Source organism: Solanum lycopersicum, chromosome 12, assembly GCF_036512215.1.
Source record: "Solanum lycopersicum chromosome 12, SLM_r2.1".
Taxonomy (NCBI): domain Eukaryota; kingdom Viridiplantae; phylum Streptophyta; class Magnoliopsida; order Solanales; family Solanaceae; genus Solanum; species Solanum lycopersicum.
The window spans coordinates 52,387,864-52,459,952 of record NC_090811.1 but is presented as its reverse complement, the minus strand read 5'-3'; the positions used below and the strand labels follow the sequence as shown (position 1 = coordinate 52,459,952).

The 72,089-nt window shown below is 33.0% G+C and overlaps 3 protein-coding genes and 1 long non-coding RNA gene across 7 annotated transcripts in view; 2 read left to right on the top strand and 2 right to left on the bottom strand.

Annotated features, from left to right (window-relative positions):
• The first annotated feature begins 32,960 nt into the window (after positions 1–32,960).
• LOC101264297 (squamosa promoter-binding-like protein 6) lies at positions 32,961–36,760 on the top strand. 2 transcript variants are annotated; one of them, XM_004252201.5, is made up of 4 exons: positions 32,961–33,779; positions 33,863–33,999; positions 34,624–35,459; positions 35,750–36,111. In XM_004252201.5, exons 1-3 carry the CDS (start codon positions 33,364–33,366, stop codon positions 35,412–35,414), a joined length of 1,344 nt encoding a protein of 447 aa, XP_004252249.1. In that variant the 5' UTR covers positions 32,961–33,363; the 3' UTR covers positions 35,415–35,459; positions 35,750–36,111. The 2 variants fall into 2 exon arrangements, with proteins under 2 accessions (XP_004252249.1, XP_025884439.1); XM_026028654.2 differs by lacking the exon at positions 35,750–36,111 and adding an exon at positions 36,625–36,760 and having other exon boundaries at positions 33,039–33,779.
• A 12,357-nt stretch (positions 36,761–49,117) lies between these two features.
• On the bottom strand, positions 49,118–51,816 carry LOC104644990 (uncharacterized). Of its 2 annotated transcripts, none has more exons than XR_002026277.3 (5): positions 51,558–51,816; positions 50,289–50,331; positions 50,077–50,156; positions 49,945–49,986; positions 49,118–49,763 (listed from the first exon to the last, which is right to left on the bottom strand). It is a non-coding gene; the product is annotated as an uncharacterized lncRNA (long non-coding RNA). The 2 variants fall into 2 exon arrangements; XR_738858.4 differs by having other exon boundaries at positions 49,875–49,986; positions 51,558–51,811.
• An 8,770-nt stretch (positions 51,817–60,586) lies between these two features.
• On the bottom strand, positions 60,587–61,204 carry LOC138340422 (uncharacterized mitochondrial protein AtMg00710-like). Its single transcript, XM_069292146.1, has 2 exons — positions 60,875–61,204; positions 60,587–60,721 (listed from the first exon to the last, which is right to left on the bottom strand). The coding sequence occupies exons 1-2, from the start codon at positions 61,202–61,204 to the stop codon at positions 60,587–60,589; spliced, it is 465 nt and encodes a 154-aa protein (XP_069148247.1).
• A 5,070-nt stretch (positions 61,205–66,274) lies between these two features.
• Positions 66,275–72,089, top strand: part of LOC101263981 (MADS-box protein CMB1-like) — a 13,930-nt gene continuing 8,115 nt past the window's right edge. Inside the window, exon 1 of one of the 2 annotated variants that reach the window (XM_069291828.1) lies at positions 66,275–68,328. In XM_069291828.1, coding sequence (XP_069147929.1) covers positions 68,144–68,328 — 185 coding nt within the window. In that variant the 5' untranslated portion in view covers positions 66,275–68,143. The remainder of the gene's footprint in view (positions 68,329–72,089) is intronic. The other variant, NM_001288650.1, reaches the window with a different exon arrangement.

Below are 72,089 nucleotides of genomic sequence, written 5' to 3'. Positions count from 1 at the left end.
AAGCGAAAAATCAAGGTACCTTTCTCAAATTGTTCTATATTTCTTTAGTTACTGAATTTTAATTTATCTAAATTTATTTTTTATCTTTCGTTACGAGAGGATGTTCGATATAGAAAATTAAGGAATAAAGATCTTTCGCTAATATGGTTTTTCTATGATGCATTATTTTATGATATTGTTGTTACGGGAGAAAGAGCACGCGCTGCAAAAATACAATTATGACAGATGATGATTCGTGAAAGCGAAAAATCAAGGTACTTTTTTCACATTGTTCTATATATCTTTGTTATTTCTTTAGTTACTGAATTTTAATTTATCTAAATTTATTTTTTAGTCTTTCGTTACGAGAGGATGTTCGATATAGAAAATTTAGGAATAAAGATCTTTTGCTAATATATTTTTTCTATGATGCATTATTTTCTTATATTGTTGTTATGGGAGAAAGAGCACGCGCTGTAAATCAAGAACAATTTTTTTTTTAAAAATGACATAAATTTAAACAAAAAAAGAATAAATTATATTGATGCTGATGATAGAGAACACTTTATTAAAATGATGAAGTGGTGATTAAAGTGATGATCCACAAGATATGAATTCTACTATATTTCCTAAGTCATCACTAAAAAGAAAATTTTCAACTGATGGTATTGAAACTAGTAATCAACTAAAAAAAATTAAGACAAAATCTATTTTTACATCAATGAAAGAGGATATGAACTCTTTCATAGAGATAATATCTAACAAAATTATCTCTATATCTCATGCAATAGATGATCCCAACATTGATAAGTGTATGAAGTTTTTCGCAAGTATAACCAGATACTTTTTGAAAAGGTAAAATGTATAAATATTTTTGTGAATATGTTTATTAAAAAGACATTCAACAAATGTTTCTTAATATGCATATTGAAGAAGCTCCAAAGTCTTCGATTGAGTATTAACTATCAATTATACCTTAAGAAAGTGTGAAGAATGAATTGTTATGGAAAAAATAATGTTATTATTTTATGTTTGACATTATGCTTGTAATCATAAACTTTATTTATTGTCTTTAATTTGGTTAGACATTGATTTTATGGTTACACTTTTTTAGTTTAAGTTAATTTATGTAAATGTAATCATTGTGTTGAATTTATGTAAATGTATTCATTGTTGAATTTATATATAGGTGTTTGTTGTGTTGCATTCATATAAATGTATTTGTTGCATTGAATTTATATATAGATGTTTGTTGTGCTACATATATATATAAATATTCTTGTTGTCTAAAATTTATATACATGTGTTTATTGTGTAGAATTTATATAAAGATGTATATTGTGATTGAATTTATAAATGTGTTAGTAATATGGAAAGTATATAAACTAGTAAAATTCTTGTTTGAATTTATATAAATATTGTTGTTGTGTTGAATTTATGTGTGTGTGTGTTGTGTAGAATTTATAAAGATGTATGTTGTGATTGAATTTATATAAATGTATTACTAATGTAAAAAGTAGTAAAATTGAAATAATAATTCTGGATTCAAAATTGTTATAAGTAAAACATATGTGTCATCATATGTGAAATAATGAAATTTTTATACTTTTGATTTTTATTAATTGAAGATATTTTTATTTCCAATAAATGAAAGATTTAAATTTTGTCATATCATCAAATTTAAGTGATTTGTTAGATGAAGAAGATGAAGAACTATAATAAAATAGGAGACACAAAAATGAGAAAGAGTGGATGGCGACTCTATGTCAAATAGCAGATAAGACCTTAGGACATTAATCTTTTGAAAAATTCATTAGATAAGGTCAAGTTGATTCAAAATAGATTTCTCATAGCTCGAGAGAAAACAAGTTATGAAAATTGAAATATTTGTGACCCGAAGTTCATGATTGGAGAGAAATTTTCATTGAAATTATCACTCGTGAAGGGTGTTACGAGGTTTAAGAAGAAGGACAAACTCAACCCTGGATTTATTTATCCGTTAGAGGTACTTCTACATTTTGGAGAAATGAATTATGAGGTGGATATGCCACCACTTATAACTTGTTTATCCAATTTTGAATGTTTTGATGTTCAAGAATTATTGTGTTAATAATTGTCAAGTAATTCAAAGTGACTCAATATTGTTCGACCAAGAATTTAACATTTGAGGAAGGTCCTAGAGTTAATATGTTTAAGCTGGTTAGAATTCCACTTGAAAGGTTGAAGTCCAACACAGTGGCAGACCCAAGATCTTCACCAAGAAGGTTCAAGATTCAAAAAATAATTAAGAAAAAAGCAAGAAGCAAACGAAACAAATTTTGATTAATCAAAATATATCATTACAATTCTGTGTTGCGCGTTTTTATTTCTTGAAACCAAATCATAATAATCTCATAAAAAATTAAATGTTCTTTTCTCTACATAAAGCACCATACAATTACGCATGAAATCATCATCCATTCAATTTTTCGATTCACTCTTTATCAACTTTATTACCAAGAAAGCTCTTTCAACTGTTGCAGTAGAAACAAGCAACACAAATTTTATAAGGCAAAACACAAAAAATGAATTTAAATGTTTCTTTACCTTAACTAGCTTTTCAGAAATATCATCAAGCCTTTTGAGACTAGAGAACCATTTATCAGTATCACAAATATTAATTGTAGACGTCTCTATCTGATTCCTAAGAATAACCATTACATTTTCATCAAATCATCACGAAATAATTCAGCCATTTTCAATATGTTCTTGATGTCAAAACTAGAAAATCAGTCAATTGGACTCAAGCAAGCAACTCCAACAAGTAAATATGTACGATCATTGAGTTCTTAATACTGCCAATCAATAATCTTAAAAAATACCTTCACAATATAGTGATGCAAGATAGTATACTCAACAAATTTACGTTGAGATCTTCCAAAATTAACATAGAACTCATTAAAGTTATGTATCAAAATATCAAATGCAAACACATTCTCGACAAGTGGATATCATTTTTCATTCTTTAAATCTTGCAATCGTTTCTTCACCACTTTAAAAGTAAAATGACATTTGCAATACCCTTTTCTTTCTTTTGTAGAGATTCATTAAGCTCATTTGTGATCGCTAAACACCTCTCATTAAATGCACTATGAAAACAATCTCAAATATTTGAAAAACTTTAAAATATATTGTTGTCTTAGCTTTTCTTCAACGTATTCAAAATCAACAACAATAGTATCAAGAACATAGTAATAGAGCCAAACATACTAATGAATTTCTAAATGATTTATAATGTCAAACCCTACTGACTATTGGCAACTCTAGCAAATCAAGTTCTTGATTCAATCCTTTGCCCCTTTTAACCTCACCCATATCAAGTGCCTCTTGAACTTTTATTTCTTGAGATTCTTGAATTTCATCCACAAGATTAAAAGAACCTCTCAATACATTTAAGACATTAGAAACCAACAATACAATTTCTCTAACTTGAAGACATTCTTTTAAATAACCCAACAATAGTTAACTGAAATTGGTGAGAAAAATAATGAATCGCATGAGCTGATCTACTTTCTTGTTGAATAAAAAACTTTAAGGCCACTTAGACGCTCTTGCACATTGCTAGCTCCATCATAACATTTTTCTCAGTATAAAGATAAACTCAAAGAATATTAAGAAAGACAGTTAATAATTGCTTCTTTCAAATATAAAACACTAGTATCATGTACATAATTTATTCCTTTAAACCGTTCCACCACATACCCATCTCTATCAACACAACGCAAAACAATTGTCATTTTCTCCTTACGTGATAAATCACAATATTCATCAAACCATTTAGATCTCCATAATAGCTTTAATTGTTTCAAGATTACATGTAGTGACAATATCTTTTTGAATTTTATGAGAAGTCAACTGGTCACTTCTTGGAGTCTTTTTCAATACAAGTCACTAATTTTATAACACTGCTTCTGTCACGACCTAAGAGCACCGCCTAGTCGTAACCAGCGTATTCGACCTCTCAGAGGTCTCATACAAGCCACATGGATCATTCATTGCATACGATACTTAAAATAGAGAAGAATTTAAAACTTTCTTCACACACAAAGAATACTTTCATTAATAAGCGAGCGGAAGATTTTAAAACATCTAACTTTACAATATGCCTCATTAAACCATCTAATAACTTTTAGAGTACATTATTTGGGACTAAGCCCATACAAGACTTAAAGTAAGGACTGAAAAGACATAAAAAGAACATAGGGGTCTTGTCCTCGAAGCTATGAGGACTCACCATACTTCATCTTCAACCCTTATAAACCTATCCATTATCCATATCTTACCAAACCTCCAAACCGTACACTTAAGTCAAAAAGGGAAAAGGAGGGGTTAACACATTAAGCACTAAGTGTGGAAGTCATGCAAAATCATGCAAAAAGGGACTTTTAGTATAGAAACATGCTTTCATGACATTTTGATAAAAACCTTCATAATAAGAGTTTAAGAGACGTAATAAAGTCAACAATCACATGTAAGACATATTCAACTAGTATCAACATATAATACTTAATTCCATATGCATCAAGTAAGCCTTTTCATCATTTGGACTCTCTACCTAAGGTTGCTCTAAGACCCACCTAAGTAAGACATGAAGAGACCGCACGTACACCCTCTTCAAGCACACACAAGTGTTCCTCAAAGCCACCCTAGATAATGACCTTTCTATTCAACATGCTTTAACTAAGTGAACATTATTCATTTAAGTCATTTAAGAGACAACTAAAAAAATAGGGGACTTCACATAATGGTCTTAGAAGACCTAGGGAACTCACTTAAGTATCTTCAAAGCCTACTCGTGCCATGTGTAGATAGCATCACATTTCACTACCTACACGTTGTAGAACCCATCCAATAACTAGAGTGCACATCTCACATGATGAGAATAGGTATTAACCGACATAAACCATACTAACAAGGTATTGAATCTGGTGTCATAAGACCCCACACCTTGAAAGGTGTTCTACTTGACTAAGGTAGAACTACGATACATCCCATGTAGGCACATGCTTTAGGGGATATCAAGGGCTTCTCTGTACTCTAATCTCATACTGTAAGTAGATCTACTACCACAAGCATATCCACTCGGTGCTTTGCCTTGGTTCTCATAGAGTAAGTTCATTCACATAAGAGTATTTGAGAAGCTCATAATGCCATATCCAAGAAGGGTCCACAAGGGCACCGATCAAGATTCATTAGGATAACTCATTCATGAAAAGGGTACCATGATAGGTCTATCTGATTCACTTCATTATAACCTTTCTTTTCATATTCAAGGTTTGCACATTCACTTAGGGTTCTAGACTCATCAAGAAGGGGCATCATTCTTAGGTCTACCGATTCAATACATACTCTAGAGTACCTCATTCATCATTCAAGGAAGGGCACCAACTTAGGTCTATTGATCCTAGAATTTCATTCATTCATTCATTCTTTACTTAAGACAAGGATGATTACCAAGTCAAGAGATCACATTCAACATAACTTTCATGCATCAAGTAGGGACAACTAGGTCTACCTAAATAAGACACTATATCAACATATAAAGACTCTTCATAGTCTATTATCATCACATACCAACATTTAGAGGAACATGCTTTCTTTCAAAATATCAAATAACTTTATACAAGATCACCTTCACAGTATACAAGGTTACATATCATCACATCACCCTTCACTTTATATATTCATATATGCCATAACACCTTATGCATAGTCATATTACTTCACGTAACCAACTTCACATTATACCTTCATACATACCCTAATATGATACTATTACAATTCACATAACAATGTCGACAAGGCCATGATCACAATAACAACAAAAAGTAAACACCGCCACCATAAGTGGACCATACCACACAAGAGAAATTCTATATCAATTCTACATTAGTGAGGGAATTAGGTCAACTTACGCTCTTCTAATATCCAAGATCACTATTCCTCAAAATATTCAACAATTCACAATATAATATCATAGGTAACCATAGAAATCAACAGTACAACATAAGCTAAACCCAATTCTATCAACATTAGATCATAAGCAATAAACCCTATTCATAAGCCAAATTTTGGGATTTTAGAAAGATTTTCATTGTAAAACATAAATATAACATCAATAATATCATATCTAATAATTTGAAATTGTTTCGTGCAAGAACCCTTGAATTAGAGTGAAAATTGGATTTTTCCATTAACTTTGGAATCTTTGAAATCACTTGAAATTGGATCTAAGGTGATAACTAGACTTAGATAAAGAACTCCCATACCTTATTAGAAGAAATACCATGAGAATCGAAGAAGAAAGCCATAAGAATCCACAACCCTAGCTCTATCTTGACTTCAAGCTTCCATGGAGTTTTGAGAGAACTTTTGGGAGAGAAGATTTTAATTTTTGGAAAAGTGAATAATGAATTCTAATTCTAGGTCTTAGTGTTTAAACCAACTTAAAATACCCTACAACAGTTAAACTAATCATTCCTACATTTAATTAGCCAAGGGTAGAATTTACCAACCCCCTCTTGGCTTGGCCGACTCCAAGACAGAATTGCAGGTGCTCACTTATGGTTCCCACCTACGGACCATAGGTGGGTTGACGACCCATCCTGCTGGTCGTAGGTTTGGTCAGAGACTTGTACATGGGATATAAGTCACCCTAGTCTATGTCTTGACCAACGGAGGTCACTTATGCCCCGTTATTTGACCTACTGGCCGTAAGTCATGCCAACTTTGGCAGTTTTGGGGTTTAACTTAGGGTCCTCCTCTAAGTGGTGGTCCTTGATGAGTCGTACCCAGATGTTTAACCCCTAAACATGACCATAAAGGTTCTAGGGCCTTTATACAAGTCTCGGACATCAAAATACACACCATATTCCACAACAATATGTTAGAACACACTAGCACATAAACGACTAGTCTCCGAATGTCTTGGTCTTTCCTTGACCGTTAGCATCAAAACTACTGAACCTTGACCTTGGATACTATTCCTTATTACTTTAAAATTTTATTAACTTAATAAACTCATGTGAAGCTCTAGTTTATCCTAGTTCATTTTGAGGTCATAACTTCAGATAACATGAAAGAATTTCAAGAAAGTTACCTTTGTTTAACAATGATTCATGTTCACTATGTCCATGAAATTCCAATCCTTTATTCAAGGCAAGTATCACCACTTCTAACATTTTGTGCTCATGCTTGGTTTGATAGGATAACTTAACAAGTGCGACTTGAATTGATTGTTCTTGTCACATTAGATCTTCACACTTCTTATTTTCTTGAATATACACACTGTTTGATTTATGAATATGAATATCTAATCTTTTATTTTTGTGCTAACTATTAAACTCTATACTTGAAAATGCTTCGCCTCCACCTTGATGAATGTTTTCATCTTGAAATAAATAACAACACAAACAATAAAGTTGCATCTTCCATCCCACTATACTCCAACCAATCATTATATTTTCAAACCATTTATGATCAAAATGATGTGTAAATCCATAAATATTACTTTGAGGAAACTCGCAAATTCAAGGTTGATGAGGATCTCTTTGGATATATGCTCGTCTAATCTCATCATGTTCATTCGAATGATATTCTCGGATGGATATTTTTTTCTTTGTGTTTGCCGATAAAAATCCAAATTTACTCCTTGTTTTTATCATAGTGATGAGTTTGTTCTAATTGGTTCAAGTTTTTCTTCCACTCAAGGAGGCATTTTGAGCAGATGAACTTGATTGTGGTAACTTGGAGGATGCAGGAGAAAAAAATCTCTTCATTTGATTTTGAACTTATATAATAAAATTAAAATTTTAATTAGAAAGTAATTAAGCAAAGCATTGTAAAAAAAAGGAATTTCAATTTACCAATATAAACTAAGAAGATAAAAAGGAATACTATGAATGATTTATCCTCACACAATATTTCACAAATAAAATCAAAATATTAAACAAAATAATTATAAACTAAACTTTAAAAATGAATACATAGAAAAAGTACCTAATATTATTTGTAATTTCCATTATTTTAGAATTATAATTATTGTTTTAGTTGAAGATATAAAAAATAACCACAATAAATGTATTGCACATGCGTTGCGCGTGTAAGTTAAGTCTTGAGATCCCTATACATGAGATATTTTATCTTATATTTATAATTAGGTTTCAACGTATCAATATGTATTAATATTTCACTAAATCATACTAAGTGAATGAACAATCTATTTTCCTTCTTGCTTGTTGGGCATTGTAGTGACGAACGTTATATTCTTAAATTTGTTATTAGGCAATTTGTTAGAAAGTAATTGTGCAAAAATTAACAGTTTGTCTTCTTAGTTATGTCGTGTCATGTACTATATGTCCCCTTTTAATAATTGAAATTTAGTGTACCCTTTATTTGAATAGTTTTATATATACAAAAGTAATGTCTTCTGTGGTAGCTGTCTGGTGTTTTTTAGATAGTCTTCTCTTTTACCAAACTAAAGAATTCGTCCTATATAATTTCATTTGCTAAATATGTGGTGTATGTCTTTTCCTGTTTGATCTCTTTTGGTATTAATATAATCTTACCTAATACTTTCTTGTAGATAATATTTTTTATGTATGTCTCGGTGCATCAATCTGGTTGTTCAGTAATTACATGCACTTTTGTTGTTGGCATAGATATTCCTCTAGATAGTGTAACATATAGTTATCCATGCAAGAACACATGTTGTGGTAGGTATACTCCTACATTTGATTTTGTTTCACTTTTAGCTTTATTTATCATCATGCAAAAACATAGATGTATTGGAAATTGATTCTGAATAAATTTGAATGTGTATCCTTCATTTTCGCGGGGGAGGGTGGTGGTGGTGGTGATATTTGTATTTTGAAGTAAACATCACGTTTTTTCATATTCACCTTTTTTTATGCAAGTATGACATTCTCGTCAAAGCCTCTACAAATCAATCATGTCTCATTGCATAAACCATTTGAGGGGTCCATTGTTCTCAACTACATGATGAGCGCATTTTCTTTCAAAACAAAACTAATGTATAAAATCAAAAGAATCATCAATTGTTATGTATATGTAATTGTGTACTTCTTTTCTTCTCTTTTGTGCTATGAACTATCACAATATAATAACTGTAAAAGTTATGATGGATTAGACAATGTACCTGTGCGACAAAGTTTATTGGGTGTTAAGTTGTTTAGGTATAAATAAAAAATCATATCTTTACTAAGGTTGATTCTATGTAGTCATGCATAATGCAACCTAGTAAATATTTAGCTGCTTCAAATAGTATAACTCGGGCATGTTGTTCTCCACCACATACTTCAAGTCGTTAGCAGTATCTACTTAAAAAGGTCAAGGGGGTGGTTATAGTTGTATTGTTGGAGTTAACATTTGGTTTATAGCATATTGACCTTTTTTTGTGCATGTATGACATTCTTGTCAAAGCCTCTACGAATCAACTATGTTCCATTGCATAAGTCATTCGAGGGGTCCAGTTTTCTCAGCAGCATGATGGACACATCTTCTTTCAAAACTAACCGAATGTGTAAAATTAAAAGAATCATCAAATGTTATGTATTTGTAATCGTGTAATTCTTTTGTTCTCTTTAGTGCTATGAAGAATCACAATAAGATAACTACAAAAGTTAGGATGAATTAGAAAACGTACCTATGCGGCGAAGTCCATTGGACGTTTAGCTGTGTAGGTATAAATAGAGTTCACATATTTACTATGGTTGATTTTATGTAGTCTTGTCCACTGCAGCCTCATAAACATTTAGCCGCTTCAAATAGTATAACTCGCGCACATTGTTCTCCACCACACAATTCAAGTCGTCAACAATATCTGTTTAAAAATAGGAGTCAATTAAAAGTTAAAGCTAGTTTGTTTTCTAATTAGTAAATGTAGAATCGAGTTTTTATCGAGTCTAACCTCATTTCATATTCTACATCCTCATTGGTGCAATTGTTAAAAGATACAATATGTTCTATAACTTACACTTTTTTGTTGCACTTTTTGCAAGACGAATGTCATGACTCCTCTTTATTCAGTATGTTTGAACTTTTACAAAAAAATCCTATACATCGCCAATATACCATACTTGTGATTATATAAATAATAAAAAATTAAACTAATACAAACTTCAAGTAGCGTTATTAAAAGTAATATGAACTTTTTGTCTAAAATACTGAAATTTTAAGAAATCGTAAATAAGTAAAACAAAAGGGCAATGTTTATATGGTAATAACTATTTTGAAGCAAGTTCTTGAGAGTCTAAATTACATAATCTTGAGCATAATAAACATATTGTCACAATTCTCTAAATTTTGGAAAAAAGTATTCAGAAATGTAAATATCTACAACACAAGAGAAATTGTTAACAAAATCAAATGTATTTAGACTACATCATGTTAACTTCATAATTGAAACATTACATACTAATGTATATATTGAGCAAAAAAATAATTATTCTATCATAAAAGATATATTTTTTTCCTCAAGTACTCGATGTTATGGAATAAACCCTATTAGGATAGAAAGACTTACTTCATTAGTATAGTACCTCATATTCTGCTAAACTTTGAACTCAATCAACGCCGATAAATCACACAAAAAAATTTTAAATGCAAGAAGAAGAAGAAGAAGAAGAAGAAGAAGAAGAAGAAGAAAATGTGGTTGAGAATTTAAAGGAAGACCCTCTATTTATAAATACAAAAAGAATAGTATCAACAAATATTTTTTTGTCTTATCTGAAAAATCATTACCTTTCCGAAAGTCACAACACTTCGGAAAAGTCACAACTTTTTAAAAAAGTCACAACTCTTTGCAAAAGTCACAACTCATTTCAAAAGTCACAACTCTTTGGAAAAGTAACATCTTAATGATTTAGGGATATTATAGTAATTTAACATTCAAGTTAGGAGTTCATGCATTAACGGTTATATATATATATATATATATATATATATATATATATATATATATATATATATATATATATATATATATAAGCAATAGAATCAAGAGGGAAAAAAATAGGATATATATTGGCTATTGATGCGAGATTTAAGATAGAGAGAGTCTTCTGCTTCAAAAAAAATCAATCGAATTTGTGGGGATAGAAAGCGAGAGAAGCTCAAGCTTTAACAAAGAAAAAGAGATAAAGTTTTGAGAATCCATTAATAATAGGGATTATTACCTTTTTAGTTTCAGGAAACGCTAGAGTCACAACTGAGGTTGCAAACCAACCGTTGAAATATGTCATGTACTCAACAAACAAAGATCAAGTGTAGTATTTGTACACAAAATGCATAGTATATTTGTAGGATCAACAACCAACTTTAGTTATATGAAAGATGAGCATGCAACCACAACTTAGTTAAGCAGATAACATGCACAATAACGATTATCAACAACATCACAACAAGACAGTACAATTCACTCATCAAACAGACACAAACAATCACATGTACGAGACATGGTACTCGAGCCAACCATTAGTGATTTGTATTGGTGTGGTACCTGAGCCAACCATATAGATATCTCGTAATAGGCATGGTACTCGAGCCAATCGAATATATACAACATATGGCACCTAAGAAAACCAAGAGATATTATGTACTTGGCATGGAACCCAAGTCAACCATTAGTATGTACTAGGTGTGGTAAGCGAGTCTACCAACAATCACATATTAATATTAGTTGTACACTCAAATTAACACATTTATTACATGCAATTGGCCATAAATAAATCATTTCAACTTATTCTAATTCTATTTCCTTAACAATACATTATACAGGTAATACTAAAAAAGAATTTAGCAAGCACATATAATATAAACGGGAATCAAACAATCATCACCCGTCTGGAATCAAGGCCAGAATGCTATATAGATATTGATCTTTCTCATTGTTATGATACCTAATTTGTTCTTAATCTATAAACAATCAATACAACACATAGTCAAATCTTAATGGTCTAAGAGTCCATTTGGATTGACTTAAAAAGTAGCTTATAAATCAAAGAATAAAAAGTCAAACTTAAATGACTTTTAAGTCAAAAATTTAAAAGTAGGGGAAGTCCTACTTTTGGTTTTTAACATTTTTAAAGTTAGTTTAAATTTATTTTAAGTTATTTTTAACCTTGCCAAACACTCGCAAAAGCTAAAAATGACTTAAAAGTAGGTTTGCCCAACTTTTCAGCCAATCCAAACATGCTTTAAATACATCTGAATATCCTAATCTCAAACTCATGTCCATTATCATGATTATCCCACCGAAACTAGGATTTTCCCACCATTAAATTAAACGGAACCCTCTCATATGTTTATCACCACATATTTAAAGTCTCTATAATTAAATTACTAAGTTAGGGAAATAATATATTTTACCTTTACGGATAATTACTATGGAAAATAGATGAAATTTTCCCTTCATATCCTCTTCTTTTACCCAAAATTTAACTGCCAATTAATGAGCGGTTTTGAGAGATTTTCTACATTAACTGCGACTAACCCTGTTATAGAGGTAATGCGATGATGGGATCTCTCCCTATAGCGGGAATTAAATCCACCGCTATGGTAATATGTCACCTTCTATAGAGACTTGTATGGGGACAGAGACTTAAAAATCCTCCAAAATTTGCCTATTTCATAACACACCTTCAAATCTTAACGTTCCAAACCAACCCTTCTTGCAAAGTTTGTTAATAGGAGTTCTCTTCATATAGATTGACTTCCGAAGTCCATCAGACTTATTAAAATCTTAACAATAAGGGATTTATGTCACATCCTGATACCACACCCTAGAACTTAGGGGCTAATCTCGGATTTCAACCGGCGTACTTGACCTCTCAGAGCTCTTGTACAAGCATTTTTTGTATCGTTCATCGCATATACATAATCAAAAGTAGTGCGGAATTAAAACTTTTCTCAAAACATTAGAATATATTTAATAACATATTTCATTAGAAATCATAGGAAACATTAAGTCTCAATCTCATCAAACTTAGACACGAGAATACTCTGGGACACGGGCCATACAATACTAATGTAGAAAGTACTTAGTCTATTCCAGTACTTTGAAGAAAAGACATAAAAGACATCTATATATGCTCTCGAGTCAATTGAGGACGTACTTCACTTTGCTTGAATGACTCTAGAATCGAAGCTCTCCTTCACGATCCTTCTCACCTTTCACCTACACCTTTAGAGATAACAAAATGTATGGAGTTAGTACAAACAATTGTACTAAGTATGGCATAATGCATAAAATCATGAAAATGGGCATTTATTAGAAATATGCATCTTTTCATTTAAAAATCATATTATAATCATAAGAATAACATTTAACACCTTAGAAACACATAATATAGCATTTAAGAAATTTAGCACATTTTTAAGCCAACTTTACAGTAACCTCAGTTCATTGTAAGGTGAATTCCTTCACTGTTATAGTGAAGTGCCTTCTCTTCACTTTAAACATTTCCTAGCATGTAATTATCCCACTAAAAGCTATCCTAAGACTCACTTAAGCAACACAAATAGAGAACGCCAGTACACCCTCTCTAAGAATGCCTAAATAATCCTCAAGACTACTCATAATGAGACACATGCACACTTACAAGACATCACACATATGAACATGAGATCCTCCTAACAAAGATGATTCTAAGTCTCACTTGAGTGATTTGTGAAGAGACCGCCCATACAATCACTTTCACACACTTAAGAGATCCTATAGACAACCTAAGATAGAATCATTCTCACTTAATACATCAACACATAGGTAATATGACATTTTTCCTTACCAAGGCTATCAAAAGACTTACTTAAGTAAATCAAGAAGATAACTTCCATTGACCTCTTCAAGACTACCTAAATAATCCTTAAAACTACCTAATTCTTAGATCATGTCCACATAATCAACATCTTCCCTAAGTAGAGTCATTCTTAAGACTTATCTAGGTAAGATACGAAGTGACCATTCCTATGCCCCCTTCACACCTTAACTAGACAACCCTTAACTACTCTAGGTAAGTACTTATACATTCAATATATTTTTGTAACATAAGTCATTAAAATACTCATTAATCACATAAATACATTCAAGTAATGATCTTCGACAAGACCTAGGGACTCTAACTAACACCTTCAAAGCCTATTGTGCAATGTCTAGATAGCGTTCCATACCACCACCTAAACCTCATAGAACTTCTCTAATGATAGTAGGCATACCATATGATGAGAATAAGCAATAAACGACATAGACCATGTTAGCTAGACATGGAATCCGGAGTTCTAAGCTACTCCGATGAGGGTGTTCTGCTTGAAAGTGGTAGAACTTGGACACATCCACATGGTTAAGGAATATGAAGGGCATGCTTTGTACTCTAGTCTCATTATTTAACTAGAACTACCCTGAACATACTCACTCGGTGCTAGCCTTTGTTCTCATAGAGTAATTTACATTAAAGGTTCATATAAAAGGGTTGCATATCAAGTTCATAACTCAATCACATTTACCCTACCAAAGAGGTCCACTAGGGATACCTTACAATGGCGACAAGAAGCTCATAATGACTTTCCTAAGGTTTGATATGATGCCATTCCAGCCAACCAACCTTAACTCTATCATTCTTTTACTTCAAGGATACCATTACGGCTTCCGACTTCAACATTCATAACCTTACCACTAGGTTCAAGGTTTCATATAAAGGAATCTCTTAACATCATTTAAGGTCTCATGTAATTCATACATACAAGACTAAGAGAACTTAGCATCATAAGTCAAGACATCTCATATTCACATTCATACATGCATCAAGTAAGGGACACAAGTCAACCAAGACAAGACACAATATACTTCACTTTAACACATATCACATGTCATTCTAAAAGCACAAAGAAATAACCATCATCATCTTTAAGTCATCCTATACACTACCATATCTTTATCAATATGATCATCATATACTCATATAGTCAAGTAGGAATAACCATGCATCAACCCTAAGACTATACACATAAAGCCATAGTCATAGTCTACATGATCACCTTAATAACATAAATAGAAGTACACATATTTTAACAACCCTAAAAATGGATATCTTAAGTAATGCTTAATGTGTATAGAATGCCAACGATTAGACAAGATTCACACGGATTGATGCGCGTAGAACCAGACCTCGGAACCCTTGCTACATCCAATCCAACTAACTTGGGGAGTTAGTTGAGCTATGAAAGGTTGGTTCCAACCATGTAGGGCTCTCGAATATGAAAATTTACTTGTAGGAGTCTTTACCGGACTTAAATCTTAGGTTTGGAGGGTCTAGGGGTAAAATGGTCTTTTTACAGGATAAGGGTAGTATAGTAATTATTCTAAAAATATAATTAATTATTTTATTAATAAGGTGGAGGGGTATTTTGGAGAGAGAGAGCCGAAATTAGGCTCTTGAAGTGAAGTCTTGCTCCGTCGGGGTTCAAACCTTGGTGGAAGCAATGAATTAAAGTGATTTTTATTTAAGATATTGAATTAATGTAAAATTAATTAATTATTATTATTCATTATCTGATTTAAAATAAAATCTAGTCGTAAAATTTTTCCAAGTATTATGGATGGAAGAGTTATTCCCTAGAAAAGCAATGCGATTTCTAAGAAAATTCTCCATATCCATAATAATAGTATGGAACACTTCTACTGTCTCAAAGTCTCCGATAGAAAGAATGATTGATTGCTTCAATGCCAGGCCATCTACTCGAGTGAATTTTCTCTTGATGGTAAACATAAGAATGTAGGTATCTTATTTGTAGTCACTTTTGACAGTTATACGATTCCAGAAGATGATCTAGAATTGGGTCAATCACGTTGATCAAAAGTCAACAATAGAGTGGTTCTATTAGCAAATCTCCCATGCTTTGTCACAGGCAGCGCCTCGAAAAGCACGGCCGAGCCATGTGCAGGGAAACTTGCACGTGTGGTTCATCTTCAATAGTCAACATTTCTTTGGGTCTTAACACCTTTCTCGTATCACCCCTCCTATGGTTATCACTCACCTACTCTCTTGCAGCATGCCCCCTTCGGGCAATACGGTGTAATACGCGAGACCTGGGGTGGGGTCTCATCGAACGGGAAGTTCTGTGAAAAGAGTCATTTCTTTGATGAAAGACTACACAAAGCTAGTATAGTTATCGTACTCCCGTCATGAGACATAGCAGCAAAAAAATAAAGAAAAAAGGAGTGAATAGGGCTTACGGATCATCAACACACCGGCTAAGAAAAAGTACGTAAGGGCTTCATCTGTTATTTTTCCGGCCCCAGGGGAGTTTATTCGACCCATTCCCCAGTCTCTCTGTAAGAAGGCAGGAAGAAGTTCACACCACAATTGAAGAAGCGAGTTTGATAGAACCAGGGTCAGCAAAAGACGATGGAAAAGGCTGCTTGTAAGCTCTCTTCCTAGACACCAAATCGAAATCTGAGCCTGTCTGAAAGTGAGTGAATCTCTGGGAGAGGCAAAAACTTAAAGAGCTAACTTAAGCTTGGTCGATAGTCGTTCCGGTCCTAGCTGGTCCTCATCTCTAAGAACCCGGCTCGCGAGGCGTCCCTCTCGCTGTAGGGTTCCAACCCTCACCTCGATCTTGTGACATGCTATGTTTCCGCCGATCTTCCTAAAAAAATTCAGGTTTTTTCTCTCAAAATAGTGGGCTTATTGAATATCATATTGGTTTGGGTACGCTGATTGTTCGTTCACTTCAAACGCTCAAAACAGACCATTTTCCGTGTGAAATGACAGGTATTGGTTTGGTTACTTAGGAAATCCCGTCATTTCCGGAAAGTGCACGGACAGCCACCATTTGAAGTTATGATTAGACAACCAAAAATCAAACAATGACAGAACAGGTCGAACGACCATTTGATAAGGGGCATAGCGGCGCCTCTCTTATTCATTCTCACATTTTTTCTCTGCCGAAATGATATACAAAAGCAGAAAAATAAACCAAGTTCTTCACCCTTGAAGAACTCACACGAAATCACAAGAAAAAAACGTTAATTGCACACTAGGATAAGAGAGGTTGTCATTCGAGTGGAGTTGATATTGAGGAGGCTTAGACATGTTCTTGTGTGAATTTTTAGGGCAGGAAGTCAAGATTCTAACGTCAAAAAGGTGTGGGTTCTGTTCCCTCTTGGCCCCTTTCCCAAGAGACCCCCTAAGGTTCAGACGAATCTATTTTAAAAAAATAGGATTGTTCCCCGTTGCATGTCCCTGTCACTAGCTCCCATTGAATCATAGGTTGGTTATGTTTGCTGGTAGAAAAATAGGGATGAAACGTGTTTTTGTGATGATTATGTGCTTATATGTATGTTTGGAATTATGTGACTTATGTTGATGTTTCCGAAAATGTAATTACATGTGTATGTGTGTGTTCCCGTGGCTATTGTTCATGGTTTAGGACCTAAAATGCCATGATAGTTCTTTATATTTCATGTACACATGTTGATGTAAATGTGATGTTCATATAAATTGAATGTGGCTGATTTGAGGGATGATCTCTTGTCTAAACGAATCCATAAAAACGCACCTAAAACGTTCTAAATGCACTACAAAATTCCCCTAAGAACTAAGGTGTAACTTGATGAAAGGATGCTGAAAAATTAAAAGAAAATTTCCAGCTTCTAGTGATGAATTTTGGTCAGCAAAGAGGGTTCAAAATGTTGAAAAAAATGAATTAAAACAGGTGAGGTCATGGAGGATTGAACCCGTGACCTCACCATGTTAAAAACCATGAAAATAAAGAAGTAAAAAGAAATGTGGTGAAGGGTATTCCAACCATGGTATTGGCAGGAAAATGTAACTTAAAAAAAAAAAGAAATGAGAGGAGTGGGGTTCGAACCCACCACCTCCCAATCAGATTTAAGGAGGAGAATAAAAGAAAAATAAAGGGGGAGGCGTGTGGGAACCGACCCACGACCTCTTAGGCATATTAAGGAGGAGAATAAAAGAAAACTAAAGGGGAAGGCGTGTGGGAATCGAACCCACGACCTCTTAGGCAGATTAAGGAGGTGAATAAAAGAAAAATAAAGAGGGAGGCTTGTCGAAATCAAACCCACGACCTCTTAGGCAGATTTTAAGGAGGACAATAAAAGAAAAATAAAGGGGGAGGCGTGTGTGAAAATCGAAACCACGACCTCTTAGGTAGATTTAAGGAGGAGAATAAAAGAAAAATAAAGAGAGGTTGTAGGGGTTTGATCCCACAACCTCATAGTCAACTCGAAATAGACTAGGAGAAATAGATAAAAAAAAAAGGGGCTCTGGGGATTTGATCCCACAACCCCTCAGCCAAGAAAGAGAATTTTCAAAGGATAGAACTAAAAAGGAAATGGTGATATTGGGGCCCGATCTAGGGTCCCAATGTCACGTGGACTGGAATTAAATAAAAAGAAAAATGTAAAGTGTTGTCCAAGGGATTTTAAATCGAGTTACCTTTCCCAAATTCTGTATTGATACATATGTCATACGTGAATTAAACATTCAGCAATAATGTTGCCTACTTAGATCGAAATCGAGATCTTGTCATACATACAAGATGCATAAGTCTTGTACTACATAATCTTAGGAAAATATGAATCACTTAAACGAACGATGAATGAAGCCTCATGGCTTGTATGTATAGACCCATAAGTCTAGCATAGATTTAAAAATAAGTGAACCTAATATGTATGTAATGAAATGATGTAACCCTAGAAGAGTTAAGTAAGAGGGAAAAATACACTAAATGGCCAAGTGCATTGGCATATAATGAAATGAACAATGAAATAATGAAATGAACAATGAAATGATGAAATGAACAATGAAATGATGAAACCCTAGAAGGGTTAAGTAAGGGTGTTAAACACACTAAATGGCCAATTGAATTGACATATGATGAAATGAACATTCACGTAAAATGTGTTGAGTAATTATGAAGAGCATTTGCTAATGTTAATGAATGTGGTTACAACATGATATGAGGCTAATGTCAAATATGAGATCAATCTCAAATGATCTTAAGTAAATGTTACCAAAACGTAATCACCTATGAGAGTGTAAAGTTAATGAAGAGATCAGTCTTTATGAACACTCTAATGAAAGTATTGAGATTAACACACTTAATTCTAATGATGAAATAAGAAATCATTTATTGAGCTATGTTGTCCTCATCCTAGAAGCCAGCTTCCATGACGTATGAGTTGAATGTAATGGAACTTTATACTGACCACCGATAGACTAGCTGTGAGAGGTGATGCCTTATTTCGGGAAGGGCGGAGGTTCACGTAACTCTCATGAGATGAGACTGCCTGGCATCCCGGGTATGGGTCTCCTTATATCTCCTAGTCTTCGAACCTATACTGCCAATTTAGGGATATGGCGGGGTTAAATTCCCATGTATGCTAGCATGTTTTGGGTCACTTTGGCCGGTGATTCCACCTCTTTTTGGTGTGGGGTTTCATGACACTGGATTTCATGATGCTCACATGATCTATGTCGGTTAAAGTTAAAGTTTCCAATGAATGAATGAGGCCAGCCTCAAATGATGCACATAATGAAACGAATGATACCAAAGGTGTTAGGATAGGATAATCAAGAGGTGAGTTAGATTCAAGTAATGACATTAGGTCATTCTTGGTCATTGCACAACGAACCCAATGAAATTCTTAAACTACATCCTAGGTATAGCTGGTGTTTACAATGTTCCATGAATAAAATGAAATGAAGTACGTATGAATGAATGAAGCAAAAGTGTTTGCTAAAGCAAACTCCCTAGTTGAGGTCCGATATGTTGAGACCTCATTTTTGGGAAGTCTTAATGTCAAGTACATGATTCTAAGGTCTCATGGCATATGAATGAATGATGTGAACAATGTTATGTGTTATAGGAATTATGATATGTGCTATGTGTACGCTGTTGTGTGCTGTATGCAAAATGGTAAGTATGATGATGCATGTTACTCTCATGGCATAACTTTCCTGATCCAAATTTTGAAAGCTCATAAACTTTCCTAATCCAAATTTGGAAAGTTCACTCAGTTTCCTAATCTCAATTTGGCAAGTCCACTGACTTGACCTGCTATAATCATGTTGCTAAGAAAGAGCTATTCTTACTCATGCATGTCCTGGGTGTTTGTTTGCATATACCCATACTTAGTACAAGTGTGTACTAACCCTATACAACTCTAAACTTTTAGGTGCACGCACAAGTGGATGCTAGAGCTACAGGATCAACGCTGCAGTTATCCAGACGTCAAACATTCATCTGGACTTGGTAAGCCCTCATGCTTTCGAGGATGCTTGCCCATTTACATTCTAGCTTAGTTGTAGGATTGAGCTATTGGAGTATGTTCCACTAGATTTTCTTTCCCATTTTTGTTCAGACATTGTATTGGTGCCATTTTTGCAAGTACATCTTTATCGTTATAATAAACTGTTTATTTCATTTGATGATCTTATGTTAGATGGTTGATGGTGAACAATTACTTATGTAGTAGAATGTTTAGTAGGCATGTTAAGAAACAAAAAGTTTCAAATTTTCCGCTAAAATTAACCTAGACGAAATAAGAATGACGTAAGTAGGCTTGTCTACGATCTCTAAGAGGTCAATGACGTCGGTCTCATTTAGGGTCTAGACACATATACTTTCACATTACTTATTATGTAGATAGATATTATACAACTTCACATAATCAACTACACAAATCATTAAAATACTTCAAGTAGTGTCGACAAGGCCATGCTCATTATATTAATTAAAATAACGTTGACAAGGCCACATCAATTGCAAGTAAAACACATAACACTACCACCATAAGTGGACTATATCAATCATAAAATAATTGTATTTTATTTAATATAAAATAAAAGGGAATAAGGGCAGTGTACCACCACTCCATCCTCAAAACTTCAATCCAATGCTAAACCATCCAATTCAATACCATAAGGCCCTTACCCATGGCCATGACCATAAATTCAATATAAAAACTATCATACTTAATAAAACTAGGTCAATTCAATATAAATTCATCAATCTAAGATAACCTAGATATCAATTTAATACAATTATTACATCAATCAATAGCCTATATAAAACTACACTAGAATTCATAAGCATTAAGTCCAAATGATTTAACCCATAAAGTAGTCAAAAACTAGGGTTCATCAATTACATGGGTTCATAGGTTAATTACGTTAAAATCGTCTAATTAAAAAAATTTCAATCAATATTCAATGCTTAAAAACCTTTAATGCAAGAACCCATGAATAGATCATAAAATTGGTCAATTCATCTTTGAAAACTTTAGAGAACTTCTTTGAAAGTTGGGCTCCTTGATGAATAGAGTTTCAAGGATAAAAAATATACCTCAATGAAGCTAATTCTTTAAATTTATGAAGAATCTCCACTCAATTATCCAATCCAAGCCCTTCCTTGAGTTTTGGCTCCAATGTAGTTCTAGAGAATTTCTAAAGGAATTTGGGTTTTAATCTCGAAGAATGAAATCTTCTAAGTGTTTTAGGCTTATAAACGTATTTAAAATACCCAAAAAACCCTTTAGGAACCGCCCTTTACTTTTTTTGAAGTGATATGAATTTACAACTTCACCCCTCAACTTACTGTGAAGCTGAGCAGGAAACAGCCTCACAGACGGAGGGACCGTCGACGACCCGTCCCTTGACCAACAGACCATCCTGTTGGTCCGTGGTCTGTGACTGAGGCTGGTCTTTGGCCTCTCCTCTGACATTCCTAATTGTTCATCGACGAGACCTCACCTACGGGGCGTCGACTGACCTATTGGGCGTTGATTTTCATCCGTAGGTGGGCTGTCTTGGGCAGTGTTGGTACTCTTGAAGGTTCCTTCTCAAGGACCCTAGGATGGTCCTTGGAGATGTTTGCCCGGACGTCTCCAACCCAAAAATTCTTGTACAAGTGTTTAGGACCTCTCACATGAATTTCATCCAAAATGAACACGTAAAATTTGATGAAACATGCCTAGACACACAAGGTCATTTCAAGGTAAACATGTCGAACGTCATGGACGATTGTCCTTCAACTGTGCGAAACTCGACGCACTTTATATATACACTATTATAACTCATTTAATGACCTTATAATCTTATGAATTACATATAAACACATAAAACTATATATGAGACACATAGGTGACTTAGTCGTCGAACGTCTTGGTCGTCCCTTGACGTTTGACTTTGAATGCACCTAAACTCTTAGACCCTGCCTCAATACCACATTATAAACCATTTTAGGACCTTAGACACTCATGACAAACATGTTAGGCTCTAGTTCACCTAAGTAATTTTCGGGATCTTACAATTTTTTTACCTATATGTTTTTACCAATTCTTACCCTGGATTCCCCGTGACCTTACCTCACGTCAGATTTTGTCCAAGCATAGTCTAACCTGAAATTTTCAACTCTTCAAACCAAAAGTTTTCCTACCTAGTTTTCACTAATAGTTCGCTCATAACGATGTGGGAGGTGGTTACGATAAATATCGATTTATCCACCATTCTTTCCCGAATGACCCAACAAGAAAAAATGAGTTAAATCAATAAGAGAGTAGTAACCGAACGTTTAAAAAGTGAGGGTACTTGTCTCGTATGTACCTCTCAGTTTTATAAGTGGCTTCTTCAATCAGGACAATGTTTCCAATGAACCTTCACCGACCTAATTTCCTTTTTTCTAAACTTCCAAACAGCCTAATTAAGAAAAACAACAAGATCTTCGTATTGTAGATCCTTCTTTAGCACGACTCAGTCCCATTTGAGGATGTACTTTCCATTCCCATGATCCAAGGGAGAGCTGCTTCTTTTGAGTCGCGATGAATTCCTATTTTCCCTCTAGTCCATTTGTCTAACTAGACTATTGTTGTTTTAGGGTTGCATCTCCACATTCTAGACTACATAGATATTTTGATACATGACTTTTCAGGTTCTACAGGGTTTCTCTACAATTTTTATTTTGATTATGCCTTGGACTGTGACTTTGTGGTTGTCAATCATATATGATCTCAACACGTCCTCCAATATATGAATCATCATCTTTGATTGACCATCTGTTTGGGGATGGAAGGTTGTGCTAAACACGAGGTGAGTGCCTAATTCTTCATATAACTAACCTCAAAATTTAGAAGTAAACTGACAGTCTCTTATAAGATTATGAAAAGGGGCACCCCATGCAAACCATACTATATCTTTGACATAAATCTTACCCAACTGTTGAGAGTTATAGACTACTTTAACTAGAATGAAATGAATTGATTCAGTCAACCTGTCAACAATTAACCAAGATGGAATCATACTTTTCCAAAATCCTAGGAAGACCAACAAAAAGTCCATGGCTATCATTTCCCAATTCCTCTCAGGAATGAGCATCATTTAAAGTTATCTTGTAGACCTCTAGCGCACATATTTTACCTGAGTTCTAACACTAACACTTAGACACATATTTAAAATGCTCTTCATCATCCTATACCACAAATAAAGATTCCTCAAATCTCGATACATTTTGGTTACACTAGGATGAATCAACTATATTTTTGGATCAAGTCTTCAATATGAGGAGCACAAATCCACTTTTTGAAGACCAGCTTTTCACCAGTGTCCAGTGTAACATATGAAGTCTCCTAGAAACTAACCTTGTCCCTAGGCTTGTTTAAATTCTCATCCTGAAATAGTTTAGTCTTGATTTCCAATATAAATGCGGGCTTGACCTCAATACTGTGAACACCCCACCATTTCCTAAAATCCACAACCGCATGAACTTATATTCTAGAATCTAAATCTCTCTTGCTAAGGGTAACAATTTCCTAAAATCCACAACTCCATGAACTTAGATTCTCGAATCAAAATCTCTCTTTCTAAGGGTTTCTTAAACACCAAAAGCAAGCCAAACTTCTCATGCTAACTGTCATCTGGATCAATGCATCTACCACCAATTGGTCTTGCCCAGATGATATTGAATGGTCACATCATAGTATTTTAAAAACTCAATCCACCTCCCTTGCCTCAAATTTAAGTCATTCCGAGTAAAAACATTTTGTAAACTACGATAATCTATGAACACCTGCATTTAACATCATAAAGATAGTATCAACAGATCGTAGGTGCAAAAACTACTGTTGCCAACTCTAAATTAAGTTAGGAAATTCCTATCATGTCCTTTCAATTTCCTTTAATAATACACCATAACATGCATGGATTGCATCAACAAAACATCCAAACCCGTGAAAAACACCACAAAATAGAATAGAGTCCATCGACAATGACAGGATATAAGTTGTAGTAAAAAATCCTTTGATCTTTTGAAATATTGACGAGTGGTAGATTTCTACTCATCTGAAGTATTTTTAGTTCAATACATAGTATCTTCAATACCTAATTATGTCCTTGTTTGATGATATTTTTATTTTTTGTAGCTACGAAGGCTAAAGGAAAAGACAAAGACAAATCATGAAAAAGAGTCAAAAACATTGAAAGGATTGTAAACTACTAGATGACAATCACCTAACCTAAAGAGTGGATCACCCAACAAGCGAGAGTTGGCCCAAATTGAAAATATTCAAGGTTGGTCGGCAAACCAAAGTAGAGATGTTTATTCACTGAAGTCATTGGGTGATCTAGATGTTCCATTGTCGGAGGTAACAAACTCTTAAGTTAAAATGAAGGCTGAAATGGCAAACGCGGTGATAAATTTGCTATCTGACGAATGGAAAAGGCTGACTTAATTGAGTTATCCAAGTGATGTTCAAACACATAAAGCCTAAATCAGATGAGGGGCGAGTTGAAGAACGAACAACGGTCTGCCGAATCAAAAGAGCGATCCCGACTAACATCGTTGAGTGCATCGTACATACAATTTTTTACTAATTTTTGGGGAAACTATAAATAGTCCTAAAGAGAGAGGAAAAAGGAAGTCTTTCCATAATTAATTGTTAGGCTACTGTACTTTTACTTTAATTTTGAATATTGAAAAATAATCTGCTTAGTTAGTTTTGGGTTTTCAAATACTTTTGTAATTGACAATTAAGGGTTAAAATTGAAGTGGGTTTGAAGATTATTGTTTATTATCAATACATTAATGGCAGAAAATATCATATGTATACTTCATTTCTTTTTATAATTCTTGGTTAAAACTCCAAATTTAGAGGTATAATAATGGGGTTTGGTGTTGATTTAATTTAGTGGGTCTTGTGTCTTACTTTGTTTTATTTTTTTCCATCCATGAGTTTGAGTTATATAACATGAGGTTAATTTATGAGTTAACATTACAACCTTAATACTAATTTATATCTTTGATTGTTGCTCGAAAGAGATCAATTGAAGTGGGTGAATAACTTAATACATGCAATTCATGTTTGATTTCTATAGGCTGCTCAAAAAAGAAGTTGTGGTTCGATTCTAGTTGTTGAATCTTTCTGAGAGTGAAATTTAGTAAGGTATTAGGTTGATTTTTGATTCAGATAAATGAGATCGAAAGTAGAATTCTATGATATAATGCTTTGAGATCGAAAGAAGATTTTTATCATTGAATATTACCTAGATAATCCATTTTTGTTTAACATTATTCAACAAACACTTATACCCTAGTTTGACATCAATACCAATCCCACGCTCCTATATTATCACTTACTTGTTTGAATCCTCATTTTTAGTTTAATAATGATAAATGATACCAAAAAACCAAATGTAAATTTGGTGGAATTATCCACCCACTTGATCTAATAACTACAATAAATTGGTTTGCATTCTTAATTTCCAAATTGAATTCATTCCATTATATCGCTCCTTGTGGGATTTGACCCCAGCTCTATTATTGAGTAATTTTATTGCTATCGACCGCTTACTCTTCTAATTATTTTTAGAGTAATTTGAGCGTTATAAAAATGGAGTCGCGTCTAGGGAGTGATGACGAAGAATTCAGTTTGAGGACTTGTTTGTGTATGGTAGATTGTTGTTTGGTGTTGTTGTTGTGCCCTAATCGCATGTAGAGTTATGAGGGAAGAAGGAAGTAATGATGCTAGTCACTATGGGTAGAAAATAACATGAGAGATATGAACTACATGCATGTGAATGTCATTTGAAGCAAAGGAGCAATCTGGGTACCACTACTACTGGAAGAGTTGTGTTTCATGTAATTTGAACTATGTAACCATTGCTCCATATGAGAGGAATGTTTGGAGGTATTTCTATGAATAACCCATGAAGATCTCAAAAATTTTATGGATATTTGTGGACCTCTCATCTCAAAGAACAACTCACAAGAATCTATTTTGTTGAGGTTGTTCCCTTTCTTTTTAATGCAAAAAGAAACTAGATGGTTGACCGAGTTACCAAATAATTCTATCGCTTCATGTTTGGAACTAAATGAAGTATTCACCGAGATATTCTCCCCCCCCCCCCCAAAATGGTAAAGCTGAGAGATATCATCTAGAATTTCAAAAGAGTGCAAGGTGAACCTCTTCACGAGACCTAGTTGGGGTTTCAAAAGTTGTTGCTACAATTTTCAACAAATGATGTTCTAGAAAATTTGTCGTTGAAATATTTATATTGTAACCTTGACTTGGTCAACAAAGGGATGGTTGATCAACTTATTGAAGGAGCGTTGATATGACAATCGTTCAGTGTAGCAACAATGTTGCTTGATTATATTACTAAGATTAACCGAGCATGACATACTAGATAGGATCAAATATCTCATCTATACTGGGTATGAGTAATGAACAAATGGAAAGAATCATGAGTGTGATAAAAAAATATGGTCAGGATGGTAACTCAACTCAATTTTTTATCCAAACATGTCATGGGTGGTGGACTCAAAATGGTAAACACAGTTGGAAAGTGGGTAGTTCCCGCAGGATGACAAATTTGAGCCATTGTACAATGAATATGTGAATTATATGGGAAACCAAATGGGGGTTTCTCATCCAAATTATCCTCGACTGGGCGGGAACCAAGGTTGGATTAAGGAAAGAGATAATGGCTTGAAAGATTGGAGAGATAGAGGTGGGAATTGGAGATATCTTGAAGTTGAAAAAGACATATATATCCAACCTCATGATCGTCCCAAGACAAAAGAACAAGTTGGACTGGAGGGAAGCACAAATGATATGCTATCAAGGATCTTCAACAAGGTTGAAGGGTTTGAAAAAGTGTTGAAGGATTTGAAAAATGAATTCTCCATTTTGACTCAAACAATTACTTCTTATTCTTTGTCAATCAAGCAGCTGGAGATTCAAATGTATTTCTAATCTATATCAAAGGCAAAAGGGAACATTGCCTAGTGACACCATCCCCAACCCCAAATATAACTGTTGATAAGTAAGAATTGTGTTCTGCCACAACGTTAAATAAGACTCTTCTTGGGAGGCAAACCCAAATTTATTTTATTACTTTTAATAATATGTTTTGTGAGTGCAGGTTGAGATGAAACAAAAAAGATGAAAATATGCATTGGGAGATGCAAGTACCTAATTGGTGATGAACCGAAATGGTCTAGTGGACATTTTCATGTTCAACGTCGGCGTAGAGAGACCTATTCGGGCATTCACCAAATAATACTAGGTGAACTACATCGGGTTTGTTGAGTTGAACTTCACGTTCGGTATTTTCATGCTTCATCGGTGAGCTTAAGATCATTCGATGATTTGATAAACACGTTTAGTAACGTTAGTCATGGAAAATAATATGATATAAAATGGCCAAGCGTCTACTCAAATTTTAAAAAGATGCCTTTTGATCTTTTTGTGCATTTTCACTTCCTAAACTCTCAATTCTTTACCTAAATACTAGTGTGTGTTCAATGTGCGTCGATTTACTTGATTAGAGTGAGTGAATAACTGTGATTCTCAACCCCAAACCCTTTCTCCCTCATTGTCGTTATATGTGCTTATCTAAGGTTGGTTCTCAAGATTATTTTTGTTGTCTTTGTTTTATACTGATACATATTGATTGTGTTAAGTATTATTATTGATTTTGTGTTGTTATAATCACGAGAGGGTAGCTTAATTTCAGTCAATTGAATGATTCCCATGAACTAAGATAATTGATTTTGTGCCTTAAGCTGCTAAATTGATTGTGAAGGTTAAAAGTTAAAATTGGGTTATTATAATAAATGGGTTTTGATTAAATTTGGATTAGGTGAAGTATTTAGCCCATTTTTTCCCTTTCAACTTGTATTTTCCCAATTATAGATAGGGTGACGTCTTTCTTGAGGGTAAGTCTTCAATTTGGCAATAATTTTGAAAATTAGGGGAATTTTGAGTACCCTGGTGTAGATTAGCATATGAGTAAATTGTAAAATTTCTAGTGTTGCATTTTTGTGTTTAATTGTAGAATAGAGTTAGCATTGGGCTGAAATTACTGTTCAGCGGGATTGTCTTAGCTCGCCAAGCTGATTAGGTGAATCACTGAGTAAGCCCCAATCAACTTTTGAGTTTGAATTAGTGACTTGGGTGCCGTCACATTCAGGGGGCTTTTCTTAGCTCACCGAAACCAACTCAGCAAATCACCAAGTTGGAGTTGACATCTCTCTTATGTTTGGTGCCTAATTTGTTTTGCACTATCACATATATTGGGCTTGTCTAAGAGCACCGAAACCAACTTGATGGATCACCAAGTTGGAGTTAACATCCCTATCGTACCTGCGTGAAATTTCATTTTGTTTTTTCAATTTCGACTAGCTTATATGAGCTCGACTTGCCTAACCTGTTAAGCAAATCGCCTTTCCATTCAGCAAGCCTTAGAACATAGTTTTAACTGTGATTTTTTATACTTCTTTTCAACTAAATTTCACCTTATCTTTGTTTTGAAGTGTTCTGCCTTGCAAGACATGGAAAAGTTCAAAGAAAAAAGAGTGATCTCCTTTGATAATGAGCATGAGTCCCCTCATCTATCTCCTCTAAAAAGGAACATGAGGTAGTAACACAAGAGTCTCCTGAGCAGTAGTAGGCCACTTCGCGTGAGAATGAAACACCTAAGAAAGAGGTGGCAAAGAACAGTACATACATCCCATCTAAGTAGCAGTAAAACCCATCATCACATGCCTCTATAGTGATCCAGGTCATAGATCTAAGAGCCTTTAATAAGCTCAAAGTAGCGGGATAGTGGAGTATTCTTGAGGAAAGATGTTTATAGACAAATGGAGTCATAAGCGACAACCTAGCCATATAGCAAACAATCAAGTTCCATGCTTTTGAGCACTTCACTCGAGATCGACCCCCATATGTCCCGACGTGGGTTCGCGAGTTCTATGCCTCCTATGCAATTATGTTTCCCAAGAAGAGAAAGGTCATTGTAGCAAAACCCTTTGAGTTAGTCGAAGTCCGAGGGAAAAAAGGTGCAATGTCATGTAGGTGCCATTAATGAAATTTTAGGCACAAAAGGCAATAGGGGAAAAATGTGCAAGTTAAGGATGAAGCAAAACGTGGATGCATTACACGTATGGTTGGCACCCTTAATCTCTGATACTACTCCCCCATGAATAGCTAATGGGGAAAGGATTGAAAATATGGACATCAATATCGCCGCTCGGTTTTGATTCAGGATTATAAGTAGCAATCTCATGTCGTCCCTAAACGAGTCTATCCTCCGGCATCTAAAAGTCATATTGATTTGCAATATTATCAACTAGGAGGATATCCATGATGGTTCCATCATATAGGAAGAGATTCTCATGCAAGCACAGTAAGATCAGGCTTTCCTTCCTCTGCCTGTTTTAAACACACAACTTTGTGAGGCAGCCAGAGTAACACTCCAAGAGAGATCTGATGTTCGGGTGAACCCAACCTCATCTAATGACACTAGGAGGATAAAGGATGACTATCTGAGGGATAATGAGGTCATAAGGAAGCCGTCGACACCTAACAACACACCGGTAGTGTATCACACTACTTTAGAGTCAAAAGCTACTAGTCTCGCTCTTTATGTGTTGCCTTCGTCTGTTCCTTTTAGTTCTTTTGCACCATCCAAGTCGTCTGCAACTACCCCTGCATCCCGACCTCCATTGACTCAGGTCTTGATATGTTAGATAAGAAAATTCGTTCATTCCTCGGATGCCAGGGTATCCAGATTTGAGAGAGAGAGAGATATCCAAGATTATTGGTAGGGCGATTGAGGTTACTATGTGACCTGTTAGGGTTGAGGTTGTGAGCTACATGGCCACTCTATCTTTGTATGGGGAGATGTTGGACAACCTTACAACTAGAGTTGAGGAGAGAGAGAAGTGTGAGGGCAGTTCTGTCGACTTGACTAATTTTGACTTTAGCCACAGTTTCCAATTACTAAACTTCAAAAATTGAAAATCTTATGCAAAACATATTTGATCACCTTTGCAACTCACAAAAATCATAATAAATCTACAGAAAGGAAGAAGCCTTATTTCTAGGTATCCCAAACTTTTGACACCTGAATCTGACACTACATCCATAAGCCTACCTAGCTCTGAAGCAACGAGATTCGGCATCAAACTATATCCGATTAGGGTAAGGATTAAAGTCAAGCGCTACCAAAAATTTGTAATTTTCCTCTTCATTGTTGTGCAATATCTGCAGATGTTTGTCAGTGGGAATCTTCATGAAGGTCAAGTTCCAAGGAAGTTGCTCCCTGGGCTTCAACTACATATAGTATATTCAAGTCATTCTTAGTAAACTATTTGATACTCACTCACTCACTAGCAATACATTGTTATCTTTTACTCTTAAGATTTTAAGCTTTATTAGTCATTGCTTTGTTCATTATCAATAACACTAAGCTTTTACACTTGCATTACCAAAATCTAGCATCAGAAACCAATGGCGGAGTCAACATATTGTTAAGGGTTCATTTGAACCCTCTTCGATGGAAAATATTACTATTTAATACATGGTTAAAATTATTTCTATAGTTATATATAGTAGATGTCGAACCCCCTTATATAGTAGATGTCGAACCCCCTTCGATTAGTTCATGTGTTTATTCTTCAAATTTTGAACCCCTATTGATTATCATGGCTCAACCACTACTCAGACCTCAAGTTTTTTTTTTAATTCTCTTACTTTATTATAAAAATTATTTTATTACGTACTTTTCATTAAGTTTGTTCACATTAATTATTCAAGTTATAAAATCTAAAAGGGAAAATGCATAAGTACCCCTAACCTATGTATGAAATCACAAAGACACACTTATACTATATCAAGGTCTGATACCCTCCCACCCCCCCTCCAACTTATTTTATAAATAATTTTCTACCCCTTTTCGACCCGCGTGACACTATCTTCTAGGCTAGCACGTGTTGATAATTTTTTCAAGCTATCTGGTTGATAAAGCCATGTAGGCCGAAAAAGAATAGAAAATTATTAATAAAATAAGTTCGGGGGAAGAGGGGTTAATAGGACCTTAGTATAGTATAAGTGTGTCTATGGAATTTCAGATATAGTTTGGGTGATACTTATGCATTTTCCCTATCTAAAATTACATATTGTTGGTCATCTCAATTAAGGTGTACTTGAACCAAGTCAACAAATTCAACCATACCGTTTTTAAGGGTAAACTATTAGGGTATGTCTGAAAAGTCATCAGGTAGTTGGAACTGGTGTAGTTACCAATGTAATAATTATCAGCCTAGTAATTACACTAACTTATTAGTTTGACACTATGTCATTACAAGTGTACGATTTGGTTGTACAAGTGTAATTATAAGGTTATATTAAGTTTAAAAATTAAAAAATATATTAAAAAAATAAGGGGTTTATAAATTAAAAAAAGAGATAAGTGTGAAAAACACAGTTAAACTATATCCTTTTTTTTGAGTTTCATACCTAAACTATTGAGAGTGTGAGTTTCATACCTAAACTATCATTTTTTAGTTTGAGAAACACACATCTCTCTTTTATACCACTCTCATCATGGTGTGTGTAATACATTCTCTTTTTTTATTTTAAATATTTCCACATCACACTCCACATGGACAAAATATTCAACCTTGACAAAAATTAAATAAATTATTCGTATTAGTTAAAATTTAAAACTAAAATATTATTATCCAAATAAATAATATAAAATATTTTTCTTACTCCACTCCATGACTTTCTCTCACCTCCCCCACCCCGGCCATTTTTTTTGTTAAATTTCTTTTGTAAAAGTATTTAATTTTTTTACTTCATCTCCTCCTCCCCACCCCACCACTTCAAATACTAATTTAGATATTTTTTAAAAAAATTATTCTACCCTCCCCATCTAACCCTCTGTTTTCAATTTTTTTTCTCATTTAGTACATACCAAAAATATCTTTTACTTGCCGCCGTAACATTTTTTAAATTTTTTAAATTTACTTATGTTATATTCGTACACTAGTAGAATTTTTTAACAATATATGTATGTGCATATCTAACACAAACGAGAAAAATGTAAAAATAAAAATAAAAATTAGGAACGGAGGGTTAAATACAATGGGATATAATTTTTATTTTTAAGAAATAAGATAATATCAAAGAAAAAATTAGGGGAGGGGGGAGGGGGGGTGAAGTATAAAAATTTTATAAAAAGATTTTGTTGCACGAGGAGGTGGTGGAGTGGGGTAAAAAAAATAATTTAAATTTTTTATTATTTTAAAAAAAAATTATTGATAGTAATACCTTAGTTTTAATTTTTTTAATTAATATTAATATTTTATTATTTAATTTTTGAGGTGAAATTTTTTATACATGTGAAATATGATGTGTCGTTATTTCAAATAAAAGAGAGAGTACATTATGCACATCACTAGGTTGTGTTTCTCAAACTAAAAAATAATTGTTTAGATTTGAAACTCACCCTCTCAATAGTTTAGATATGAAACTCCAAAAAAGTTAGTTTAAATGTATTTTTTTTCGTAGAAATTGGAGTTTATCCTCATTGGTAAGGAAAGTAGCAAAAGCAAGACTCACCCACTCTTGGGGCTACACTTTTATGGTTTTTCCTTGAGTGGTCTCTTCATGAGCTACAAATCACCTCATAATTTGTGGTAACCCCACTCTCCCAACCCTCTCTTTTCTACATCAACATTAATAACTATGAGTTTGGCAGCTTTCTATTTTGTATTTTTAGTAAGTGGACCACTTTTTTTCTCACTAACTATAGCTATCCTTCCATACTTGCTTTGCTTCCAATAAGGAGGCACGTATTTAACTTGTACACTACTTTCTTTTTCAACAATCTTGAAAAAGTTGTTGAATTTTCTTCACAGCTGCAAAATATGGTAGTTTATTTGTGATGTTGTTCACGGGTTTTGTGGATTATATGGATCGGAGTTGAAAAATAATATCGAATTTGAAAAATAAAAATAAAAATGGAGTCTTGGAGCTATGTCTCTGGGGGTAAGGGTTTTGTGTCTGAGGAATCTGTTTCTGTTGATGATGGAATAACCCCATGCAGCTGGAGTCAACAAGGAGTAAAAGTGGGTTCTCAAATTAGAGATGCTTTTGGTGGGGAAGATGAGTCTAGTTCCAAGCACTCAAGTTCATCATTTATTGATTTGAAGCTTGGTAGAGGAAGATTTCTGGATGTGAAGAATTTCAGTTTGTCTTCAACTAAGAGAAATAGAGCTGGTGGTTTGAACTCATTTTGCCAAGTTCAAGGTTGTGGAAAGGATTTAACTTCCTGCAAGGACTACCACAAGAGGCATAAAGTATGTGAGATTCACTCAAAGACTGCTAAGGTCATTGTAAATGGCATTCAACAGAGGTTTTGTCAGCAATGTAGCAGGTTAATCTCTTCTCTTTTAAGTCAAAATATTTATGTTCTGTGGCTATTTATAATGGATATAATTCTTGGTTCTCAACTTGTAGGTTCCATTTGCTAGCTGAATTTGATGATGGAAAACGCAGCTGCCGCAAACGTCTTGCTGGTCATAATGAGCGGAGAAGGAAGCCTCACACTGGTCTGCACTCTGGCAGAGCAGGAAAGCACTTCCAACCATATTCTGGTAAAAAAAAAAAATACATCTTATCTCCCTCTCTCTAGGAAGATGCTTGACTATTAGGATTTTACAGGTTTACCTTGTTGCATTCAATGTCTCAGATGATGCATCCAGTCATAATATCCTGATCAATAGCTTTTCTTACCAGCAATTGCTTCCTAGAATTACATGCTTCTTGTAACGGAAAATGTTGAACTATCTCGATAAGGCATGTTCTTGACATCATAATTATATGCATAATAGTTTGTTGTCTTTTTATGTTTTAAAATAGGTAAAAATGTGAACAAGGTATGAGTAATTATCTATAGGGCTAAGGTGCTTCTATGGATTCCTCTGCATCACTTGTTTAATGCGTAAAGGGAATTGTCATTGAGGTTTGGATCTGAAGGAAAATGGGGAACTAGTAGTGCATAGCTGCATAGAGACCAGGATGTGTCCCTTCAGATATCTGTACTATTATGTATCATTTGTATTTCGTTGATTTGTTTCCCACCTCTTACCATTGGTAATACTTTGGTACTCTTGTGTTTCAAAGGAAAATTTGGTCAACCAGGCTTTCAGTGCTTACTTCTGTGACACATTTTGGGGAAATGTATATGCTGTTTTGGTAACACTCTTTAGGTTCTGCAGGTACGAGGTTTCAAGGTAGCTCCTTTGTGACATCCTCCTTCATTTGCCAGGATATACTTGGCGGCAGTCTTCTTCATCAACCAAAACATGATATGCATGACTGGTATAAGAATGTAAAGGTCGAACATTGTTCTGATTACAGTCCTGAACTCACCATGCCTTTTACAAATAAACACTCACAACCTAGACCCCTTTTCACTTCATACCATACTGACAAACACTGTCCAGCTCTCCATGATGAAGGAATAACAACTATAACTAGAAGCAAAAATAATGAAAGTAGCAACTCATATCTGAATGACATTGGAGGCTCAGATTTTGTTTCCCGTTCTCTGTTCCACAGCACCTCAATAGGGAGCGATGTCTTGAATGTTATGGACTCGGACTCTCCTTTTCAAGGGATATCAAACTCTGGCTGTGCTCTCTCTCTTCTGTCATCTCAATCACAGGACTCGTCAAATTATTCATCTGTAGTTCCTCCTAGTGCTCACCACCTTATTACACCTCGCAGTTACAACCATTACAACATGACACAGACATCTGAATGTTTCCCAGAAGCTAGCCCAAAGGGTTCAACAAGTACAGTGTCCACTATTTATAATTTATCTGAAGTAATTTCTGCAAAGGGTCAATTGGAACACATACTAAGAAACAATTGTGGAAGTCTTCAAGGATCAGATTATGTGAACACCAAGAATCTACTTTCTTGTGAAGATGGTACCACTATTGATTTGCTTCAGTTGTCGTCGCAGCTTCATCAAGTGGAGCATCAAAGACGTTCCATGAAATGAAGTAGGATGGCGACACTTTTTCCAGCCTCGGAATCATTTGAGCAGGTAACTAAATAATGTGGGTACCACAATGAGACTTCTATTATGTTTCCGAGTGAAGTATGTAAGATTTCCCTTTCCCTAGGTGATAATTTGGAATACCAGTAACTGACTAATATCAGGTAAACCAGTAAATTGAAGATAGATCATCCTTGCAGTGCCGCTTCTAATGAGGCTAGGTTTAATAGGAGCAAGTTTCTGACTCCTATGCTGAGCAAACAAGGCTGATCAGACTTGTTGCTTATTTACTAAACCTATTTTGGTCATCTGTTGAGTTTCTTAATTTGTGTTTGTAGGTTTATCAATGATAGTAATACAACATCAAGCGTTTCAGAAAATTCTCTCTGGTTCCGGGGCTTGGCAGTTTGCTCATGTGTGAGGAATATGATAGATTTACCACCTGTTGCCAGTAGTTGCATTATATGGACATGCCACAAACCTCTATTTAACACCTTGTAGGTCTGGATGAAAAGGACTTGTTTAGGCTCAGCGATGAAGTTTCAGGGCTAATTTTTCCTTGTGAACGTTTATATCCTGCTATTTGTATTGGACATCCCATATAAAGGCACATGTTCTTTGTGGCAAGAAGACTTGGTCATAAGAGTGCAACTACTATGCAGCTAGGATTTAATTTTTATTGCAAAATTTTCTTGATTTACTTGTTCCTTTTCTCTTTTCCTCTTATTTTGCGCATAGTTTCTACTTGTGAGGAGGATGGGGAAGGGGTGGGGGTGGGGTGGGGGGGGACAACAGAATGTTCTGATAACAAATTACATGGGCAATAGATCTTCAGGATATGATGTGATTTTAAAGCAATAAATCTTCTTTGCATGAACAACATACTCAATGTAATATCACAAGTGGGGTCTGGGGGAGAGTGGGTGTACACAGACTTTATCTCTATCTTTGTAGGGTATGTTGGTATATATCTATGTCTACTAATTGCCATTTGTTCCTTGGGTATTTCATATTACGCAAACTCTCTCCTTGCAAATTAGTACTTCGTATGTCTAAGATCTTCCTCAAAATCTGTCATCTATGTGAAGACCTAGATTAGCTTGCTATAAACATCTCTACCTAATCATGTATTCTAGTTCATCTTGTCCTCCGTTTGCTACAGTGCTTTTATCAGATCGTAACAGATTTGTTTGATAAAAGTTGATATTTGCAGATACAACTGTATGTATGGACTATAGTTCATATTGAAGTCTCTGCTGACATGCATTTCCAGCTAAGAGAAGTTGAATTTGTAGGAAGGACACGTTAAAAACCTTGACTCCTATTGATTGTTTTTTCTTCATGTGTTGTTGACAAGTACCCATTGTTGTCTACCTTATTATTTTGTCATGGACTAGTTGATCACAATATTTCATGAACAAGCTAGTAAGTAAATGTGTTTATTCATTTCAAACAAACATATGAATGTGTTGTTGGGCCAAGGTAGCCCTAAGATTTGCTTATATGGTGCGATATTTTTTGTTTTGGGTCAAACATGCATGGTTTTCTCAAAAGAATCTTAGACCTTACGTGTAGGTTTTTTTGTTTTATTTTTCGATGAGGGATTTACTTCACACACCTGAAAATCCCCTCCTTTGAACCAAATTTTACATATCATCTTCATTTATAGGCTAATTTGGAGATTAATTGTGCACCCACAACATCTTCAGAGTATTTATGGCCAAAAGAGTATGTCGCTACTTTGTTGTGTAAGCGCTTTCCAAATTTGTAACGGATATAATTGAACGAAGGACGATGCCTCCACCTACACGCACTGTGTTTGCTGATTTCGATTTTTTGGGAAGGAGATGAGCGCCTATGCTGATGAATTCTGTTGTATAGATATTGTTGTTGTATGGCTCGATTTCTGCTTAATTGAAATTCAGAATTGGGCTGAGATTGGAACTGATTTGGGCTAAAAACAAATGGAGGTTAGGAATTCAATTTACAAAATGGCCATATACATTGCAAACTTGGCCAATTGTATTAAATTTAATTTAGTTGGTGAGTTCATCTAAATATTAAATATGACATATTAATTAATGAAATTCTTAATTTTAAGAAAATAAAATATAAAATAATTAACTTAATTATAAATCAATTAACTCAAAATATAAACTATTGATTAACTAAACTTTATACGATGTTGCTACATCTTCATGTTTAACACTAGCCTAGAGAGAGCAGTATTTAAGAAATACGATATACTATAGTCAAACATAGCATTGTAACATATGATTTGTTGACTCATTCATTTGATGATATATGAGAAGATAATTTTTTTTAGTGATCGAGCATAGCATTGTAACTTGCTCATAAAATATTTCAAGACGTGCATCTAAGCAAATTGTTAGCTCACCATTTTATATGTTAGACTAATTGAGAAGCTAATAATTTAGTGGCTCCTTTTCCTGTTTCGACTAAGCAGAAAAACGATATAGATAGCTGGCATGTCTCTTAGTGTTATTTAATAAATGGATCAACAGAAATTGCATAAGACAAGTAGTTTGATATGACTAGAAATCAGGCACATCCAACTTGTATTGTTTTCTTCTTTGGTAGGGCTTGGATGTCATGACTAGTAGACAACCATTATAGGAATTGATAATGCTCAATGATGAACAAGCTGGATGGAAGGAATGTTGTGTTGTACTAAATGCTAATAATAATGAAGACGAAGGGATTTTACATTTTTTGTTCCGCAAATCTAAATAACGAGGTTGAAGACTTCTCACCACCAGAAGATGAGCCCTAGTGAAGACTTCTCACAACTAGACGATGAGTCTTAATGAAGACTTCTCACCACCAGAAACTGAGATCCGGTGAACGCCGATAAACCAATAACTCAGAAACAATAAAAGAAGAGGATGTTTTCCTCTAAAAAATTCTTAAACTTGAAATGCTCTTCTAAATATCCAAGACCCCTATTTCTCGATGAAGAATTCTATATTTCTTTATTGTCCAAATCCCTCCTTAACAGTGAAGACACCAAGGAGGGGTAATTAGGTCATATATTTTCATAATTGAACCAAACATAAGTTTTCCCTCAACTTTCAAATGAAATGGATAATTATGACATTATGATGGAATCATTGATGCAGTGAACAATACTTACTTATTCAATTTTTAAAAATTCAAAGGGGAAAATCAATTAGTGCTTGACCAAAATGGATTGATTTAGAACAAAAAAAGGATATTTAAAGAGAGAAGTAAACTGAGATCATGAATTATACACCAGTAAAATTAAAATTTCTTAGGAGACAAATTTAAAATAAAAAAATGTTATTATGACCAGTTAATGCTAACCATAATACTTGTCATACTGAACGCACTTAAAGATAAACATAAATAGTGTATAGATTATTCATCCTATTTTGAACAAACTAAACTCAAATGAAATAATGAAACAGTGAGAATAGATCAAAACTTCAAAGAAACAAAACATCTCCTCCAAAAACTCTCCATTAACACCATTTTCTTTCTATATTTAAGACATAAAGATTTTAGTGTCAAATCAACATAGAACGAACTACATAAAAATACATTGAACATGAGAATGATATATATAGATTCTATATTTGAATAACTGATGATGTCATTTAAATATCTTTCTCTATGTGAAGATCATGAAAATTTAAGATTTCAATTGATGATAAAATAAGTTGTTATTAAAGTGTTGGTGTTGCATTGAGTCAAATTAGGTTTTAATGAAATTGCCAGCAGCTTGTAGACAAGGTACCAAAAGAGAAAAGTTTGAAAATAAAAATTGTCTCTCTTGAACAAAGATTCATCAATATAGAAGAAGAAGGGTTTGAAGCAAAGCAAAATTATTGTATGTTTCATTAGTAATTCTAATTAAATAGTAAGAAGAGAGAGCTAACCATCATGAATGATAAACCACATTTCTCATTCCTACGAGTTGATTTCGAGATTACATATAAATTATTCAATCAATCAACTAAACTCCCAACCTAAGTCAGTCAAATTGAAAAAAAAATTACATGAATACAAGCAGTGGCACACGAAAATGGATTCACAAAGCATAACAGTGCCTCTCCTCATCATTCTCGCCACCGTCATCTTCGCCATTGTCTTGTTGCATACCCACAAAAAAACTTGATTTCTTTTATCAAAGAAGAAGTAAAATTGAGAGGGAAATTAAGAAATTCACTATTTAGAGATTTAAGACCCATATTCATCGCCTTATTGTATTGCTTCTAAGTAATGTTATTAAAGAGAGAATGAGAGAATGGTGGTGAAGAAGAGAACAGAGTCATTTGGGATGAAAACTAAAATATCAAAATAATAAGGTGGAATGACCTAAGAGACCCATGTACTTAACTTTATTTGTCAATTGAACTCTCATACTTATTACTTTGTCAACTAGACCTTTAAATCCATCAGAACACAACATTTTAAGCTCTTTTCTCCTCCGGTTAGTGTGTGTAATCAACATAATTACACGTGGAATTCCACCTATTTTTAGTGCCACGTACGAAATTTACTGCTACAAAAAATAAAAAATCAGATATATCTAATTTATAATTTCTTAAACTTTTCAAATGATCATCTTCTTCATATTTGGTCACAATAGAGCACTAAATTTATAGCCTTTAGATCAAATTCTTCTCGATTTAACTTGTATATTTAACTACAAGTTTACCAATACAAACTCAATGAACCCCAGTCATAATTTTTAATTAATTTTACAATTCACAAGACTCATGTATTATCTTTTTAGATTTTTAAAGCTTATCAATGGAGTTTTAAAAACTTCAATAGTCACTATAATCATTCACATTATCCGCATCTCCTAGTTGAAACAATCTAATAAAATAATAATACTAAAATATTTCATACCTAAAAACGAAAATTTTAGAAAAAGATGAGGCTACTGGTTTGTATGAAAAAAGAAGAGGCAGAGAAGAGTGAATTTTGGGCCGGAGAAAGAAGGATGGGCTGGGTTGTGGTGAGGGTTAGAGGAGAGAGGGTTGGTGGAGAAGAAGAAAGTTGTTGGTGGGTGAAGGAGGGTCGAAGAAGATGGATCATATTTTTTAGTTTTGTTAAATTGATTTTTTAAAAAAGTAAAATATTATTTTAACTCGCTTTCATGCGCGTGTAATCACACATATTTCCAACTCACCAGTATTAATGTCACATAAGCTCGGTCAATGTCAGATGGATTTAAAATATTGAGTTTTGATGAGTTTAAGGGTTTGGTTGGTAAAGTGATATGAGTAGTAGGGTTCAACTGATAAACAGAGCCAAGTATAAGGGTCTCTCGGGTCATTCTGCCAAACAATAAAAAAAATTAATGATGTGTCGTTCTTTATGGGGTCTAGCGATGACCGACATAAATAAAAGAGTTGTTATTTTATTGACACGTGACATTCTTTTGTAGGGTTCTTATTATGGACCTTAAGATGATGTGATGTATATTCAAGGTTAAAAATAAAAGAGATTAGATTTCAAATTAAGACATGGTCAGATCAATTTTAATTATGGTCAATTTTCATTAAGAACGTAACCAAATTTACTAAATTAGGCTAGTATTTAAAGAAGATTGATTAACAAGCTTCTCAATATAAACGAAATAAAATACAAACCTTAAAAAACGAAAAATTTTAGAAGAAGTTGAGGCTACTGGTTTGTATGAAAAAAGAAGAGGCAGAAAACAATGAATTTTGGGCTGGAGAAAGAACGATGGGCTGGGTTGTGGTGAGAGTTAGAGGAGAGAGGGTTGGTGGAGAAGAAGAAAGTTGTTGGTGGGTGAAGGAGGGTCGAAGAAGATGGATCATATTTTTTAGTTTTGTTAAATTGATTTTTTAAAGGTAAAATATTGTTTTAACTTGCTTTCAAGCGCGTGTAATCACACATATTTTCAACTCACCAGTATTAATGTCACATAAACTCGGTCAATGGTCAGATGGATTTAAAATATTGAGTTTTGATGATTTTAAGGGTTTGGTTGGTAAAGTGATGAGTAGTAGAGTTCAATTGACAAACGGAGCCAAGTACAATTGTCTCTCATGTCATTCTGCCAAACAATAATAAAAAAATTAATGATGTGGCGTTCTTTATGGGGTCTAGCGATAATAGACATAAACAAAAGAGTTCTTATTTTATTGACACGTGACATTCTTTTGTAGGGTTCTTATTGTGGACCTTAAGAGGATGTGATGCATATTCAAGCTTTACAATAAAAGAGGTTAGATTTCAAATTAAGACATGGTCAGATCAGTTTCAATTATGGTCAATTCTCATTAAGAACGTAACCAAATTTACTAAATTAGGCTAGGATATAAAGAAAATTGATTAACAAGCTTCTTAATATAAACGAAATAAAATATAAATCTTAAAACGAAAATTTTAGAAGAAGTTGAGGCTACTGATTTGTATGAAAAAAGAAAAGGCAGAGAAGAGTGAATTTTGGGTTGAAGAAATAAGGATGGGCTGGGTTATTGTGAGGGTTAGAGGAGAGAGGGCTGGTGGAGAAGAAGAAAGTTGTGGGTAGGTGAAGGAGGGTCGAAGAAGATGGATCATATTTTTTAGGGCGGAATGGTCTGGTGGACACTTGTACTTGTATAAGTTTGTATTGTGAATCCTTCTACTTAACAATTTATCAACTAAACCCTTAAACTCAATAAAATACCATATATCAAACCCCTCTCACCATTGACCAGGCTGATATGACATTAAAATGGTTGAGTTGGCCTTAGAGAGTGGCTACACGTGTGTGAAGGCGAATGAACTGCATTTAAATTCAAAAAATATTTTAAAGTAAAATATTCAATTAAAAAGATTAAAAACTAAAATAATAAATTTTTTAAAAAAATTACTTTAGAAAAGGTCATCCTCTTCCTCAACTCCAACCGTCATCCCCATTCTTGCCCCCATCCTTCTACACTTCTTATCAACTTTAGCAGGATATTGACACCTCATTCTCATCATATACAAGTTGTTTGTCATTACTGAAGGGAGAAAGCGACGATTTTATGGTGATGCTCTTCGCCTCGTCGGAGTCTACTAATTCAAAGTGGAGTAAGAAAGAGGCGACACTGATCATTTTTCACTAGATCGGGAGGCGGCGAAGGGGTTTATTGGTACGACGGAGAGGACGAAGAAGAGAGACGGCCCATGGTGGCTCGCAGGGGTCGCCGATTACTAATTTTGTGGAGGTTGGAGAAAGAGGAAAGGAAAATAAAGAGGTTGGCAATGGAGATGGAGACCTACAGGTCTTGCTGGCAAGAAAAGTGGTGGCAGCGACGACTTCGCCAGTGAATTCAGATGTACACTGTTAAAGAGGTGTGGAGTCCTAAAATTTAATAAATTTAAAATTTATTATTTTATGTTTTATTTAATAAAACTTTGTTTCATAATTTTTAAAAATAAATAATAAAGATAATTATGACATGTAATTAATTTATATAACATGAATATGACATGTCATCTATTCAAGGAGAGTGAATTACACACATGACGAGAGGGGTTTGAAAATACTCGTTTGATTGAGTTTAAGGGTTAACTTGGTAAATAGTTAAGTAAAAGGGTTTACAACACAAACACATACAAGTACAGGGGTCTACCAGACCATTTCGCCTATTGATTAGTTTTGTTAAATTGATTTTTTTAAAAGTAAAATATTGTTTTAACTTGCTTTCAAGCGCGTGTAATTACGCATATTTCCAACTTACCAGTATTAATGTCACTTAAGCTCGGTCAATCGTCAGATAGATTTAGAAAATTGAGTTTTGATGAATTTAAGGGTTTGCTTGGTAAAGTGATGAGTAGTAGGGTTCAATTGACCAACGGAGCAAAGTACAAGGGTCTCTCAGGTCATTCTGTAAAACAATAATAAAAAAATTGATGATGTGGCGTTCTTTATGGGGTCTAGCGATAACCGACATAAACAAAAGAGTTGTTATTTTATTGACACGTGACATTCTTTTGTAGGATTCTTATTATGGACCTTAAGAGGATGTGATGTATATTCAAGGTTTACACTAAAAGAGGTTAGATTTCAAATTAAGACATGGTCAGATCAATTTCAATTATGGTCAATTCTCATTAAGAGCGTAACCAAATCTACTAAATTAGGCTAGGATTTAAAGAAGATTGATTAACAAGATTCTTAATATAAACGAAATAAAAAATAAACCCTAAAAACAAAAAATTTAGAAGAAGTTGAGGCTACTGTTTTTTATGAAAAGAGAATAGGCAGAGAACAGTGAATTTTGGGGCGGAAAAAGAAGGATGGGCTGGGTTGTGGTGAGGGTTAGAGGAGATAGGGCTGGTGGAGAAGAAGAAAGTTGTGGGTTGGTGAAGGAGGGTCGAAGAAGATGGATCATATTTTTTAGTTTTGTTAAATTGATTTTTTAAAAAGTAAAATATTGTTTTAACTCACTTTTAAGCGTGTTTAATCACACATATTTTCAACTCATCAGTATTAATGTCACATTAGCTCGGTCAATGGTCAGTTGGATTTAAAATATTGAGTTTTGATGAGTTTAAGGGTTTGGTTGGTAAAATGATGAGTAGTAGGGTTCAATTGACAAACGGAGCCAAGTACAAGGGTTTCTCAGGTCATTCGGTCTAACAGTGATAGTAAATTGATGATGTGGCGTTCTTTATGGGGTCTAGCGAAGACTGACATAAACAAAAGAGTTGTTATTTTATTGACACGTGACATTCTTTTGTAGGGTTCTTATTATGGACCTTAAGAGGATGTTATTTTTGTATATTCAAGGTTTACAATAAAAGAGGTTGATTTCAAATTAAGACATTGTCGGATCAGTTTTAACTATGGTCAATTCTCATTAAGAACGTAACCAAATCTACTAAATTAGGCTAGGATATAAAGAAGATTGATTAACAAGCTTCTTAATCTAAACGAAATAAAACAATTATGAACTAATTAATTCAAAAATAAATCTATGAACACTAATTTAACAAAATATTTGAGTGAAACAAAATCTTTTTTTAGACGATTTTTGAATATTTATAAAATGTTGTAATTAATAATATACATAATTATATAAAATCATACACATTATTTAAAAATCATAAAAAGTGACAAAACTAGTTTTAAATAGCTAGAAAAACATGGTGAATTTTATAAAATTAGTTATTTCAAAGTGTATGCAATTTCAGAAACTTGATGATTAATCTACATTGTGGAGGGTCAAATTGGGTGTCGACGATAAGGTACAAAGTTCTTTAACTACTTTCAAGCTTCTTAGTTGCCTACTTTTACTTCCAGATTCAAAAACTTTCTTAATAATAAAAAAAGTATTGCTAATGTGACTCATTAGAATCAAGTTTCACTTCATATCTTAACATAATTATTTGAGATAAGTATTGAAAACACCCCTAAACTTGACCTGAATTATTACTTTAGGTCTTCAACTACTGACAATCTTCAAAATACTCATCTACTTGATTAGGTGAATTTAAAAACACCACTTTTATGCAACATGCATACATATGAAATTTTTTGTTGACGTGCACACATAGATATATGTAACAAAAAAATATTTGAAGAACATTTAAATAATTAAATGTTAAGAATTCAGCAATTTAAGAAAATAAAAATACTTCTTTCTTTTTTAAAATTTATTTTTTCTTATCACCCCACACCATCCTTTATCCAATAGCCCGCCTCACACCTCACTACCCACTCATCCCAAAAATAAAATCTTTTATTTCTTTCGAAGGAGAGAGGGATGAAATAAGAAAAAAATGTATATATTATCTTAAAAGCAAAAAATGGAGGGGGGGGGGGGAGTCGGGGTAGTTGGTGGTGTTGGATAAAATGTTTTTCTATAAAAAAGAACTTCTAAATTATTTTTTTTGGGGTGGCTGGGGGGTGAGGGGAGGGGTTGCGATACCTAGGCAGGAATGATGTGAGGTAAGAAAAAAATTATTTAATTCTTAAAAAAATCTTCTTTACTAAATTTTAGCATTAAATTATTTTTGGACTCTATATATCTATATGTACGCCAGCTCAATAGAAAATTTCATATATAAGCATGCGTGGATGACATATGACAATAAATGATTTTTCTACTTAAACTCTTCGTTAGTACAATGTAAGACTTTCTTCAAGGTTTAAATATATACCATTTCAATTAATAAATGTATGAAAGAAAAGCTAAAGAGACACTAATAAATGGGGAAAAACTATATAAACGCAATAAATAATTTCATTTCCCTCAAGTTTTGATGTGATCATCTTTATGACTTAAACTAAATCTTTGTTTAGATTATCCAATATTCTCAATGTTATGGGTCATTAGTTATTTAGCTTAAGAAGATGCACATGGTATATACACTTTATTACTTTAAGACTTAAACTAAATCTTCGTTTAGATTATCCAATATCCTCAAAGTTAAGGGTCATTAGTTATTTAGCTGAAGAAGATGCACATGGATACACTTTATTACTTTGTGCTACAACTTAAAAGTTAACACGTTGTATTAGTTTAGCATATAGTATTTAATTTACTCATTCAAATATTCTATTTGAAATTTAGTCAATTGTTTTACTGGTTCTTGATAGTTGTAAATCCCTGCTTTTCCCTTTTGCATTAGTTTTGTATAAAATGATGAGTCCATGGGAAAACTCTCTTTTATTGGCACGAAATATAGACTATTAGATTAAGGTGTAAACCTATCAATTCATAAAAGGTTTCAATTCGAGTGATAGCCCATATAGGTGAGGCGGAAAAGAGTGAAATCTCATCATTTGTTAGACTAAAAGATTAAATTTCAAAATAAGTGAGCTATTAAAATGAAATATTGAAATAGTGAGAATAGATAAAAAAAAAATTAAAATAAACAAGAAATCCCCTCCAATACTCTCCATTAACACTATTTTCTTTCTATATTTGAGACATAAAGATTTTAGTGTCAAATCAACATAGGGAACAACATAAAAACACATTGAACATGGGAAATAATATGTATAGATTCTATATTTGGATAACTGATCGTGACATTCAAATATCTTTCTCTATGTGAAAAGCATGAAATTTAATTTTTCAATCGATGATAAACTAAGTTGTTATTAAGGTGTTGGTGTTCCACTGATTCAAAATAGGTTTTTATGAAATTGCCAACAGATAAGGTACCAAAAGAGAAAATTTAGAAAATAAAAATTTTCTCTCTTGAACACAATTTCATCAATAAACAAGAAGAAGGGTTTGAAGCAAAGCAAAAGTGTATACTTCATTACTAGTTCTAGACAGTAACAAGAGAGAGAGCTAACCATCATGACTAATATAATAAAGTCCCCTTTCCTCAACTGATGATAGCCAGATCTGAGGTTAATTTTTGAAAAATAAGTGATACCTGAAGTTGATCGAAGATATCATCAAGTCTTGAAAGTGGATACTTATTCTTTATAATAACCTTGTTCAACTGACGGTAATCTATACATATTTTAAGAGAACCATTTTTCTTTTTCACAAATAAGATCGGAGCGTCCCAAGATAGGACACTTAGTTGAAGAATTTCAACTACTCTTATAACTCTTTCAACACTTCTGATGTCATTCAATATGGAGGGATAGAGATAGGACGAGTGTCGGGAAGAATATCCACTACTAAAAAAATAGTAAAAAGAGACTTATAAAAGAGACCTCATGAGGTCTCTTTTCGGAAAAAAGAGACCAAAATAGAGACCTCAACGGTAGATCACTATAATGTAGGTTACTTTTAAGTAGAGACCTCAAGAGGTCGCCGAATAGAGACCTCACAAGGTCATCAATAATTTGTCCAATTTTTTTTTAAAAGAGAGACCTCATGAGGTTGCAATTTTATAATTTACTTTTTTTTAAATTTTTTAATAAAGGTGGCTTTATGAGGTCAATATTATATTATTTATTTTTATTTTATATTTACAAAATGAGACCTCGTGAAGTCTCTTTACTGCATTTCCAAAAAATAAAATGCTGAATAGAGACCTCACGAGGTCTCTTTCTTGATGCAAAAAGAGACAACATGAGGTCTCTTTACTGCATTGGTACAAAATAAAATGTTGAATGGAGACCTCATTTATGAAAATAAGATGCAGAAAAGAGACCTCAGAGGTCTCTTTATTGAAATTTCTGGAAAATAATATGCAAAAAAAAAGACCTCATGAGGTCACTTTTCTTGAAAAAAAACTGGCAGTTAATTGTCATTTCAGCAACTTTTCTTCACCTGTCATATTAATTTAGTACCTCTCTAATTAGCTAAATCAAGATCAAAGAGCTTCAAACAATCAACTGATGCAATACATTTACTAAATATTCTCTTATCAACTCAATTGCAACTGACCTTTAACGTAATTCGAAATTAAACAAAAATCATAATATCCATAAGTTATATATAATAGAATTTCAATGTTATCGTGCATTCACAAAACAAACAACTCCCATAACAAAATTATAAAGTAAAGAACTTAGATTATCTATCACAACTCTAAACTTCACTAATGTGGTAGTGTGTCTGCCACATGATCATCATCTTCTTCATTACTAGTAGACTCATCTGTCATATTTCTTTGTTGATCATACACTGAATATCGAGTAGGTTGAGTTTGAGGGGGTAGAGTAGGGAAAGTGATATCACTGGAACAAGGGGTAATCCCTCCTGAAGCAAGTAATACATCGAATTAAGACTTAAGACCCGCAAACTCTAAGTCCCTTCGCCTTTCCCTAGCCCGCGAGTCTTCGACTTGGCTAGATAGCTCATCAATCTTTTGCTCCATAGCCAAATTTTTCTTCATTCATCATCATAGGAACTATTTAGACCTTCAAACTCAGAAGAAAATTCACGAAATGTTTGTTGCGGCATTCCTTAGGCATACTGATACGCTCAAACTTACTTCTCAAATAAGAAGTAAAGCGGTCGTGTCAAGTAAATAACCCAACTAGTGAGGTTGGGATCGTTCCCACGAGGAAATAGTCTAGACTTAACTTCAACCTATTATTACTATCGTTTGGTCAATAACTTCCTTGGAATGTAAAAATATAAAAAGGGGGGTTCTATCTCTAAATAAGTGAAAATAATCAACGAACTTGAAAGAGACACTTAACAGCTTTTAATGTTGGGTTTTAATCAATTAATCAAAGTAAATAGGGTTTAAGTGTTCCCCACAGGTTCATAACTTGATAACTCTGACTATAACAATTCTTTCCTAGTATCTTGCATGCAAAGTGATAAGTTATGTATTTCTAAATCCTTGGTCCGGCATCTAGAAAATCTCACTCAGCAACTTGGTCCGGCTATTTGTGTTGCTATCCTAAACCTTATCCTTACCTCATATTAAGCATCGTATTCAATATTTGACTAAGTTATTACCTCGTACCAATCAATACTAGCCTATTAGATAGTATACACTAAATCTATGTTAATAATTCTTTTCCTATTATCTACCTCTTTGGTCCGGCAAGTAGCATTAAGGCAAGTTCTAACGTTGGTCATCCGTTAAAAAGACTTCTAAACGAAAGAATTATTAATACATGCAAGACACTATTCTAGAATTGTTCTTTTAATTAGGGTTTATCTCATTATTTGCCTATGGTTCCCACAACCCTAGTTATGGAGTTTAGTTGCTCATAGCCATAAACACAATATTCAAATATATTAAATAAGAATTCATGTACTTACTTCAATGAGAAAGAATAAAGTCCGAAAGTTTGCTTGATTAATCACCAAAAATCACTTGTAAGAATCTCAAAATCTAACACTAATCAACAACCAAAAGTTCCAATAATCCAACAATCCAAAAGTCTAATAATATGGAGCCTAACAATACGGAGTCTAACCTCAAAAACGAGGTTTTTTTGAACTATTTATAAAAAATAAAAAACCTAATTAAACAAGGATTCTAATTGCTGGAAATCTGCCAAAACGCGGCTGGGTCGACGGACCTCGCGACGGACCGTCGTGGTCGCGACGGACCGTCTCCATCGTCCCATACTTAGCAATTTCTTCTGCTGCTCTCTTCAATCTCCTCGACGGCAAGTATGACGGACAGTCATAGGCACAACGGTCCGTCGAGGGTCTTCGTTTCAAAACACTTCAACTCTTGGAATCTGGGTATTGGGATCACTTCTCTGAACTTCATGACGAACCGTCATAGCCACGACGGACCGTCACAAGCTACGTAACCCCACACTTGGTCAGACTTTCCCATCTTCCTTCAGCAGCTTCTCTACGCTGCCACCTACGAATCGTCACAAGCACGACGGACCGTCATCAGCTCCTTAGGTGGTCTCTTCTGCATTTCTTCGCTCAAAATCTCCGCATTCAACTTTGGACAGATTTCCTGCAAAACAAAGAGAAACTCATATCAAAACTAGCACAAAAAGACTTTCGGACACACTAAACTTAAGGAAAAAATATTAATTATACCGTGAAACCACGGTATATCACATACCCATATCTACTCGACCCACCAATCAATTCCAACCACACTCTTTCATCTTGTTCTTGAGTAAGTGACATACCTCGATTTTCTTCTGGCTGAGTTTTTCGTAGATCCTCCAAAGCTTGAAGATATCGATTATAAATTGAATGGTATTAATATTAGAATATAAATTTAGAAAATAATTAACTACTATTTTAAATTAGAGGCTTACATAGGTCACTTCAGTTCACGGCTCAACCCACACGTCTGAATCTTTAGGATTTTTCTTCTTTCTTACAAAATCATAGTTCTCTGAACAGTTTGTCTTAAATGATATTAGTTCTAAATTTGCAGTAACATTCACAACATCTTAATGCCAAATTAACAAGTACAACTAACCTAACAGAAAGCATATCCATTTTTTATAACGAATTTATAACTAACCGGAAGAGTCGACCGCAAGGCTGGTAGTAAGAGCTGCCTGGATCTGCAAAAAAAACAAACAATAGCATCGTTAAAGATGATTCACCCTAAAACTCATTGATTCATTCAATTTAACAAACCCAATTTCGTTGTTATTTGTTGAAAACAAGTAGAGTTGGTGCTGGATTTGGGATGAGATTGTTTTACACACATTTTTTATTAGCTAAAGTTCAGAATTTCAGGGACAGTGCTCTGATGCAGTTTCAAAATTCTTGGTTGTTGCAATGACTATTCATCAAAACATTAATTCACCAAATATAGAAACAAGGTTTACTCATAATCATACTACTAATACAATGAAGCTATGTATCCAACTGTCACCTTATTCTTTTTAGGCTATTAATTCTTTACTTGTTATGGAGATAGATCTCCATCAAAGCGCCTAGCAATAAATGTCAAGCTATACCCGTTGTTGGATCTCACTCGGTATGTTGTTGAAGAGGGAAGATTGCTGATAATAATGATTTAAATAACAAATCAAATGCAATATGATAAACTAAGGCTACTTTTCAATTGCTAATGCAGCAAAAATTAAGCTATTTTACAGCACTGAACATTCTCATTTTCTCATATAAGAGATAAAACAAGACAGCACGCTATAATCTAAATCCTGCTGAATTTCTAAGTTTACCGACTTCCACAACTGAGATAATCCAACATTTCGAAACCATAGCTCCTACTAACAACTGATGTAACATTTAGGGACATCCCAAAAGGCTAAAATGACACCCTTTTTTTTCAACATCTTAAATTTCAGCCTTATAATTGACAAAATGATAATATCAGACACAGAGCCAGCAAATTGCTATAAACAACTACTTGTCCTATAAAAGACTCAAAACCAAGTTCTGCATAAATCAATAAATTGTTAACTCAATATAAAGTGACAATTTATCAAGCCAAGAATTGATAAGCAAATACAAACAAACATCAATATCTAAATGCAACAAAGAAATAACCACAGAACTAGTGTTTGTCCATAGATTTGAATTAATAAAAAAATCAAATTTATCTTCAAAATTTCACCCCCAGTAACAAAAGATCAATTTTTTTCAAGAAAACTACATGCCCAAATACAACTTTAAATTTTAAAAATCACAAATACAACCAAACAAGATCTTTAGTTTACTAGAAGAGGGATTTTTTTGTAAACAAAGAAAAAAAGAAAAGAGGGTGGGGAAGATGAAGATGAAGAGACAGAGAGTTTACTGTGAGTTTTTCCAGGTTCACCTTTATTTCAAGAGAAAGAAATAGACACAGAGGATTGAAGCGACGACGAAATCTTGGGCTTCAAACCGAGCAAGTTTCGATGGTGAAAACGAAAACTTCAACTGATGGTGAAAACTGAAGCTTCAAACCGAGCGATATCGAGTCTACACTGTGGAAGACGACTTAGGTTTTTTTTTTAGCTTCTAGCGGGAAGGAGATGACATAAATTAAAAAAACCTCTTATTTTAATTTAATAAAATTAGACACTCCATTATAAATTATTAATTAAAAAGTTTGACTTATAAAAGGGATATTATTTAACAGGAATATTATTTAACAAAATTGACTAATAAAAGGAACATTATTTAATAAATTTGACTAATAAAAGGAGACCTCACGAGGTATCTAAACTAAAATAATATATTTTAAATTAACAAATAATGACCTCATGAGGTTGCATACTTTATGGGAATCATATTGTTAAAAAAAATTATTGATACAAATAGCGACCTCATGAGGTCTCTTTTTAGTGACCTATTTTGGAGGTCTCCTTTTGCCCTTTTTTTTTTTAGTAGTGATCTATATCGAAGTATGTTTCTCTCTTAGGAGGGACTCCAGGAAAATCGTCTAGAAAGACCTCTGGAAACTCTCATCCTACTGGAACTGATTGAATAGAAGGTGTCTCAACACTAGAGTCGTTAACTCGGACTAAGTGATAGACACAACCCTTGCAAACTAACTTTCTCGCCATAAGAAAAGAAATAAAACAACCCTTAGGCACTGTTGAACTGCTATTCCACTCTATAACTGGCTCATTAGGAAACTCATACTTAATAACTCAAGTTCTACGATTAATTGAGGCATAATAGACATGAAGTCAATTCATACCTAGAATGACATCAAAATCTATCATGTCTAACTCAACTAAATCAGTCAAGGTGCTTTTGTGATTGATAGAAATGGTACAATCACGATAAACTCTCTCATCTAGAATACACTCACCAACAGGTGTAGAAACACTAAAGGACTCAAAAAGTTGCTTAGGAAGAATATCATAATTCATGGCAATGTAAGGATTCACAAAATATAGATTCATTCCTAGATCTAGCAAATCATAAACATCAAAAGTGAAGACTTTAATCATACTAGTGACAACATCTTGAGAATTCTCTTGCTAGCATAAAGGCGGTTCGCTCCTCCGCCTATCCCTAAAATAGCTCCTCTAGGTGCAGCTCTGTTTGGTGGAGCAACTAAAGAAGATTGAGCTCCATTGTACCTATTCCCATTACCTTGCTTGCTCTTAGGGCACTTTTTGGTAAAGTGATCCTCTTGACCACATTGAAACAACTAGTTGCCATCACGACAAGTACCTAGGTGGTTCTTACCACACTTAGCACATGTAAGAGCCTAATTACCTCCGTGTGTCACACTACCTTGCGATTGTGCAGGTCTAGCTTTGAAATTCTGTGAAATCTGACTATTGTACTTACATTTGTTCCTCGGTGTAGGTGAACTAGCAGATGATGGAGTAAGTCCTTTTGCTTTTGTTGAAACTATGAACAGTTGGCATTAATCTTCTGCTGCTCGGACTCATTCCGTGACATCTTAGCTTTCTTATTTCTGAACTTTTTCCTATCCCTCAACTTATCCTTTTCAACCTCCTGCACATGAATCATCAACATCTTTATGCCTATGTCTTCTATCAAAATAGATGTTTTTCCTTCCTTACTTGAAAGATGATCCAACCCAAGAACGGACAAACTCATCTTGCTCTTTATGTCAACAACCATCTCTCATGCAAAGTGAAAAAGTTGGGTTAACTTCAGACTATACTCATGAACACTGATCGATTCCTACTTGAGAGAGAGGAATTATCGTACCTTTGCTTGTCTTAGTTTCTGGGGAAATAAACACCCTAAGAAAGCATTCTCGAACACAACCAAAATTAACATCGTTGCACCCTCAACTCTACCTTTCTTACACTGGTCAGACCAGATTATAGCGACACTCTTCAGTTGATATGCATCTAGTTCTACTCTCTCAACATCAGCAACACACATAACCTCAAACACTTTATGTAGTTCCTCTACAAAGTTTTTTTGGATCCTGAGTGACACTTGAATCAATGAAGCTTGGAGAATTCATCCTTCAGAACTCAAGGATCTTAGAAGTATAAGTCATTTCCAATCGATTCTCTGTCCAACTTGATTGGTCACAACCTAACTCAAAATCGGATAGATTTATGGAACTCATCATTGGTGACCTCTCCTTGGAGTTGCACTTCAGGTGCATTAGGTACCCCTTGTTCCTCAACATTTCTCCTAGCAGGACGACCTCGAACAACTTTTCGTGGAGGAATAATATGAAATATACGTGCAAGCACAAGTTAAGCAGAAACATTCATAGAGATAAACTCTATCACACAAAATGAGTATGAAAAAAGTGATATAATTTCTAAATGTTGCAGCCTCCTAATTATATATGTGGCGCGGTTCATAGCGATAACTAGGACTCAAAATACACGACTTTTAGACTCCTTAGGACTCTTGAACTCTTTGCTTTGATACCAAGTTTGTCATGTCTGAGCCTACACCCTGGGCGGGACTGATACTCGAGCACTATTGTTGTCCCTAAGCGTGCCCTTGCCTTGGCTTTCTACTAAGTGAAAGACTTTACTAAACAAAGATAATTTCATGTAATAAGTTAGGATTCATAAAGAAACATTCACTAGCCAAAATGGCAAATGAAGGCTCATAGAAAAACAACTGAAATGAAAACAAACAACAATTAACTAGCTATGAAGCCTCTAATAACTACAGTGAAAATCAGGACAAGACCCCGATCATCCTAACAACAAAGTTGAAATGATAAAGTAATAACAAAGAGGATCCTTCAGAAAGTAATAAAACTCTACAAACGACTTTGAGATTCTCTACTGGATCAACAAGGAGTTGGATGTTGATCCTTGTTACCTGTATCTGCATCATAAAATGATGCAGGACAAATGACATCAATACATTGAATGTACAACATGTAACAAAAACTAAACATGACATAATTTTGAACTGTGTTATGAAGAAACACTTACCTCACTTTAGTAAACTCATGGATACTCAATTTAATGTAGAAATAAACAACAATTAAGATGTAGTTTATATAAAGCATTGAGACACTATTCTCTAATTGACAACCATCAATATGAGCTATGTAATGATACAACATCTCGTCACGCTGCCAGAACTCTCCTATAACTTGTCGGGATATAGAACGCCTCAACTAAGTGGATCCACTAGTCTATGCTAAAAACATTAAGGAATCATCTAAAAAGTATGACCCTTTCTACCCACGTTGGCTATATGGTTTATGGAGACTTGAGTAATTATGACTCCGTCTCCATATCAGTGCTCAATACTACTCTCAAAATACTCAACTCATATGTTAAAACATAAATCTTTCCGTGAGGCTTGAGATTATCACTAAAAACTTATCTCTTAAAAGAGATGGAACTCAAAACTACTCATGAAAACTCATTTGGAAATCATTGTTTCCTTTAATCCTAAATGTGAAAACATTTACTCTTTAGGAATATGTAGTCCCCATGTAACATTTTAAATAAAATGAACTGGGCTCTACTCTTTCTCAATGCTTAAGTTTTAAAACAAGTTTAAAAGATTTGTTAAAGACTTCTTAAAATGACTCGAAGAACCCTCAAGACTTGATTCTCAACTCTACTTTGAATTTGATTTATGAATTCAAGGTTGTGATTTGTGATAGGAAATATCTCATGATGTTTAGCAGTGTTTTCATATAGTTAAACATGAGAAACGATCAAAAAATCATTGTCTGAAAGCAAGTCCGCGATGCAGAGATGCACTTTAATATTTGGTCACAAAAAAAATTTTGAGCCAAAGGGTTTGACACCTCTTTGTGATGCGGAAAGAAAATTTCCAATTCTTGAGGAATAGGTCCGCGTCCATAACGCAGACTTGGTACACAGATTTGCCAACTTTTTCCTTCTTTGTTTTCTAACCCCAATTCGCCAAAACTCAATTCTTTTTCTCAAATCCTCTTTAGATTCAGATATCCATCACATGAACAAAAGAACCTATTCATAAATTATTCTAAAATCAAAATGATTTCTCAAGAACTGAGCAATCCCAACTTAACTCAAGAACAAAAGTCAATATTCAAGAACACAATTCAAAATCATCAACTTTCAACTTTCTATAATGATTTTCGCTGAAATAAACATGATTGGTATGTGGGGGAATGAACTCAATGCTATGAAAGTCTCACGTACCTCTTTAGGGATCAACCCTTGGCGAAATGACTTTGATTCCGCAAGAAATCTCCACGAACGCTTTGACTTTTCTCCTTTTTTTCTCTTATTTCAAATTCCTAGCGTAATTCTTAATTGCGCAAACTGAACTAACTCTGTTTACACCCCAAATAAATTTCCAAAAATTGAAATAAATTAATTGGGTAATGAAAATACCAAAATACCCCTTTAAAATTTGGTTAACTTTCCTTATCCAAAGAACCTGACTTCAAACGGGCATGTCTGTTCATACGAACTCAAAAATTAGCAAACTCGGTGGTGTTGAAAAGATAATTAAAAGGTATTTCATTTAATATCGTGTAGCCCACCTAACTCATCTTGTACCAGGAGTCATAGTTGTTGAAATTGTCTCAAAACTCATACTTAACATACTTATCAAATTTTAGATTTTTGTTCTTTCCAAAAAATGGTTCTTTCTAATTCTAACTCTTTCGAATAGCGGGGTGTTACATTTATTACTTTAATGAAAGTAAATATTTAATTTCTTTTTATTTAATTTTTTATTAAAATAAATAATCCACATATCGATATATTTGATCATTTTCATAAGTATTGTTTTTAAAAAGACAATTGAAGGCCAACTTCAAATTTTCATTTTGATGATCAACTTTTTTCAATTAATTTTCTTATAAAAATTATTGGAGATGCCTCTGTTTGTTCTTTATTTGAAATTTATCATGAAAATGAAGTTCAAGATGAAGTTATGTTTAGCTATAAATTTTGCAAACGAGAAACGAAAATACTTCATATGGAATTATTGAAAAGGAAAAAGGGTCTAATATACCGCTTAAATTTATTGTTTAGAGTCAATATATCTCTCATTGTAAAATTCACTCAAATATACTCATATATATATATATATATATATATATATATATATATATATATATATATATATATAAAATCATGTATGGTTTTGATTATCATTATTTGAGTTTCTTTTTCTTATTTTATTCTATCTTGTAAAAATAATTGTACTAAGAAACAAAAATGTGTGAATGGAGAAAAAATTATTTTTTTGCAGCTTTATTGTAATTTAAATAGATAAGTTTCAAAAACACACCCAAACTATATCTTTTTTTGAGTTTCATACCTAAACTATAATTTTTCAGTTTGAGAAACACGCTCTTTCTTTTATACCAATCTTATCATGGTATGTAATACACTCTCTCTTTTATTTTAAAAAACATTATACATCATACTCTATATGGACAAAACATTCAACCTTGACAAAAGTTAAAAAAAATTATTAGTATTATTTAGAATTAAAAATTAAAAATTTATTATCCAAGAAAACAATATTTATTTTATAAAATAAAATGCAAAATATTTTTCTTATCCCACTCCATCACTTCCTCTCACCACGACCATTTTTTAAAGTTTTTTTTGTTAAAATAATTTATTTTTTTGACTTTATCTCTCCCCCCCCCCCCCTCCGGAAGATTAATCTAGATATAATTTTTTTCTCATTTTGTGTTAGATATATACATTTTGAAATTATTTTTTACTTGTGGCCGCAAAACATTTTTTAATTTGTTAATTATTTATGTTATATTCGGTACATATCTAGCAAAAAATGAGAAAAATATTTTTAAAAAAAATAGGAACGAAGCATTACCTAGAATGGGGTAGAATTTTTGTCAAATAAAATAAAATAATATCAATTTTTTGGAGTGTGTGTGTGGGGGGGGGGGGGGTGATGAGTGAGAGTTTTTATTTTGGAGGGGCGTGGGGTACGTGGAGGAGGTGGTGGAGTGGGGTAAGAAAAATAATTTAAATTTTATTTTTTAAAAGAAATTCTTTTCATGGATAGTAATACTTTAATCTTTAGTTTTTAACTAATGTTAATAGTTTATCATTTAATTTTTATCAAGGTGGAATATTTCATCCATGTGGAATGTCATGTGTCAAGGTTTTTTCAAATAAAAGAGAGAGTGTGTTATACACACCACTGATGTATGTTTCTCAAACTAAAAAGTGATAATTTAGATATGAAACTCACACTCTCAATATTTGAGGTATGAAACTCAAAAAAAAAAAAGATGTATTTTTGACACTTATATCTGATTTAAAACTAATTTTTGCGGCTATATTGTAAATTAACTTTTGTGCTTGTAAAAATATATGGAAATTACTGAAAAATTTGACCATAAAAATAGTAAATTCATATTAGCTGTTAAATAGTTAAAAAATGTCATGATCCAACATGCCATTAGAGGCACGCACACTAAATTTTTGGTGGGAGATCATAATCAAGTATCTACTAACGTGAAATCCACTAAACAATTAGAAGTAACAATTTTCAATAACTAAAACCCATTACTAGTAAGCATTTGCGAAAATAATCCCCTTAAAAGTAAGTGGTGCACCAAAACATCTATGTAATCTAGTATACAGTGATGCAGCCCCAAAAACATAAGAAGTCTAAGTTCAAAAAATGGAGTACAACAAAAAGATCATGATAGTCCGGAAGAAGCCATTCACCCCTGTTGCGGAAGCCGAATATATAGAGAGTGATGGAATCACAACTACTATATCTAATGGTAGCTAATAAATAGTAAATGAGACAACAACAAAAAGAACACTAGGAATTAACGAAGTTCGGTAAACTTTTGTTTTCTTTTGCCTTCTCCTCGGACACAACCAACCAATATTTATTTCACTCCAAAAGAGTACAAATGAAATAGTACAAGAGAGAAAGAAGAACAAATGTCTTAGGAGATGAGAAGACAATTGAGAGGTGTATTACAAATGAATTAGGAGCTACCTATTTATAGGAGTGAATTCTTCCTTTTGATGTCATCCATGACATCACAGTATGTCAAAATGTGAAGATTTACCTTGTGAAATCAATTTATTGTTCACCTAAAGTTCACCTATAAAAGGTGCTATCTTTGACTTTTTACAAATGAAGAGTTATCCTCCTAACTAACATATCTTCTCATTAATCCATTTTTGAATCTTGTCAAATTTAACAAATCTCCACCTTGGCAAGATTCTCCATTTTCACCTTTCTCTCAACAACAATTTTGATTGTGTCTTCAACCTCAATCTTCAATGTTCAACAATATTGATCAAATTCAAACAATGTTGAAACTTGACCGCAGTCACCACTTTTGTCAACATATCGGCAAGATTATCCGTAGTATGAATTTTCTGCATTGTGACTCCACCATCTTCTATGATGTCTCGTATGAAATGATATCGGACGTCAATGTGCTTCGTCTTTGCATGATAAACTTCTTTCTTTGCTAATTGAATATCACTCTGACTATCACAAAATATTGTGATTCCGTCTTTTCCAATACCATGCTCTCTAAGCAATCCTTGAAGCCAAATTGCTTCCTTTGCAACCTCTGTAATTGTCATGTACTCTGCCTCAGTGGTAGACAAAGCAAGTGTTGACTGCAAAGTAGACTTCCAACTATCTGGTGCATTTGCAATAGTGAAAACATAACCAGTAGTTGATCTTCGTTTGTCCAAATCACCTACATAATCAGAGTCACAATATCCAACAAGATATTGACTATGTTTCTACTCGAAGACCAAATCAACATCCACAATGTTATGAATGTACCGTAGAATCTATTTTACAGCCTGCCAATGATCCTTTCTAGGATTGTGCATGTACCTGCTTACAAATCCAACAACGTGTGAAATATCTGGCCTTGTGAAAACCGTTGCATACATCAAGCTACCAATAGTATTCGCGTATGGCACTCTTGACATATATTCTCGTTCAACTTCATTCTTAGGTGACATAGCATCACTAAGCTTAAAATGAGGAGCAAGCGGAGTGCTAACCGGCTTCATTTTTTCATTCACAACGAATCAGTTTAGTACTCTCTTCAAATATTCTTTCTGAGATAAATAGAGTTTCTTTGAATGTCTATCTCTTTTTATCTCCATGCCAAGATCTCCTTTGTCTCACCCAAATCCTTCATCTCAAACTCCTTTCTTAGTTGAATCTTTAGTTTCTCAATTTCCTCTTGACTTTTAGAAGCTATCAACATATCATCAACATATAGGAGAAGATAGATAAAGGAATTATCTTCAAGCTTGGGCAAATACCCACAATGATCGTTTTGATTTTTTATGTACTATTGCTGCAACATAAACTTGTCAAATCGTTTGTACCATTGTCTAAAAGATTGTTTCAATCTGTACAAAGATTTTTTCAAGTTTGCACACCATATTTTCTTTTCCATCAACTTTGAATCCTTCTGGCTGAGTCATGTAGATTTCCTCTTCCAAGTCTCCATGTAAAAATGCAGTTTTTACATTCAACTGAACTAGTTCCAAATTTAACAACTGGAGAAAACACCTCATTATAATCATTTCCCTCCTTTTGAGCATATCCTTTGGCCACCAATCTTGCTTTGTAGCGAACATCTTCTTGGTTAGGAAATCCTTCTTTCTTTGCAAATACCCATTTTCACCCAATTTCTTTCTTTCCCTCCGGAAGATTAACCAATCTCCATGTATGATTCTGATGAAGGGATTGCATTTCTTCATCCATGATAATCCTCCACTTATCTTCTTCTGAACATTGGACTGCATTTTTATAAGTGGTAGGAATGTCATCAGCTGCAATTGAGTCTGCACAAGCCACCATTTCTATGAGTCGAGCAGGTTTCCTTATTGTCCTTTTTGGCTTTTCGATTGCTATTGATTCAAGTTATGATTGAGGTTCTTGAGATGGAACCTCCTCTTAGACTAGCTCTCCTTCAAGAGGAAAATCTTCTGTTGTTTCCTTGTTTGATCCCTGAGCTGGAAAAATTATTTTTCCCTCAAACTCCACCTGCTTTAAAGCACTATCAATTTGTTTGACTTCTTCAACTGTTACCTTATTTATCAAGTTAGATTCATCAAAGGTAACATCCCTGTTGAAAATGAATTTTCTTGTCTCTGGACACCATAAACGGTATCCTTTGACTCTTTAAGTAATTCCCATAAATAAAGCTTTCTTTGCTCTTAGGTCAAATTTTGAATCTTTTACATGATAATATGCAATTGAGCCAAATACATATAAAGAACCATAATCTTTAGCAGGTTTTCCATACAATTTTTCAAATGGTGTCTTCCTACCAATAGCAGTAGATGGTAGACGATTAATGAGGTGGCACACATATATTATTGTCTCAGCCCATAATTCTTTGCCCAAGCCAGCATTGGACAACATACACCAAACTTTCTCCAGCAATGTTTGATTCATGTGTTCGGCCAATTCATTTTGTTGTGGTGTATTTCTGACAGTGAAATGTCTGACAATGCCATTTTCCTCACAACTAAATTTTCTGAAAAAAATCATTTTTGTATTCGTCACCATTGTCTGTGCAAAGACACTTGATCTTTCTGCAACTTTGAGTTTCTATCATCGCCTTCCATTTGAGAAAAATTACCAATACTTCATCTGTTGTTTTCATCGTATACACCCACAATCTTCGAGAAAAGTCATCAACAAAGGTTACAAAATAGTATTTTCCACCTAATGAAGGTGTTTTGGAAGAACCCCAAACATCCGAATGAACATAATCCAAAATACCTTTAGTATTATGGATAATTGTTCCAAATTTAACTCTTGTTTGCTTTCCTTTGATACAAAGCTCACAAAACACCAAGTTGCAAGTTTTTACTCCTTCTAGCGATCCTTGATCTCATAAAGTTTTCAATGATTTTCCTCCAGCATGTCCCAAGCGCATTTGCCACAGCTTGGTCATTCTGCCTCCTTCTCGTCATTGGATGTTGTTGCCGCTGTCCCAATATCTGTACTACCTTGATAGTGGTACATGTTATTATTTCTTCGAATTGCCTTCATTGCCACTAGTGCACCAGAGCATATTCTCATCACGCCATTATGTGTAATGAATTTGAACCCCTTTGACACTAGGGCTCCAATAGAAATGAGATTTTTCTTCAAATCTGGTACATATCAAACATTTGTTAATGTTCTACTTAATCCATAATGGTTCCTTAATCGGATTGAACCAACACCATATGTGGTAAGAGAATTATTATTTGCGGTGTGAATAACTCCAAATTCTCCTTCTTGTAAATCAACAAACCAGTCCCGATTGAGACACATATGATAGTTACAAGCTGAGTCCATCAACCATGCATCAAATGATTTGGATGGATCTATCGTAATTAGTGAATAATCAGAGTCATCACAATCAGCCACATTTGAATCCATGACAGTTCCATTATTTGGTTTGACTTTGCTATTCAACTTTGGGAAGTCTTTCTTCCAGTGCCCTTTTTCTTGGCAGGCACATTCATCTTTGCTGAGTCTGGATCTTGATTTGGATCACCCTTTTAGCGTTCTCATATGATTTTGAGAATGAGCTCTCGCAATCAATGCTTCTGCTTCTCCACCTTTTTGTTTTTCTCTATATCTTTGTTCATAACTATATAAGGCAGAACAAACTTCTTTGATAGATACTTCATCATTCACATGCATTAGAGCCATTTCAAGATGCTCAAACTCGTCGGGAAGTGAACTTAACAACATTAAGGCCATATCTCCAACCGTAAAAGTCACGTCCATACTTCGCAAATCTGTCGCCAACTTATTAAAGCTGGTGATATGATAATTCATTGTGCTACCAGGAACATAAGTGAAGCGTAACTGTCTTGTTTTCATGTAAAGTTTATTTTGACTGTTTTTCTTCAAGAATTTATTCTCCAATGAATTTCATAATTTATTTGCAGATATTTCCTTCGTATATGGATCTTGTTCTCTTGCAAGGTAAGATCACCGCAAGCAAACACGGTTGATAATCTTCCAATCTTCTTTCTCCTACACCGTCTGATTTTTTTCTTCAATGGCAATATCTAGCCCTTGTTGAAAAATAACATCAAGGACCTCGCCTTGCCACATTCCAAAATGTCCTGACCCGTCAAAAATTTTCAACTGAATATTTCACATTTTACACAATTCTTGTCATAAGCGAAGATGCCTATGATGACGTATTATTGACTCTCGATGTGGAATCATCATTTTTTCTTGTCTACCATTGTACTACAAATACTTTTTACTAGCTAACAATGCAAAGACCAAAGTAAATCTTTTTCTGATGTGGAAGTTCAGACTATGTTGCAACCACAGAGCATACTCAAATAATACTTTGGCTCTGATACCAATTGTTGCAAAAGCCGAATATATAGAGAGTGATGGAATCACAACTACTATATCTAAAGGTAGCTAATAAATAGTAAATGAGACAACAACAAAAAGAACACTATGAATTAACGAGGTTCGGCAAAATTTTGTTTTTCTTTTGTCTACTCCTCGGACACAACCAACCAATATTTATTTCACTCCAAAAGAGTACAAGTGAAATAATATAAGAGAGAAAGAAGAACAAATGCCTTAGGAGATGAGAAGGCATGTGAGAGGTGTATTACAAATGAATTAGGAGCTATCTATTTATAGGAGTGAATTCTTCCTATTGATGTCATCCATGACATCACAATATGTCAAAATGTTCAGCTAAATTTCACCTATAAAAGGTGATATCTTTGACTTTTCTACCAACGAAGAATTATCCTCCTAACTACCATGTCTTCTCATTAATCCATTTTTAAATCTTGTCAAATTTAACAACCCCTTAGATTCAAAAGGTGTTGCATTCACAATTGACGTCATACCAGCCGCTGGAATATATCATGTACTCAAAAAAGAAAAAGTAAGTTTAGTATCAGTGTATAAAGTCAACCGTGTAGTGATAGGATCATTTATCAGCTCTAATCATATGAAATATGAACAGATAACCACAATTTAATAAAACCAGGCAGCATGAATTTATATCAGAAACATAAATAAGAAATATAACCACACCTCCTCCTAACTTAAAATAACAACAAATATGCTCAAAAACTTTGCAATAAAAACAACATGGTTCACTGATGGAATCGACACACAAACAATCACATATAGTAGGTATGGTACCTAGTCCAATCAATTTAGAATATGTACTAGTCATGATACCCAAGCCAATTGCTAGATATTTCGTACCAGATATGGTACCGAGCCAATCGATAATATGTATCAAGCGTGGTATCTAAGTCAACCAAGAGATATCTTATGCTCATCCAACCAAAAATATATATCAACCGTGGTACCCTAACCAACAAACAGCCACACACAATCATAATCAATACAATCACACTTGCAAACACAAGAAAATAGAACATGTCCATCGCTTGAAAGTGACAACAAGACATCGCTTCAGTTTCATCCTTTTTATCTCCCTAACAACATATTGCACAATAAATACTATTAAAACAGTCAACATGCACATATAACGTAAACGGAAAACAAACTAAATCATCAATTACCTCAAATTAAGTTTGAAATGTTCTATTGAACCTTAGTTTTACTCGTTGATATGATGCCTAGCTTGTTCTTGATCTATAAACAATTTAGATAACACATAAGCATACACAATTGGACTAAATACACTTGGATTATATTTCAATCCCAAAAACGCTATCCAGTTTCATATTAATTCCATTCAAATCGGTATTTTTCCACTATTAAGTCAAACCAAACCTTCCTCACTATCGTTCATTCTGAGCCATTATATCAAATTAAAAAGTTAGGGAAGTAATTATTTTACCTTTATGGATGACTTTGATGAAAAAGAAGTAAAAATGTCCTATATCACTTCTGCACTTCCCCATAATGTTCTTGAATGGTAATGAGTTTGTTTTGGGAGTTTTTTTTCGTTTTGTGTGACTTACCATGCCATAGAGGCCCAATCTCGCTATAACAGCCGTGTTTTTGGGAGATCTTCCGTTATAGAGGGAATTTATTTGACCACTGTAGAGGTGTGCATGAGGCAGAAACTCTAAAATCCTCTAAAAAAATTTATTTCGCGATACACCTTCAAATCTCGACATTCCAAACCAACCCTTTTATGTTAAGTTTGATATCGGAAGTTCTATTCATCGAAATTCACTTCCGCAAAGTCTTGTAAACTCCTTAATGTCTTAGCAAATTCTACTTAGATGTTTCACTCAATCCTTTCTATGCATTGCCCTAAACCTCATTTTGCATTAGATTTCATCAAAGCTTAGCCTAGCTTGAATTTTCAACTCATTAACCCAAAATATTTCTCTCCCAATTTCTTTTTACAATTATGTCACTCATAACGATCGGAGGGGTCATTACAATAAAAAATATATGCATGAGAAGAAACAAATATATCCATGCATGAATTCTTTTTAGTAAAAAAAAATTAAAATTGATTTACAGATAAGTGTTTCACTTCAGTCGGAGAAAATGGTATATGCACGGTTCCTAAGGGATACAATTTTACCCTAATCAACCGACTTTATCTAGAAAGATGAGTTTTTTTTAGCCCAAGGAAAGTCATTTTTATAACAATAGATTTAGATATAAGTCAATTTTATAAAAAAAAGTATATCAATTCTAAATAACAAATTGAGGGATATATCAATTACTTTTTTCTTTTGAAAACAAATTTGGAGCACTTATTCAAATTTGAATCCAACTCAAAGTTGAATTTGAAAAATTTATAACAAAATATTAATTTTAAAATAAATGAAAAAGTATATCATGATTCTCTTTTAATTTATTATGTCCAAAATTAGTTTTCCCCTTTCATGAAAAGTTGTAATTTTAATGAAAAATTGTAACTTTTATAAAAAGTTGCGATTTTTATGAAAGGTTGTCACTTTTATGAAAGGTTATGACGTTTACGAAAGATTGTAACCTTTTCGGAGGGTTGTGACTTTTTTAAAGAGTTGCTACCTTTCCAATAGGTTATAATAAACAGTTGTTCACACTACCCTTTGTTGTTTATAAATAGAGGAATTTTCTCTCATTATAAAGCAACAAAAATTCTGAATTTCTTCTTCTTCTTCTAAACAATTAAATATTCGTGTACTTTGTTCTTGTAGAGTGACTACTGAGACAATTGTTTTTGTATCAATACATTTGTGAAGAAAATCGTCCCATCCTGAGAGGATTTAATTCTTTAAACCTTAGGTACTAGTTAAGAATTATTTTTCATTAGGAGATACTGTGTATTCAGTGAACATGATTTTTTTCCTTTTTATTATTCTATTTTTACATATCCTAATTTTTTTTACGGTCATTAATTTATGCTTATGATATTTATATGTTTTAAATTCTATTATTTATGTTTCTGCAAAGTTATTTAACATGTACACATATAATAAGTAAATATATTCATTATGCATAAAATAATTATTGTACTCAGTTTCAAGAATTTATGTTCTTACATATTTATCTATCTATCTATCTATCTATCTATCTATCTATCTATCTATCTATATATATATATATATATATATATATATATATATATATATATGAAGTCTCCCACTTATCGGTAAGTGTAATTTCTTTTATTTTTTTTAATCTATTAACAAATTTTTAAATTTTTCCCTGAGCCATAACAATTGTATAATTTAAATATGTTCTTTTTCTTACGAAATGTCATAACAATTATTCTCTTCTTTATTTTTATTTTAATATTGATTAAAGAAATAATAATTTATTATTTTCTCAATAATTCATTTATTAGAAATTCGTGAGTTATGTGATAATGATGAATAATGAAATTTATGTCAAAATATTATTAATATTTTGTATAATTATTTTTTCTATAATTTTTAGTGTATGAATATTAAAATATTAATAAAGGATTATTTGCAAGTTAATAAGAAAAAGACAGCTCGTAAGGGAAGCATCGACACGTTGGTAATTAAACACTGGCGATTGTACTATTACGTTGATGTTCGTGTCCAAAAGGTAATACGATGTATCAATGTGAAACATTAATTTACCCAAAACCACAAAAAGGACCTACACTTATTACATATAGGGTAACTCCATGTACACCTATATATATACATATAATAATAAAATAAATAATATACATTCATAAATAATTGCATATATATGTAGAGACACACTTTTTAAGGTGTATAAAAATATAACTTTTTAGAGTTCAGTTCTCAGGTGAAATTTATTAGTATCTGCTCTATCATTATTAATAGGTCTATGTTTGAGAACTATCACCAAGTTGATTGGGCTATTTTAGAAGGGTAGAGGTTTGACACAAAAGTTAATTTAGATAATATTTCTAATTGATGAATATAAGAAATATGTTTTTATTAATCGTACAGATACTTATAGTTTTACTTAATTTTGCTATTAGATTGATTTGTACAATTCGTCTTATAAGTATAAAATTTAAAATTTGTATAATTTTATTTTTGATTATATAAATCAAGAATTTTATGTATGTTTGTCCTAACTATTTGTATATAATTTATAAAAAAATTGATAATAAATTGTCTTGTTTGTATACTGAGAAACGAAATATACAAACAAATTTCTGAAAAAATTCTGACCGTATAAATACAGAATTTATATATATTTAACGTATTTATATATTCGCAAGTGAAACTTATAAGCAGACATAAATATGCATACCAACATAAATATACAAACCTCAATCTTAATAGCAAATAAATATAAATATAAAACACAATTATCGAAACTATAAGTCTAAAATCTTAATATATCTATTTTATTTGCTATTAGTAAGATCATGAGGGGGAGGCAGATGTGAGTTATGAGGATTCACTAGCTTTGACTAAATTGTTAAATAGTTAATAAGTATACGTAACAAATTTGTGTACTTAGTAGGCGTTTAATTATAGAACATTTTTTTAAGAAAATAAAAATTTCTTTATTTAAGTTTTTCAAAAAAAAAATCATCTCTTAAAATTTGTAAAAGAATTCATATTTGACGTGAAAAGATTATTACGTCATATCAGGGAATTAAAGAATAACCAGTTTAAATTATATTATTGTTTATTTATTGACTAGCGGATATTTATTTAATTATATTCTCAGTATTATTTTATATGACATCATTTTTTTAGTTGATCTCAAAAAAATGTTACCTTACTTCATACAAATATTCAAGATTTATATTAAACTACAAGTTTCCAAAAAATAAAAATAATTCTTAAAAATAAAAAATGTGTCACATAAAATGAAACATATATATTTAAAAATTTATATGTGACTTATCAATTTGAGTTGGGTTATATGAAAGTGACAAACGATTAGATAGGGCATAACAGTGCTTCTCTCTCTTTCCATTAAATTTGGTAGTCCACATACAGAGAGAGTAGAAAAAGTGTGTTAACCTAGAGTGGAATAATAGTGTTTTTCTTGTTAGAGACAAGAAAAGAGAGAAAAATGGGAAGAGGAAGAGTAGAACTAAAGAGAATAGAGAACAAAATAAACAGGCAAGTTACTTTTGCTAAGAGAAGAAATGGACTTCTTAAGAAAGCTTATGAGTTATCTATACTTTGTGATGCTGAAGTTGCTCTCATCATCTTCTCTAGCCGCGGAAAACTCTATGAGTTTTCAAGTGCTTCCAGGTATATATATATATACATATGTTTTTCTTCTTTTTGTGTGTGCGTATGTGTTTACTTACTTTCATTAATTAACTCAACCATATATATACATCTCTCACCTCAATTATATATATGTTTGAGATCTGAATGTCTACGGACTCCATTTAGGTACATATCTTTGTTTAGATCATAAATCATCTATCTTCATTCCTAAGATCTACTAATATATATGTATAAGAAGATCCATCCATCTATTAGGTTTTTCAACAACATATACAGTGAAATCTTATATGTGGGCCCACGTATAGCCATATGAGAAAATAGTGTGCACGTAAACATTATCATTACTTAATTATAGGAATATACATCCATTAGGTTTATCAACAACAATAAAATCCTCTAAATGGAGTCTAGTCATAGGTCTAGCCGTTTGAAAATGTAAAATATATGCCGATCTTATCACTATGTCATAATAATAGATATGTTGTTATTGAAAGATTCTCAATCTTTTTTTTTCTTCAAGGTAGAGATTCTTAAGTGGATTCATGTTTTTTTTATCAAAAAAGAAAAAAACAAAAGTGTCCATTTGTTCATCTAATGGGTTTTCCATGTTACCAATTCACTACACTGTTGAGATTTGATTATCAGATGTGTCAAGTTTCGTTTGGTTCCCTAGAAGGGAGAAAAGGCTGCTTATGCAGGCAGGGTATTAAAGATGATATTAATATCTGCAGTAATCAGTAACAGAATATATAAACTTAATAATAAACTTGAAGGTACTTAATTATCCAGCAGATAATCTTCTGTCTCACCGTACACTTTTGTTATATCATAAGCATAAGAATTGTTTTATCAAATATTACCAAACAAAACTTAGTTTTGTTTGGTAATATTTTATAAAATATGTTACCGAAAGTTACTTCCTATAACATATTTTATAAAGAAAAAAATTAAAAACTCCATATACCTAAGAAATGTAACCCCCCCTCCATAACAACAATTTAACAAAAATAAAAACCTACTTTTTTTGAATTTGGTAAATTAGTTTTCTATCCTTTTTAGTAACTTCCTTTCTTATTTTCTTTTTATATTGGTAAAGTTTAATATTACACATTATTTTAACATGTTATAATTTTTTGTGATGCTTAATTATTTGATACATGTAATAAACCATATATTAGAGCTATAAATCAATGACAATGCATGTAGATACAACTCATTTATGATATATTTTGTTTATATATATAACCAATTAGATAATTTGTCTGCGCTTTGTGCAGTCATAAATAATAATTGCATTGAACTTGCAAATATTTTTTTTTAATATCCATACATTAAAAAAAAAGAAAGAGGAAAATTGGTTCCTAAAATATTAGCAATATTCAAACATTTATTTGATTATTAGTCATTATCACATAACTTAAGAACGTCTAATGAATGAATTATTCACGAAATAATAAATCATTGGTTCTAAAAAGGAATTTCGTAATAAAATAAAAATTTAAGTTACCATATTCAAAAAAAGAAATTGTGCTTGAACATGAAAATAATTATAATTTTTGAACTTGTATAATGAATTTCTTCAATTCATAAGTGGGAAATTTCATATTTATGTAATAATAGATAATATGTAAGCTCTAATATAGTACTTTAGGTTATAGAATTTAATATAAAATATCAAAACATGAATTCTTGAAATTGAGTAGAGTAATTATTTTCTGCACAATGAATCGGAGACAATAACTTTGAAGAAATATAAACAATAGAGTTCAAAAGATGTAGTCAAAAACAACAATTAATATCATAAGAATAAATTAATGAGTGTAAAAATGCATACCACGATATGTAAAAACAGAATGGAATATAATAAAAAAAATCGAGTTCACTGAATACACAATGTTCCTTTAAGAAAATTATTCTCCTCCAATACCAACGAGATTACATCCTCTAAGGATGGAAATGATTTCATTCCCCAACTTATCCATATAAAAATAGTGGTGTTAGTATGTAACTCAATAGGAGTAAAATACACAAATATTTAATTTTGCGAAAGTAGAAGAAGAAGATCATATTTTTTTTTAAAATGAGAGGATATATCACTATTTTTAAACAACAAAGGGTAGTGTTAACAAATTTTTATTGTGTCTTGTCTAAAAGGTTACAGCTATTTGAAAAAGTTACAACACTTCGAAAAGTGAACAACATTTCATAAAAGTCGTAACTTTTCATAAAGTCGTAACTCTTCATAAATGTCGCAACTCTTCATAAAAATTACAACTATTGATAAAAGTCACCACTCTTGATAAAGATCACCACTCTTCATTGAAGTTGCAACTTTTCATAAAAATCACATCTTTTAATAAAAAAGAAAGACTAGTTTTTGGAATAAATTAATTTAAAAGAAAATTTTTGTTTGTGGTGGGGCGCCAAGTAGGCAGGCGTAGGGTTCTTTTTATATAAATATATATGATATATGATTCAATATTTGATATATATATATATAGAGAGAGATGACAATATAAGACAATTGCAAAAAATAAAATAAAAAACTAATCGAGTAAGTAGGCAAAAAATTATTTATAAAATATATGTAGAATTTCTTTATCAGATATGACTGCCCAAATCTTATATTCAAACTAAAATGCAAGATCAATGGTGCTATATATAGGGTTTTACACAAAAATCAAGATCTAGTCTTGCAAATTTAAATAAAAAACAGTGGTTTACGATGAGATAATGTAGCTTTTGTAAACAATAAAACTAGAAAAATAAATGCAAAGGCATTTTAAAGGATATAATAATGAAGATCAAAGGCAGAGAAGGGAAGAGGCAGCAATATAATGAAGGTAACATCATGGTTCCATTCTAATATATATGCTATTTTTCTTTAGTAAATTTCAAAAATAATGATACATTTTCATATTTGATAAATATTTAATGATACTATCAACATTTTATCTATATTGAGTTCCATTTATTTGACCAAAACCTCACAAAGATGTGCTCTTCGATCTATTCAAAATTTATTCAATTTAAGGATAGCTTTAAAACATGACAAAGTTTTCTCATATATTTCTTAAATTTTATATCCAGTCTAAATACGTATATAAACTAAAATGAAGAGAATAATATGAAGCTTTATTTGATGACATTGTTGAAATAACCAAAAGCTATAAGTGATACAATAGTAAATTTACCATTGGTCAATTCAGAATTATTTAAAAGCTAAAAAAGTCATATAAGTTGGGGTTGCTCAATGTATAGTTTTTGGCTTGTTTTAAGCATTTTAAAACTTTTTTTAAGCGCTTTTTAACATTGCTAAACACTCAAAAAATGATAAATAGTATTTAAATTTGATATGATTAGCTTAAAAGTGAACTCATATACCTTCAAAGTAAAAATCCCCAATTCGAGCTTTCAAACCACTTGATTTTGTGGATGAAATTATACTGAAGTTGAATATATCACTATTTATAGGGGTTAGTGAACTAATACCTTTGATTATTTGGTAGAAATATGTATCTTAGATCACCCTAATGAGCTCCCACTTTTAAAATAGGAAAAACCTCATATGAAGTTCATCACTGTTCATTATATATCACTTTTATTCAAAAACGTTTACAAATGTTCATTGTGACTAAATACCCTTGAGTGTCGAGTTTTCACACCAATAAGGCCTAATTAATAGGTAAACAAAACTATGTCAATCTTCAAAACGCAAATCTAATTATATTTTTAACAAGATTAGAGGTATATATACATATTCTCTTATGTTAACTCTT

Excerpts from the sequence above, each read along its gene's own strand:
- LOC101264297 (XM_026028654.2), top strand. The coding sequence starts at position 33,364 with ATGGAGTCTTGGAGCTATGTCTCTGGGGGTAAGGGTTTTGTGTCTGAG. Across the intron at positions 33,780-33,862 it reads TTTTGTCAGCAATGTAGCAG|GTTCCATTTGCTAGCTGAAT; the intron begins GTTAATCTCTTC and ends CTCAACTTGTAG. Across the intron at positions 34,000-34,623 it reads GCACTTCCAACCATATTCTG|GTACGAGGTTTCAAGGTAGC; the intron begins GTAAAAAAAAAA and ends TAGGTTCTGCAG.
- LOC138340422 (XM_069292146.1), bottom strand. The coding sequence starts at position 61,204 with ATGGTGACGAATACAAAAATGATTTTTTTCAGAAAATTTAGTTGTGAG. Across the intron at positions 60,722-60,874 it reads GCTCAATTGCATATTATCAT|GTAACAGTTGAAGAAGTCAA; the intron begins GTAAAAGATTCA and ends TTGATAAATAAG.